This window comes from Haliotis rufescens, unplaced genomic scaffold, assembly GCF_023055435.1.
Source record: "Haliotis rufescens isolate VD_foot unplaced genomic scaffold, xgHalRufe1.0.p SCAF_38, whole genome shotgun sequence".
Lineage (NCBI taxonomy): Eukaryota > Metazoa > Mollusca > Gastropoda > Lepetellida > Haliotidae > Haliotis > Haliotis rufescens.
In genome coordinates this window covers 3,657,075-3,711,977 of record NW_025964090.1, presented here as the reverse complement: position 1 = coordinate 3,711,977, position 54,903 = coordinate 3,657,075, and the positions used below count along the sequence as shown (strand labels likewise).

At 39.5% G+C, this 54,903-nt stretch overlaps 2 protein-coding genes across 2 annotated transcripts; one reads left to right on the top strand and one right to left on the bottom strand.

Moving 5' to 3' along the window:
• The first annotated feature begins 7,651 nt into the window (after positions 1-7,651).
• Positions 7,652-12,504, top strand: LOC124113798 (protein unc-93 homolog A-like). Its single transcript, XM_046474319.2, has 3 exons — positions 7,652-8,799; positions 9,769-10,036; positions 10,437-12,504. Exons 1-3 carry the CDS (start codon positions 7,954-7,956, stop codon positions 10,712-10,714), a joined length of 1,392 nt encoding a protein of 463 aa, XP_046330275.2. The 5' UTR covers positions 7,652-7,953; the 3' UTR covers positions 10,715-12,504.
• Positions 12,505-19,445: 6,941 nt separating this feature from the next.
• LOC124113799 (neutrophil collagenase-like) lies at positions 19,446-49,250 on the bottom strand. Its single transcript, XM_046474320.2, has 12 exons — positions 49,094-49,250; positions 39,028-39,116; positions 37,399-37,562; positions 32,802-32,877; positions 31,619-31,770; positions 28,043-28,312; positions 27,167-27,265; positions 26,363-26,539; positions 25,038-25,177; positions 24,335-24,486; positions 22,608-22,694; positions 19,446-21,348 (listed from the first exon to the last, which is right to left on the bottom strand). Exons 1-12 carry the CDS (start codon positions 49,187-49,189, stop codon positions 21,264-21,266), a joined length of 1,587 nt encoding a protein of 528 aa, XP_046330276.2. The 5' UTR covers positions 49,190-49,250; the 3' UTR covers positions 19,446-21,263.
• Between the last annotated feature and the right edge of the window lie 5,653 nt (positions 49,251-54,903).

The window sequence follows — 54,903 nt, the reverse complement described above, 5'->3', positions numbered from 1 at the left end:
CCGCCCCCTTGTCTAAGGCGACATCACAGGTAAAATGTGTTTCAGTGTGGGGCCGAGAAAACGTATCTCACAGGGAGGCGGTAAAAGGTTAACGAATATTATACGGTTGCTTCAAGCTCGTACGAAATGAACTTGTTGTTTGTCTGTTGACAGAGATATGGATTTAAATCGATTCCTTAAGGATTTAGTAAAATCCATGAGAGTTAAGAAGTTTTGTAGAATTGAAATTTGGTAAACAATTATGCAATTCAACCCTCCTTTTAAATAGTGTATATATTGTTATAAGTTAATATGAAACATCATTGTGACTATAACTCATTTTCAAATGAAACTACACGAGGCATATAAATTCTTTGAAGTATTATTGATAAGATGTAGATCCTCTTAATTTATATATATATATATATATATATATATATATATATATATATCCACTTAATTCTTATATATATATATATATATATATAAGAATTAACTTGATCTACATCTTATATATAAGGCAGGAGTATGCTTTCAGTAAACAAGTATAAAATCCCTTGGTTCATTTCAGTGATTATGTCTAATTACTGAAGATTTCAGTAATTAGACATAACCACCGAGTGAATCAGTTATTAGACATAATCACTGACATTTTCAGTCATTAGACTTAATCACTGATTATACTTGTTTCCTGTAACATTTTATATATATATATATATATATATATATATATATATATATATATATATATATATATATATATATCACTCTACATAGGTGTATATACAGATGGGTACGTATAATCACATTCCTATCGAACTCGAATACAATGCATAAATATATTCATGGTTGTGAAAGTCAAGATAATAATACCAGTGTTCGTACATATGCATTACTGACTTAATCCATTCATTACATAAATATGGTCACACACATAAGGATCTTTTACAATCCTCCACTATTCTTGCACAAAGATATTTATAATATGTGAAAAACTGTTAACAAAGTTTTAAAGTTTGGTAAAAGCACCACAACACCTGTATCATTTTGATAAATGTATGTATGTATGTATGTATGTATGTATGTATGTATGTATGTATGTATGTATGTATGTATGTGTAAACTGACGTCCAAAAGAAACTTTACCAGAGTTTGAAATCACTCTTGCTCAAAAACAAAAAAACACACATGCATGAAGTAAAGTGTATTGAGAAGATCAATATATCAACATAATCAACAATGAAAATGACAATCATACCGCGACCGAGAATGACGTCAGAGCCCCCCAAAGTTGGGTGTGGTACAAAACTCGAGCTTTCAGAATCATGGACAATAGGCAGAGTACATTAACAATCGCTCACGTTCAATAACAAGTCATTAGTAGCGTGTGTGACCACCAAATGCCTCAATACACGCAAAAACTCTTCGACGCACAGAAAAAGTCAGTCGTCTTATGAGGTCACGTGGGATTTGACGCCATTCTTCTTGGAGGGCCAAGATCTGTTCTTGCCGGTTGGCTGGAGAGTGTGGTCGTTGTCGAACACGACGATCCATCAAGTCCCAGAGGTGTTCTATGGGGGACATGTCGGGTGAGCGTGCAGGCCACGGCAGGACGTTGACGTTGTTGGCTGCGAGGATGTTAGTGACAATTCTGGCTGTATGGGCTCTAGCGTTGTCATGCTGATAAATGACACCGAGTGGCTGCTGTTGGAGAAATGGTAGGACAACTGGATGAAGAATGTTATCCATGTAACGCTGAGTTGTCAAGTTTCCGTCAACGATGACCAGCGGTGTCCTCTCCTGCCCACAGATCCCTCCCCACACCATGACACTCCCTCCACCATATGGTAAGACCTCCTGCACGCAACACGCCGCCGTTCGTTCACCCCTTCGGCGGTAAACACGTTGTCTGCCATCAGCCCTAAACATACAGAATCGACTTTCGTCAGTGAAGACAACCCTCTGCCAGTCACGTCGATGCCAACGTCGTACAGTCCGGGCCCATCTCGATCGCAGATGACGATGTTGCGCTGTCAATAGCTGTCCTCTGTATGGTCTAAAAGAGCTGAGCCCTGAGCCCTGTGACCTAAGGCATTTGTCGCCGATGACGTCACTGCAAGGAAGCGATTTCGGAGGTGCAAGGTACGCAAGTACCGGTCATCATGAGGCGTGGTCACCCTGGGTCTGCCTGTTCTTGGCCTGTCAGCGGTCCGCCCTGTCTGTCTGTAACGTTGCATCAAGTTGGTAACGGCAACGCGGGAGCAACCGAAGGTTCGTGCAATATGGGCGTGGGTGTCTCCCATCTGTACCACACCCAAGGCTCGTTCACGTTGTTCCACTGTGAGTCGTGGCATTTCTTTTGTGTTTTTTTATCACTGTGGATGTCTGACTTGCCGTTGCAATCGTTTTATACTCTTACCCGCACGTGCATTTGCAGTTGTCCGTGGTGCACGTGTTTTTCACTTTTTCGCGTGTTATCTCGCAAACATGTAACAGACGATTAACATTTTCTGCATACACTATTGTTGTATTTAGGTTATGTGTTTTTTATAGACTTCATCGAAAAAAAATTATACTTTGTCTGAAATTTTTATTTTCAGTTGGTAAAGTTTCTATTGGACGTCAGTTTACATACATATACATATATATACTCTTCAAAAAAAGAAACTTGACACTGACTTTCAAAATGTAATTGTTTCAAAATAGGACACAGAAACCATAATTGAAACACTGTTTGAAGATCAATGTACACAATGTTCAAAACATTAATCGTGTCACCTAGACAGACACACGTACACGATACAGTTAATGTCACAGGGGTACAGAAAATGTCAATATCGGTTGTGCCCACCACGTGCATCAATCACCGCTTGACACCGACGACCCATAGATGCAATCAAGTTGTCAATAACACGCTATTGGATGTGCTGCCATTCAAGCTGAAGTGCATCAAGAAGCGTCGGAAGTGTTTGGGGCGGTGGATTCCTTTTGCGAACGCGTCGATCCAACTCGTCCCACCGATGCTCAATCGGAGACAAATCTGGTGACCGGGCTGGCCAAGGTAATGTCTGGATGTTGTTGTGCTGTAAGAAGTCCTGACAAACACGTGCAATATGCGGTCGAACGTTGTCCTGCTGGAACTGTCCGCCATAGACGTTGACGTGAGGAAGAACGTAAGGCTGTAGGATCAATACATGACGTCGAACAGGTCCTCATGCAAAAAGTCCAGCCTCCCTCAGTCTGTTGCGTACCGTTTGATCTGATATTCTGCATACCCCAGGGATCTGTGTGGTTGTAGACGTGGCTGTGGTAGTGCGGTCTCGGAGGTGTCGCAGTCGGATGTATCGATCTTGTGCTTGGGTTGTCACGCTTGGTCTTCCTGACCTTGTTCTGTCGTCAACTCTGTTGGTGTTGTTGTATCGGGTCCACAGTGGGGAGATTGTCTGTCTGGATACGCAAAAGTGCCTGGCCACTTCTTGCTGAGTTGCTCCAGCTTGTAATCTCCCAATGGCGTTGTTCCGTTGAGCTGCATTCAGTCTTGGCATTCTGTCACCGCCTCTACTGCCGTTATAAGGACTGTATGAACAGCCGTTGAGGTGGATTTTTATACCCATTCAGCAGGGGTGCCTGCATGCCTAAATGCAGGATCCTGTGCTGCACGTTTTTTACAGGCGGTTGCGTTTGGATGAAGCTGTAAAATTGATCCCCAAACACTACGTTTATGTGCTTTGCATGTGTTTTCGCGAATTATAGACACATCATCTTTCTGTTTGACTTATTTGGTTCTCATTTAGTGTAATTGTTTTAGATATTTGGCAAAAAGTGGTTTTACATCTATGTCAAGTTTCTTTTTTGAAGAGTATATATATACATATATATATAATTTCATATATATGCTTTATATCAACATATTTTTGTTTTTTATGCTATGTAAAAATAAATATTGGGTACATATCAAACTTTGTGTTCCTTTTGCATATTGACAGCATATTTTACTCAGAGTATGTGTCAGACCGATGACTGTGTTCCCATGGCAACTAAAATACCGGGGTAAACCTGGTCCCAAGTATTCCATGCTTGTTGTTATTGCAGACTCAAGAGGGTCGTGTGGTCCGACACGACTGTTGATCATGCTTTCAGTCACTGGTTTTCCTGGTTCGATTATTTACAGGCCGCATAATATGGCAGGATTATTACTGACTTCAGCGTTGAACAGCATTCGTTCACTCACTAACACACTGCGAAATAGGCTTCCAAACAGGTCTACTATTATCATGTAAAATCGCCAAACATAGAATGTACATTAGTATTTCATTCAATTCAAGTACATTTGTCTCAAATTAATTGATGCTCTGAATCGTACTTTTATCTATGAATATGAATGATTATGGATATAAAACACTGAACGAAATATAATATTTGGAGCAAAGAATCCATACAGATATGATTACTGCCTCTATATAGTTGTCCCCAGCAATATCAGGGCGCACAAGATGGAGCGGATATAGTCCGTTGTGCTTCCTGCTGTTGCCCTGGACGCCAGAAGTCCAATAATGCATGTCGACAATGAGATGGGTTTTCCTCTATTTCTTTTGGAAAGTTTGAATTTGACCCGGGAATTAACAAGTGCTCCAAGCGCAGCAGAATGAAGGACCATCCTTTTTTTACTTTTGAAGACTTATAAATCACCAAACTCAGAAAGTAATGACTTACTGTTGACATCTGACACCCTCATTGGCAGACCACTCGTACTTATTCGTACTTATTTAGATTATTGGGCACTATTATTTGGGACGGTTGACGTCTTGATGTGAATAAAAACTATACCTATGATTTCGTTTTTACATGGTAGGACAGGACATGCTTACCCTTCTCGAGAACAACTGGTGCTATCACAGATTTTAAGTGATCCATTCATGTGATTTTCATCGCTATGTTGCCTTTTACGCCCAATGGAATCGGCGGATATATATTGTAGAAAATTGTATTGCATTTGAATTATAGTTCAATAATTAAGCTATTTCAGTGAATCAATTCGGTTCTCAAGTTTCGTCTAACACTTCTGTTTTTATATCGCTGTATTTAAATTCACTTTCTATGATTAAACGGTATCATGTTTCTCTTTCTACCCAATTCAATTCAGTGGTTTATTGTATGTAAGGCCATTGGCCTATATACACGTGAGTTACATAGACATACAGTTGTATTAACATATATTGTAGAATTCGGAGTATCAAGACAACAACAACTGACGTAACACAAAAGCTTGATGAATGTATAAAGATACTTGTAGTTGAACGCTATACGTTTTGTTTGACAGCAGACATTCAAAGGTATCAGTTGATATACATGAAAACGACCAGGCGGGTAGATATTTCATTCTTGTTTTGTTATATACAGGGCAAATAAACATAAAATGAAATTCGTCTTCAGCACCCAGGTAACATAAGGGGCAAATTCTTAGTGACTTTACAGTATTTAAATATCTTCCTCTATTTACTTTTAACTCATTCAGACCAAGTCTAAAGCGTATAAAGGTATTGCGGAGGCGTTTGAATCTTAAATTTGAAAGATACGACTCTGGTTCAAGGAGAGACTTAATATTACGATGTGTGTCGTATCTCGAACTTCCTGAAAGTGTAGAGTGCCAATCCTGCCTGAACATATCTATATCACGTGTACGAAATTGTTGTAAAAACATATTTATGTCACCAATAGATTGCAAGATCCATATGAATCCAAAGCCATAATTGAAAAGAGTTAAGCGTATACCGGAAGCCCATGTGTTCTTCCAAATATCATCAAGATATACCAGCATATTATAGGCTTTTTGGGCAAACGATGTTCAGGCATACATAATTACTTCAGCCAATAGCGTAGGCATCGAGTATAAGAAGCTCTATGTAGTGGGAACCGCCCACATTCACTGTAAACCATATTACTGGGAGTTGACATGCTCACATTAAGAAATCTTTCACAGGCGAACAGGTGAACCTTTTCGATTGAATAATACTTTCGACAGCCCCATATTTCTGCGCCATACAATAAGATCGGCTGTATTTGATAATCAAACAGTTTAAAGAAAATGTGAGGTGTAACAACGCCAAGTTTATACACAACAGACTGCAATTTAAAGAAAGCTTCCTTTGCTCTTGTTGATAAATTTAACACCGATTTACTTAAGTTTAATGTACTTGTGAATAATATTACAAGGTATTTATATTCTCGGGCAATATCCATATATTCACCTTTATATATATGTCCTCTTTTCTCTCAGTGCAGTAGGTCCATTTTTCTTAAAATCACAAAGTTTACTTCAAGTTTCCATGTATCCGAATACATTGACAGAATGTCCAGTTGGTTCTGTAATCCTGATATGGTGCTTGACATAAGATTTACATCATCCGCAAACAGCAACATCAAGAGTTTTATTATGTCAGGTAATAGTTGGACTCCATGTTTTCCAGAAAGTGAAATTTCATTATATAGTTCATTGATGAAAAATGAAAACAGCATAGGGCTCAATACACATCCTTGACGCAGACCGATTGGACAGTCGAAAAAGTCAGTCACAGCTTCGTCACATCGAACACATGATTTAATATTTTGATAAATTGATTCAAGTATTATATACATTTTGCCATCCAAGTTGGGCTTTTGTAAACATTTTCACAATCGACGTCTATCCACAGAATCGAATGCACACGCACACGCACGCACGCACGCACGCACGCACGCACGCACACACACACACACACTCACACACACACGCACACAAATGGCAGACATATGGAGGACATTTCCAAATTTGACCCACTAATGACAAAAAAAATTACTATTTGACGCACGAATGACAAAAATTGCTTTTGGCAAATTTATGATCAATCGTATTCTACTTACGACCGATGATATCGTTTTGATATGGCAGGGCAGGACCTGATGACCCTTTCTCGAACATCTGGTGTCATCACAGACTGCACTTATACTATTATATAATTTTCAGTGCCTCAACTGAACCTGTTTGGGCGGATGATCGAAACTGGTTAGTCTTTGAAGCTGAAGTTTTATAGTTAAAAAAGATTATTTCATAGCGCGTCATACGACTCTTGCTCAAATTTATTTGATCAGGGTTAGTAAAGCTTTCAAAACGATTCATCAATGACAAAATGTTTTCTGAAGCAATTCAATATTTTGAGCTATACCATATGTTCCTGTATGTTTTATTCAGCTGAACAATTGACTTGCTTGAATGTGTTTGTGACGGGTGCCACCGGTGGGACAGGATATGCTCACCTTTTCGCGAACACCTAGTATTATCGCTATTTGATGGTGATTCATAAACACATGATGTAGTCGGAATCGTATAATCGACCCTGCTCAAAACAGAGATTAGCTATGTATATGGAAAGTCTTTTTGACTTTTGGGATACGATGACATACATCAACCAAGTCAGCGAGCCTGACCGTTAGTTGCCTCTTACGACAAGCACAGTCGCCTTTTACGGCAAGCAAGGTTTGCTGAAGACCTATTCTACCCTTGATCTTCACGGGTCTCACCTGACATGAATAGCCATCAAAACATGTACTAGAAGTCTACTTTAATGTGCATAGTCATTGAGGTCACACAGAGATAAAAGTATGTACAGTGACTCAGATAAGAGAATGCACTTGGATGCAAGAGTTACTTCTGCTGTAATTGCTTCGTCATTGACATGCTTAGCAACGTCCGTGACTATCAACATTCCTTCATACTTCTTTACTGTTGCACTTGTCACTTTTCGACACAATGCACCAACAGAACAGTTCATTCCAATGGCGGTGTATGGTTTATTGTTGATATAGTTCTAGCAGGTTTTCAGATTTTTCTTAAGGAAACCGCAGTTTAGCCTTCATACCTTTCGAGTAATGCTGTACTAAACACATTTGGATTTTGAAATTGAAATTCTTATCTAATCACCATCCAACTGTCTTAAAATGAAGAAAGAAGAGGAACCCAAGACATATTCCTTTGAAGGGAAGGAAATAAGAAGTAGCGTTGTGCTTGCAGCTTCTTTCTTAGTGGCCTTTTCTGCTTACATGGCCATTCAGAACCTACAAAGCAGTCTCAATGAAGCGGAAGATCTTGGAATCATTTCTTTGAACGTTCTGTATGGATGCATTATATTTTCTGGAATTATGGCACCGGCTGTAATCCGGTTCATGGGAATCAAAATGACGATAATCCTGTCTTGGGTGATCCACCTTTTGTACACAAGCTCGAACTTCTATCCGGCATTTTCCACCCTCATTCCTTCTTCAGTTCTTCTCGGAGCCATCACAGGTTTTCTGTGGACGAGTCAGAGTGTTTACATTTCAGTCTGTTCCTACTCTCTTGCCAAGTCTACAGGAGCAGTCCCTTACGACGTCCTCTGTAAATTGAATGGATTGTTCTTCACCATATTTGAAACCACCCAGATTCCAGGCAACCTTGTGTCGTCACTGATCCTACAATCAGGAACTTACAGCAATGTCACAGGAAAAGCTGTTTGTGGGTCTGACTATTGTCCTGGGGCATCAAACGGAACAGACATAGCCCCTCCAGAGATGAGTCTGGTGTACATTCTTCTTGGCATCTATCTTGGATGTGATATTATTGCTTTGATCATCACGATTATCTTCTTACCACCTTTACCGACAAGTGAGTGGAACAGCAATACCAGCTTGAAGCAGTCTCTGCGTTCCTTCTTCGTGACGTTATTCACCAGCAAGATGATATTCCTGGTTCCTTTCATAATGTTCCAATCGGTGGAACATGCCATATTATGGTCAGACTACACAAGGGTAGGTTATTTGTTCTTTAGCCATTGTATCATAATGAGATTGGACATTGTTGAGCAAGAACTGATATTTTCAAAGTGATATTTTCAATGTAGTGAAGTTAACACTTAATATTTTACTTCAGTGACAAGTCAATTTTTGATGTCTCCCGATGTGTGTTGCTGGATTACAAATCGCTTTCACACAAAATTTAGAAAACCTATCGATACTGTTGACATGAGTTTATGCACTGTTCCTTTCTGTATAAATCAGTATGTATGCAACGGGTAATATGTATTCTATAGGTAGTATATATTACTCAGGCAGAATGAATGCAAAAGACAGTACATATGCAATAAGCAGCATGTGTGCAATAGGCAATATATGCAATATGCGGCTTATATGCAACAGTCAGTTTATATACAATAAGCGGTAAGCATGCAACATTCAGTATATTTGTTTTCAACAGAAGGTACAAAATGGTATGCAATATGCAATGTGCAGTATATATTCAATAAACAGTAAGTGTGCAATAGGCAGCATATATACAATAGGCAGTATGTATGCATTAAGCAATATGTATGCAACAGGCCGAATGAATACAATAGGCAATATTAATGCAATAGGCAGTATCGATGCTAGGAGCAGTGTTTATGCAACAAGCAATATGTATGCAACAGGCAGAATGAATACAATAGGCAATATTAATGCAATAGGCAGTATCGATGCTAGGAGCAGTATTTATGCAACAAGACAATATGTATGCAACAGGCAGAATGAATACAATAGGAAATATTAATGCAATAGGCAGTATCGATGCTAGGAGCAGTATTTATGCAACACGCAATATGTATGCAACAGGCAGAATAAATACAATAGGAAATATTAATGCAATAGACAGTATAAATACATGACGCAGTGTGTATGCAATAGCCAGTTAGTATTTAATAGCATGGAATGTATCAATAGTCATCATCATACGTTCTGTTGCAGTCCTTTGTCAGCTGTCCTATCGGAATACAAATGGTTGGTTTCGTCATGACAACGTACGGGGCAACCACTGCGTCCTGTGCCTTCCTATTCAGTCGCATTGCGAAGTACGTTGGACGTTACATTCTCTTCTTCACTGCTGCTGTTTTACACGGCGGGGTATTTGTAACGCTGTATCTGTGGACGCCGACAAGCGACGACACCAAGTACATCTTCGTCATCCCCATTGTATGGGCTATTGGGGAAGGAATATGGCAAACACAATCCAACTGTAAGAACCTTTTACATTCATTTACTTCGTTATCCTGTTCAGTTTCTCTTATTGATAAAAGGGGCGGTCGGGTAGCCTAGTGGTTAAAGCGTTCGCTCGTCACGCCGAAGACCCGGGTTCGATTCCCGACATGGGTACAATGTGTTATCCCATTTCAAGTGTCCCCCGCCGTGATATTGCTGTAATATTGCTTAAAGCAGCGTAAAGCCATACTCACTCACTTATTGATAAAATCTCATAATTATCAGGACACAGGTGACCTAGTCGCCATTACAATAAAACTTACCCTGGGGAAAGTACAATTACGCAGGGAAAAGTCGGAAACACGACGTCATGTATCCTTGACGTAATATCGGACTTAACGCCATATCAAAGTCGACCTTGTTTTGATTTTCTTCAGCTCTGATAGCCATGCTGTTCCCGGAAAAGACCGGGCCAGCCTTTGCCAACTTCCACACATGGAAAGCCATCGGATTCACCCTTATATTAGTACTGAGCAACTTTCTGTGTTTGAAGACAAAACTTATTTGTGTGCTGGCTTTGTTAGCCTTGGCTATGACTATGTACACAGGCGTAGAGATTTATGCACGAGTGCAACAGAAGCGCAAAGTGGTCGCAGCTACCACTTCAATCAAAGTTAGCTCAAATGACACAAAGGAATCTAAATTTACAAACTGACACCATGTGCAAGATTACATACATGACAAGTGTGTGTATCAACATACATTGCTCTGAAGTAAAACTTCGTTTGTTCAAACTGTTGTTAACAAATGTGGTTCACACATTATCAGGAGTAAATATCTAATCAAGTTATAACCACCCTGCGTTCACTATGTAAATTTCCAAATATTCAGATTTTATGTTTATTGACGTTTCAGGCTACGTAATTACACGCGAAGACGATATAGAAACAATAATTGCGTTACATAATCGTTTCACTTTCATTGTGAAAATGACCCTTTCCATATTAAGAAATCTCTACCAACAGCAGAGTTCATAGGCTCCATCAAAGGAAATCTCAAAGGCAAAATAACGGTGAAAATAAAATGAATGGATCACTGAAAATCAGTGATGACATCAGATGTTCGCGAAAAGGGTCATCATGTCCTGCACTACCATGTCAAATCTTTATCTCAAGTATATTTTGCATTCACACCACGACGTCAACTGACGTAAGTAAAGTACGATTTATCATATTGACTCTTTATGTCTTTATGATTAATTTTGCAAGACGTTGGTTACAATTCTATGCGCGCTTTAATCAAAGTGTATCGTCAGCCCCTTGAAGTAGTGTGCATGGTGCTTTTTCTATCCTGATGAAGCACGTGGCATGATGTTTTTATAACTTTCTGTAAAGATAGGGGATATCTGGAAAGTTTATTGTTGTCGACAGGACGCAAAAAAATGCTGTTCAAGCACCTACATACGTTACGTGTGACACCATCTTACATGAAGGTAGATATGAGAGACGAGGGAGAGGTCAAGAACAGTAGCTAAGCTACACTGGAACGGAGGGGTCCTACATAGGACCATCATTCACATGATTCTGCAACAATCTAACCTACATTACCTAAGTATGTAGCCTCTGTCATAAGCTCCATCTTTACTGTAATGTGTGTGCGACAATGTCATGTGGCCTCATTTCAAGGACTTAATAAACATTTAAAAACATTTATAATTTTAAATAAAAACATGGTCTACGCATTCCTTTTAGTCTATGAAACAGTATATACAATAAGAACATCATGCACGAAAGATGCGTTCTTCAGCAAGTTAGCATGGTATGGCTTATCAGTACACTGGAAGCTTTGAAAGTAAGTACGTGAGTTTGGTTTAACGTCACTTTCATCAGTATATCAAGGGCATATTAGTCCGGCAGAGAAATGAATATTTTCCCCCAACCCAGAATTAGGGGATAAAGTTTTTTTTATTGCTGGATTTGTTTAATGATGTACTCTAGATTATGAAACTGACTGATGACACTCTGTCATCTTTGGGCATTTTGAAATATTCAAGATGGCCGACAAGATGGCCGCCATAACATGAAAATATCGCTTCCTTGCTAACAGTATGGAATATGATACCACTTTTGGAGCAAATCACTAATATTTTGCTTTCAACTAATTAGAATATGGTATTCTAAATGAACTGGTATCATTTAAAACATAATTTGATTCTTAAAAAGCAAGATAACTGGCAAAATGCCTGTCGAAACATTATAAAGTCAACAAGCACGGCATTCTTTTTAAGGATAATTGATTATTCTGAATTTTCAAAAATGAATATTGGCTCAAGGTTTTCTTCACATACATACAATCAGTTTAGGTTTCTTCCTCATCATCAATAACACAGTTAGTGAGTTGGTTGAAGCAGACACTGGAGCTACAATGTAATAGGAGAAGGCCTCGTAAGTGTGTCACTTGTGCCTAATCCATTTGGTTTTCCGAAATAAAATATGTTTAAATCAATACCGCCGCTTGTAGTTTAATTTTTGAAAAATAGCAGGACATTCAGCTGTCGGGGCTATGGGTCAGTGGGTGATTGACGATTTGTGATGGCGCCAGCTGGGGTAGGAGACGACACACTTTCCAAATTATTTCTCAACCTTATCTAATGCTAATTCAACAAGAGACACAGAGACACATAGTTTTTGATAGAGGCTACTTCTTATAATATATTGTTGATTAAAATATGTAAAACTATGTATCTCTGGCTGTCTTGTCATCCCTTCATTCAGTAAAGTGGACTGTTCCAACTACCCACATTACCTAATTATAAATCTCATCCAGGCATGGCATACCCACATCACCTAATTGTATTTTGGTACCTTGTGGGGAGAAATTAGGCGATCTGGGAGAACACCGTTATATCATCTAACAAGGCCAACTCTGCTCTTAAGTAAACAAGAACCTAATCAGTGAGGGGTCCTTTATCATCCATATTTGACTGCTTATAAAAATCTTATATCTCTCCTCACAGCTGGTTATTATATATTTTTGCTGCTGAATATTCGAAACAGAGTGATTGAGTTGGTACAACACATGTATACGGTTCCATTTTAAATGACTGCAGCGCTCCATTATGAAAACAAGTTGTTTTAACGCCGCTCTCAGCAGCATTCCAGTGATATATGACGGCGGTCTGTTGTATATGAAATAAATGCAAATTGAATCTTGAATCTTGAAAGTTGCAGCTTTTCCGCAAATCAGTATCACATGCAGTATACAGTATATCAGCCGCAATATACTGTATACAACATGCAGTATACAGTGTGTCGCGAGCTACGCGCTGGGCTGGACCAGTTCACCAGTTCACCAGCTGGGCCAGTTCACTCTGGTTTCATCTTCAGGCGGATGGTTATGTTCCGACTGATTGCAAAGAAAGTCACCGACAGTCGTACATTTCCCATTGCACGTCTTGACGACACATCTCGAATGTGAGCAGGTTTGCCTCTCGCGGTTTCTGTTGTAAATATATCCATCTAACATCAACTGCTCACTTCCACGCCGAGAGATGATGTACTCTACTTTCCTTAAACCATCCATATCGATACTGATAATGATACGTACCCCAAGATCATTTTTATTTGTTTGATGAGTACGTAATCTAAACTCAACTCCTTCAACTGATCATACAGTAAGACAATTAAGCTACTCCATAGTTTACACAGTTAATCTCATGCCTATTGAACCTGTGCTGAGAGTAAGGTAATTTAGGTTAATTAAACGAAATTATAACATTTATACTCCCTAAACTGTGAGTCCCCTATCCCTACTCAGTACTTTAATCTAATTAGGACTGATCCATTACACCTGTAGGTATATTCCCTCTTTGCCTAAATAGAAATGTCTAACAATTGGGACGTCTAACTAATGGGACGTCTAACTAATGGGATATAACCGGAGCACACATTTCCTGCCCCTCTCCCTTCTGCAAACACCTCATGGGGGGGGGGTGTAATGAGGTCACAGGTCAGGCGTGCACTCGTCAGTTGTCTGATACGGTCAAGAGTAAGATCTTCCGGACTATCGCTGCACTAGAGGAATGTGGATTGTTGATGAGGTACAACGTGTTTGAAACTGGGAGTTGAACACTAAGCACTTATAGAGAAGAGCTCACCATAAAACGTTATGGACTCGCGGACGGACTTGTGTTTTCAATTCAAGACGTACATGTATCAAGTTGAACTTTACGACAGATATAACTTGGTTACCGCTTCCTAACTGTAACATTAACTGAACTTTACGCCTTCTATACATATTTGTGATGGGGCGACAATGCGACAACGAGACATATTTTGACATTGAAAAATGTCGCGTTACGGCATTGTCGCCCTTTTGTAAAATATAGAAAAAGATTATTCAAAGAGCGACAATGCGACAACGCGACAATGCGACAAATGGCCAAAATATCGCGTTGTCGAATTGTCGCGCTTTGGTTAATTTCGACACGTTTTGCTTGTTTTTGTAAGGGCGTCAATGCGGCAATACGACAACGCGACAATGTCCCTTCCAAGATTCCATAGTGATCCGTGCAAATAAAACTGAGTTATGAAATAGAAGTTTAACATGCCAGTTAAAAGATAAAGTGTAAAAATGCGCTGATGAGTTCATCTGCATGCCGAGTCTATACGCTGTGATGAACAATAATGCTCTGAGCCAATACATTTTGTCAAATGTATGACATGTATTACCTGTAGGAACATATTGCTTATACTCGTCCATGTTTTTGACGGACAATATAATTTACATGCTCGGTAATAGTGAGGACGGGCATCATTGTGTGTTCAGGTGAACAATTGACTTGTCCTTGCATGTGTTTGTGACGGGTGCCACCTGTATGGGTGCCACCTTTCGCGAACACCCGTTGGATGGCCTGAACCACTTCGGATTTTTATCCCACATCAGTCTGATACACCGTGATATAACTAAAATACTGTTCAAAGTGGTGTTTAATGCGATCACCGTAGTGTGTTACTGCAACTGTCCAAATTTTGTGTAGTGATGTTATGTAATATGTAAAATAAAGCATATTCAATTATCCAATTGATTTGATTAGAATATACTTGCGTCAGTGTATTTTATTAACGCCCAAAACCGTATTTGTTAAACACATATAATAACAGATCATATACACGCATTGTGCCTTGACTTACTGTTAGCTTTAATAGGCCATTCCGGAATAAAATAGTTCCCCCCAAAGCGAGGAACATCTGTTTTAGTTTGTTTACAAGAAATGTATCCAAAAAAATAGCCTCATTAGATGAGAAGGTCCGTTAAGAACTACCTCAGTAAGTCAATCACAATGACAGAGCGTTGTAATACATTTACATCAAGTACAAAATGGCCGACACGATAAACGTGACGGGAGATATTTCCGAAGTTGTTAATTAACCTGTGGCGATTTCAAGCCTTTGTCATCACTGATCAATTGGCCGATCATTGAAAGGTGATTGTAAAGATGTGTCAAATAGATACTAAGGTAAATTCATAGATTGCTGTAGATTGTCACTACGGTAGTTTGGATTTTTGGTTGTTTTTTTTTCTCTAGGATCGGTATCCTTGAACGGGCATGCAACCAAACTCTATGACTTATCCCAGAGTATGCTAAGACGCTACGTTCAAAATTAAAGGGTCTAAATGATGAAAAACAACGCTTCTGTATGAATTCGTACTTGGGAATTCCCAGGGTTTTCCCCAGGAATGTGGAAGTAGTCAGTGTTTACGTAATTTCAAGAATACAGTCACGTGATAAACGTCATGTGACCCACCTCTCGTCCTATGGAAAAGCCGTGTATCGTGTAAACTTCACATTACAAAATTAGTTACTGTTATAACCAAATGAAACACAACCCATTATTCGATAGAGGTAACTGTACATAGCGGGGGGATATGTTATCTCAATAAACTTGGTAGCATGGTTTGGTTTGACTTCTTGGCGCGTGTCTGAATTCCATTACCATATTACATATCCTAAAACTGACTAATCAGCAAATCTCGCTGCACTGCGCGCGACAGATACTAGAGCAAGCCATGCCAGAAATACGAAACCTTATGCTTCCGAAAAGAAGCCTTTGGCATCACGTGCGTCGGGGGACCAGCGCCATCTGATTGGCCGTTAACAGTTGTACAAGGCGGAGCAAAAAGCATCGTTTTTCCGTCCATTTTACGCTTGAAAAACTCGACGCTTTTCCGGACACTTTCTAGACGCTAACCAATTAATCAATTTTAATGAATTTTTAGTCGTTTTTCGGTCCAATGACCATATACGGAAAAAAACGTCGTTTTCGTGTTTGCAGTGCATGCTGAGATGTCAAGTTCAAGCTTTGAGGCAGCCATTGAAAGGGACCAGTCATTAATTGTTCCATTCTTTTTTTCCAAAAAAGTTGGCCCAATCTGTTTTGGCCCAGTTTGTTTTGGCATGAATTTCTTAAAAGTATTTAACACAATTTAACATAACCATGTGTATAACAGACATAATAAGTTTTGCTTTATTTGCACCTCTTATGAGGTTACTATTATTTTTATTTATCTTTATTGTTTTTTATAATTTGATTTCAAAATGCAGTGGGAATTTATCTTATTTTGTAACTATAGAACATTAACAATCGTTAGAAAATCCACAAGCATCCCAGTTGACACTGAATAATATAATAACAAATGTATATATAACGATATATACTGATTTGGGGTTTTTCATAGACATTATTGCCTATTATTTTGATTAATTACATTTCCAAATGAAACTATTTCATTAAGAATAACATATTCTAATATGTTGAAGGCAAAACAATAGTGATATGCACCAAAAGTAGTCCCATATTCCATACAATTAGCACGGAAGAGATATTTTCATGTTTTAGCGGCCATCTTGGCGGCCATCTTAAATATTTTAAAATGCCCAAAGATGACAGAGTGTCATCAGTCTATTTCATAACCTAGAATGTGTACTTAAACAAATCCAGCAATAAAAAAAACTTTATCCCCAAATTCTTGGATTTTGTCCTCTCTGCCGGACTATATTAGCTTGACGTGGGAGGAAGTCTTAGACGTGACCATTGTGTTTAAAATCACCATAACGGCCCCGTGAAGATCCTGCCCAGAACCATGCTTGTCGTATTAGGCGACTAACGTCATCGTGTGGTCAGGTTCGCAGACTTTGTTGATGCATGTCATCGAATCCCAATTGCGTAGATCGATGCTCATGATGACAAGCAACATCTTATTTACAAACCGCCGTAGTATAGCTGGAATATTGTTGAGTGTGGCGTTAAAGAATACGATACAAGCAAACAAACACGAGCATGAGTATGATGTTAGAAACGTTATCGTGGCTAAGGGACACATCTCAGGACTACGAATTGCTGCCTTAGACGTCCGAGCCACCGTTCCCCTTGAAAAACCCGAACAAGGAGTTGTATCAATGAACATACAGTCGTGTTGAGAGTTTTTGTGACTCTGAATCGTTATGCACAGACCTAACTGTGAAGTAGATCAGACGGTTTCACGGTTATACTTAATTCTAGTTCAGGTGGGTAAATCAGTGGAAGGGAATTGGCTATTTGATAGTTATTGAACGAAAACAGATTATCAATATACCTGAAACTTCAGTTGAACCTCTTGGCCAGATTACCTTGTAAGTACCTTTGCAAGTCCGAGCAGAAATTCCGCATAATGAAACATATCAGCAAGAAGGGGATCACAATTTGTTTCCACAATGTTTTACATAGATGTTATCAATTATAATGAAGTGCAGCATTTCACATAGTATTTTCTCATTAAACATCAGCTGGCATTTGCTTTCATTTTTGACAAATTATCCTGAACTTCTGAAGAAGTTATGTAGCTATATTAATATAAATATGCATTCCAAAATATTCAAGAGCAGAATGGTTTTCCAAGAACATTCCAAATGGGATATATTTCTTTTGATTGCACAGTCTTAGGATGTCTGATAATGCCCGTGTTTTTGTATAGCCCAAAGTGCATTTCTGATTAAATGCAATGTTTTTTATACTTACCTGACGCTAGTGTGTAGCGTCAGGTAAGGTAAAACATGCTTTTCGTTTGTTTGTCTGCCTGTCTGTCTATCTGTTTGTTTTGGGAGGGGATTCCCGCGTTGCATAAGTTGAAAAGTTTGGAATGAAGTGTTTTGTTCAGTGGTAGCTTCAGTGTTTTGATCAAGATTACTCTACAGAAAGCGCAAGAGTGTGTGGTTGGGTGCTGCTTAATGCCTTAGCAAGCTTTTACCCAGGTGATCACGGCAACCTGTACACAATCAAGTGTGGGTCAGGCAAATCAGTGGTTGATGTTATGCGCACCGACTCATTCAGTCAGTGCACGACAACACGCTGACAACCAAGTGACCCAGTCTGGCTTACTGATTACTGATTCCATTTCGTCACCTCCAACGATAAGCAAAGCTGCTGACCTATGCCGACCCGGATAAGCGCGGACAGAAGACGCCAGTAAATATTAGTATTGGCTTCCTGGGGAGTATACAACCTAAGGCGCTTGAAAACTGACATTCATTACTATCTCATCCTGCAGGATACCCATTTACTCTGGGTGAACAGAGGCATATTACGAACAAAGTCACCAGTCTGAGGAGACACATGTAATATGTGTTTCAGTGTGGGGCACCACAGAAGCAAAATAGACTCTCAGAAGTCAAGCCCCAAGTCGGTCCCAATCCAACTACTTCCCGAGACCATCTCATCCTACCGAATACCAAGTACTCTGGATAAACAGGCATATTTCGGTACACCAATCTGAGAGGACAAATATAACACGTGCTTCAATGTGGGACAGGCCGGAGTGAGTGAGTATGGTTTTACGCCGCTTTTAGCAATATTCCAGCAATATCACGGCGGGGGACACCAAAAATGAGCTTCACACATTGTACCCATGTCTCGAACCCGGGTCCTTCACACAGACGAGGTGAAAGTGAACCAATATTGTACGGTTGCTTCGAGCACTTTTATAATAGACTTGTAGTTTGTTTGCTCGTATAGACACGGGTTTAAATCAATTCCTCAAAGATTTATAAAATTCATGAGAGTACAGACCTTTTGCAGAATCGATATGTGATAAACCATTCAACCTTGTAAATAGTGTGTATATATTATAAGTTGATTTTTAAAATTAAAATTATCATGTATCATTTATTTTCAAATGAAACTAGGCGACCGGATATATTCTTTATGGAATATTATTATTGGTACGATGTGGATCCAATAAATTCGGCTATACAGTTAAAACGTTTTGAAACATAATTAGGTTCACTCTACATAGGGGTATGCACATGTGGGTACGTATCATCACATTCCAATCGAAATCGTATACAAATCATAAATATGTTCATGTTTGTGAAAGTCAAGCCAAGATAATAATTTAACAACCAGTGTTTATACATAAACAATACTGATTTATTCCATTCATTACATAAATACGGTCATACACATAAGAATCTTTTACAATCCTTCATTATTCTTGAACAAAGTTATTTACAATAATAGAAAGTCTCTTCACAAAGTTATACAGCACTACCCCATCTGTATTATTTGCATCTCAAAATATATACATGCACATATATTTATATATAATTTCATATACATGCTCTATATACATATATATAAGTACTGCATAAATATTTAAAGTATCATGTTAACATTAATGCTATCGTAAAAACAAATGTGGATACCTAACAAACTTAGTGTTTATTACATCTAAAAATAGTATGTACTTATATTTTGCCTATAGTTTATGTAAGATTGCTGGATGTGTTTCCATGGCACTTGAGGTCCGGTGCAGATCTGGGCCCAAGTATGATTTGTTAAATGCTGACTAAAGTGGATCGGGTGGTCCGACTCGACCGTTGCTCATGTTTTCAGTAACTGTTTTCCGGGCCTAGCCACCACCGCTTTATAGCAGGATTATTACTGGGTTTCGTTCACTTCCTTACACACTGCAGAATAGGTCTCAAAAAGGTATACTATTATAAGGGAAACTTTTGTATTCTGGTGAGTGGGTGTGGTAAGAGAGGGGAGGGGGGAGGGGCTGTGATTTTGTTCGGAGGCTAAATATTTTTTCGTCTACAGGTGTAAAACAAGATATATTTCTAATGAAAACTATGAGCCTAACTTCCTATTTTTCGGCTACAGGTGCACAACAAGATATATTTTAAATGAAAACTATGAGCCTAACTTCTTATCTTTTCGGCTACAGGTGCACAACAAGATATATTTTTAATGAAAACTATGAGCCTAACTTCTTATTTTTTCGGCTACAGGTGCACAACAAGATATATTTTTAATGAAAACTATGAGCCTAACTTCTTATTTTTTAGGCAACAGGTGCAAAACCAGATATATTTTTAATCAAAACTATGAGCCTAACTTCTTATTTATTCGGCTACAGGTGCACAACAAGATATATTTTTAATGAAAACTATGAGCCTAACTTCTTATTTATTCGGCTACAGGTGCACAACAAGATATATTTTTAATGAAAACTATGAGCCTAACTTCTTATTTATTCGGCTACAGGTGCAAAATCAGATATATTTTTAATGAAAACTATGAGCCTAACTTCTTATTTATTCGGCTACAGGTGCAAAACCAGATATATTTTTAATGAAAACTATGAGCCTAACTTCTTATTTATTCGGCTACAGGTGCACAACAAGATATATTTTTAATGAAAACTATGAGCCTAACTTCTTATTTATTCGGCTACAGGTGCAAAATCAGATATATTTTTAATGAAAACTATGAGCCTAACTTCTTATTTTTTCGGCTACAGGTGCAAAATCAGATATATTTTTAATGAAAACTATGAGCCTAACTTCTTATTTATTCGGCTACAGGTGCAAAACCAGATATATTTTTAATGAAAACTATGAGCCTAACTTCTTATTTTCTCGGCTACAGGTGCACAACAAGATAAAGTTTTAATGTAAACTATGAGCCTAACTTCTTATTTTTTCGGCTACAGGTGCACAACAAGATATATTTTTAATGAAAACTATGAACCAAGGCCAAGGCCCCGTACCCACTGAATTATCAAAGAGTCGGTCGCTAAGAATTCAGTGCAATTGTTTATAATTTACTGATTCTCTGAATCGTACTTTTATCCACAAAGGTATATGATAACGGAAATTCCAAGTAATGTTGGATGCGTCCTGAGAGAAATATAAAACTTTGAGCAAAGAGTCAATGTACATATGATTAGTGCCTCCATATAGTTGTCCACAGCAATAACAGGGCACATACGATGGAGCCAATATAGTCCGTCCTGCTTGCTGTTGTTGCCCTGGAAAAAAGAATGAAATATTATTAATGAAACGATTATGCATGTTAATTATGTGAATAGTTTGCTTATGTTTATTTAGCATCGTGAGAATTTCACGGAAATTAACAAGCAGAATGTAGCGCCACCCACGTGTTTTTCTTTTGGGTGGTTATATGAATTAGAGTTAGAAACTAAATTAGAAATTGGAATACTGTCAGTAAAGACCAGGGTACATCCTTATTGGCCGACTATTGGTCGGGTAATAATAAGAAGAAGCAGAAGAATTCAGTGCAAAGTAGCACTCAGGTGAATACCCATCGAGCAGCATTGTTATTACCTTGGTGTAATAATAATAAAAATAATGATAACACAAACAACAATAATAATAACCGTCAATGTGTGATTTTGCATCAAAATGTAAATATGAAATGTAGACTATGTAATGAATTTAATGAGACTGTCCAACAACACATTGATGCCCAGCCTTGGCACAAACAGTATCTTAAGCGACAAGATGGAGTGACTCGATCTTTTTATGACCGTCTTCGGCATGCTTGTGGTTTTGACTCAGAGGTCCGTCCAGGGTCGTCAAAAATTATCAAATACAAAATTTTTCGGAATAGGCCCGTTTACAGCCTCAGGCCTTTCCAGGCCAACAAACCTGATCGTGTCCTTTTTGATAAATCCAATGAAATCATTTACATCATTAACTTTTCTGTCCCTTTTGACACTAATATGATTGACAAGATTCAGGAAAAAACATGGCAAATATGCGGACCTCGCTTTCGAAATGTCACGCTTGCCTCCCAAGTACATAGTGGTCCTACTCCCCATTGTTCTCCATGCCTTAGGCTTGGCACCTCCCAATCTGTTGACTGACATTGGGAGAGTACCCGGCTTTTCTACCAGGAATACAGCCCTGCTGACAATATGGGTTATGCAGAAAACTGCAGTGTTGGGGAGTCTTCACATTCTTCGAAAAGTTTTCGGTGGATTCCACAAGGCAGCACTTACTTGGAGGCGTAGAGGGGGCAGGGGCCCTGAGCTGATGATGTGGCTGACAAGTCTGACTGTGCCAGGATCACCCAAACCCTCTTTGCTGCATTTATTTATATTAATCTGTATATAATAATTTACTTAAATGAATGCTCACGACGTCACAACATTGTGCACTCGATTTTAATTCTCCGGTACCAGAAGGTTAACAATGATTTCGTTTCAAATTCGTTATCAAATAGTTAGTTAGGTATTAGGCGTAGGGTGTTTCCAGGTTAACTTACGTGTTCGGACAAGACTGGAGTATCCACTCGGGTACCCCCTTCTTTGGATATCCACTCCTGGCAGTTCGTGCGTTCAACCTCACGTGACTGAAATGATATCATAACAGTATAACAGACGCCATTACACTGTCTGCGCTTCTAAAGATTACCATATTCTATTAAACCGTCGATCTACATGGACACGTTATGTGAAAGGTGACTGTCAAGATGATACCCCTGAGTCGGCAGTTGACTCACCCACATGTGATTCAGTACCTTCAAATCTACATGTACATGAACAGCATAGTTTCTAAAATTTAAAACGTCAACGCCAGAGAATAACTCGACTTTATGACGAAACAGATTCCATTGGGAGTGAAAGGCAAAATTATCGGTGAAAATTATATGAATGAATCACTGAAAATCAGCGATGGGACCAGGTGTTAGCGAAAAGGGTAAGCATTACACATTACACATTATTATTATTATTATTATTATTATTATTATTATTATTATTATTATTATTATTATTTATTATTTTTTATTATTATTGTTTTCCATTGAGATTAAGAATCTCCTACAATCGGATTAAAACAAGGTACGTCGTTGTATATACGCCTACATAGATTTCTGATCGACATACTTTGCACGGGAGGAAATAATAACATGCACTACGGCCAATGAGTAAATCAAATCAACAAAATTCTTTCCAAAGTCATTAGATATATCTGCTAAAAGCAGAGTCTATTCTGACTTAATCATGAGCATGTGCTTATGAATCACTATCAAATTGTGATTATACCAGGTGTTCGCGAAAGGTTGAGCGTATCCTGGTCCACCAGTGACACCTGTCACAAACACATGCAAAAGCAAGTAAATTGTTTAAACATCAAGGCTTAAATGGATTGCTTTTGTAAATGGACCCGTGAAGATTCCAGATTGAAATACGTCCACGACAACATTTACTGGTCGCAAGAGGAGCCCAAATGGATCAAGTGGTCAGGTTCTGTGACTTGGTTGATTGCGTGTCATTGTAACCTGGCGGCGTGGATCGCTGCTCATAATATCAATCACTGGATTGTCCGCTATCCAACCACTTTCCCTTTTCACCCTGTTCTGATTTCGGCCAGCGTTCTTGTCTGTAGTACCGTCTATGAACGAGATACCAACGTCCAGACATACACAGAAAACTTACACCAGACCATTGAATACTGGTCGTGTTTAACTGTTGAGGAACAACCCGTGTCATGTTGTCGAGTTATACTATTATTCGATTGTGCTCACTAGTGGGAACAACCTCCAATTACACTCATGATAATATTAATACGAGACTGATGTCGAGTGAAGAACCTTTAAAACAGTTCGAGAGCATTAATGAAGACATGAAAAGGTAACAATATTTTTAATGTTCGCAACGACGTTTCGGGTTACATCTTGCCTCCTCATAACATATACCGAACACAAAAAGTTAGAGAAAATGAATATTTTGGGGGATAATTTTGGGAAATTGTGTATTTCACAAGAAATATTCCCAAATATATTCATGATCCCTAACTTTTTTTGTGCAGTTTATATCACAAGCATTCAACTATTAGGGGCAAGAAACGTCGTTGCAAACAATAAAGACGTTAATGGCAAAAAACATCCTGAAGTACCCCAGTACATGTAGGCCGAGAGACAACACATGGAAGAAAAGAGACAGAAAGACCTATTATAATCTAGAAAGAGGGAAAATCTTGCAAACGTACTTATCGTTGTGAATAAAATATACGTCCCCGTCAGTATATTTTGTGACAAGGGGATATTTGGAAGGATTGTGAGACCAGAAACCTTGAAAGTCCAATCCCTTTGGACGTACCACGTTGTAGTGGGTCTCGTCCCAGATCCACCATTTTGTTCGCTGAAAGGGGAAACAACTCTTGCTGCATTATAGTTCTTTATTGACATTTTGAAGTTCCTGGAAACACATTTCATGCGAAATCTGGTTCATCAAGAAACTACTAGCTAGCAGCCTTAGAATAAGTTTTGGGACTAGAGTAATAACCTCTTGATAGTGAGAGTGAGTATGGTTTTGCGCCGTTTTTAGCTATATTCTAGCAATATCACGGCGGTGGACATCAGAAATAGGCTTCACACATAGAACCCATGTCGGGAATCGAACCCGGGTCTTCGGCATGATGAGCGAACGCTTTAACCACTAGGCTACCCGACCGCCGCCAACCTCTTGATAATAACAATAACCTAACAATGGTTTTCTTATCTATATCTCGGTGCTAGGTAGTAAGACACATCAACAAATACAATGGTCACTGAAACTAGAATGGAAGACAATTCTTCCTCGACTCTACGTATACTCTGGCCCAATTCAATACCAGTGGCGAATGTGTCAGGGTATGTATCATAAGACACTGAATCGAGCATCGCTGCTGAGATGTAGGGTGATGGTCTCACCCCAAACATGAATATGGACGGGAGGCCATTTTCAGCCACCGCTACAGCTGAGATCGGCGGTTCTGGCAGTTGGCCGACATTGAAGCCCTTGGGGTAGTCCCTGTCGAGGGTATATCCTGTAAACCGCCAAACGCTAGGACCTGAAACCAAGGTAAATATATTGTAGAAATAGTATTTCATTTCAATTTTAGTCTAGTTTAAAATTCTGTTTTTGAATCAGTTGAACTTGCCTCAAATTGGTGCCAAATCAGTGATTAAATTGAGTTTCTATGATTTGTTTGTTTGTTGTTTAACGCCGCACTATGCAATATTCCAACTACATGACGGCGGTCTGCAAATAATCGAGTCTGGACCAGACAATCCAGTGATTGACATCATGAACATCGATCGATGACATGCATCAACCACCCGATCCCGTTTGTCGCCTCTTATGACAAGCATGAGTTTCTATGAATAAACGTTGTCATGTAACTGTCAAGGTCATACGTCCCTATAGTATGTACCGGTGTTTTGTCTCAAATGGGTCATCGTAGTTATCCTAGTATGTGCAAACCTTCACAAGCAGCTCTTGGCATCTCAGGTAGTGTTATCTCTGGTCATCTCAGGTAGTGTTATCTCTGGTCATCTCAGGTAGTGTTATATCTGCTGGGGTATTACCTTTCTCACTTCGTCCGTGACGAACTATTACTCTTAATACATGGACATATCATATGATTTTATTCCTAAATATATTTCGTAAAATACTTATATTATATATGTTACCTCGATTACTCGATTCGATTCCAAGGTATCAAATCAAATCACAAAGTATCAAATCACAAATCAAACTACCTATGATCGAATGCATAGGAGTAACTGTTAACTGAATGTCACGTAAATAACGCATACTATTTCAAACAGGATGTCTCTGGAATTATTTTGAAGGGAATTAGATCATATCTTGAGTTTGCATTATGGGAAATGTTTTCATAAGGAAAATAGTATTTAAAAGACATAATATACATCTACCATTGTCATAGCTTGACAGCCAATACAGCAATTCTGGCACAGATGCTCGGACTATTTGACTGTTCGAACCCAAACCTATATTCATACAACAAACACCTAACACTGTGTGTGTACTTTAACATAACGGATGAGACTCAGTGTGAATGGTATTACGCCACTTTTAACAATATTTACATATTACCCATTTGACGACAAAACGCTGTAAATGCCGAAGACCTGACAGCGTAACAAGTAAAATTTCATAACGTTTTTTGATATGAAGCGGCCAGGAGATTTTAAATAATGGTTATACGGGGGGTGATGAATGTGACACTCACCCATAAACATGAAGGTCTTTGTTCGTCTGTTTTGGTTCATCGTGAAAGCAAAATCCACCTCCACGGGTGCTCCAGGGAACACAGTCTGCAGCCTCTGTGGGATACCTTGAGCATACCGCCCGTCATTGATTGCATATGCTAGGTCCATGTAGATCCCATATGCCTTTCTGTCAGTACCTGTGTGAAAAGTTATTTCAATTATTGTAGCACAGGAGACATACCATGAGGGCGACACTGAAAACATAACATTAGAATGACAATGGAAACGTACCATAAATGTGACACTGGCGACAAACATAGAGAGTGTGCGATTCGCGGTGCAGTGTGCATACTTTAGACGTGCAAGAATCTGATGATCATGGGTTCGAATGAGAGATTCTTAATTATTATGATTCTTCGTTTGCCTCCACAATGTCTAAGACCTTCAGACTTTGGGCTTTCCTCCCGAAGCTGATCACTGGAATACCTTTCATAACAGCGTAACACCAGTTTGTTTGTTTGTTGCTTAACGCCACACTCAGCAAAATTCCAGCTGGTCAGCCATATTCCAGCTTTATCACGGCGGTCTGTTAATAATGGTCTGGACAAGACAATCCAATGATTGACGTCATGAGCATCGATCCACGCAATTGGGATAAGATGACATGCGTCAACCAAGTCTGCGGGCCTGACCATCCGATCCCGTTAGTCGCCTCTTACGACAAGCATAGTCGCCTTTTACGGCCAGCATGGTTGCTGAAGACCTATTCTTACCCCGGATCTTCATAGCGTGACGCCAAACTAACTCTCTAAGTTTAGACATACCCCACACAACAGCCTGGAAGAGACTGTTACACGTTGGAACTGTGGGAGCTCGTGTTGGTACGAAACCTCCTAGCGTTGGAAACCATCCATCTGGCTTTCCTGTACCAAACATAAATAAAACTCTCAAACATGTTAAGCTCAAGCCACACATTAACCATCGATAGGGTTACATTGAACTCTGGATATCCTTTATGGATATAAACTGTCTGGCTAAAGAAAGTATACACTTCAAAACTGTCATATTGCGACCACTGTGTATTAATACGTCATGTGCACGTAATCTGCACTCACTGCACTAGTGAGATACTCATTAGTATGATGCAGGTAATATCGCCCGTGATATCCGTATCAAATACATCAATATGGGATAAACATTTCTCGTTGGTTTCAATAGTCATGATGATTTTTTAATGCAATTGCGCCAGTTCTGAAACTAATACTTTGGAGAATAGCTCTCATGGCGTAAAAGTCATGCATATGAAAAAATTCGAATCGCTGATGTATTTATAGTTCGGCCTCAAGTCATGATTTTTGATGCAATTGCGCCAATATTTTTCATGAGGGTCGACCATGTAAGAATGCTTCCACACACCAAATGTTTTAGTTCACAACCTTCAATTTATATTATTACAGAGATATATGACATCACACATGGTGATCTTCACTGAAGTAAGTTGACGTCACAACACTTTATGACGTCATAGCACAGTTGTACTCTAGCACCCATAAGGTACCTTTTCTCCTGATTGGTCACGCGTATTTAACAAAGTCACACACAGAAAACATCCATATCAAATCCGTTGCCTTATATAACATCAAAATATGTATCAAGAGGCAATTAAATCTATTTATGGCATTAGTCCCATATACACACACCGTATAAATATTGTATGGCATTGATGTCGTCATCAGAGAGGTCGTATGTTCTCTTGACGCCTGAGTAGTAAGCGCTCATAAGTGCCCCATCAACGTTTGAGTGCTGCAAGCCGAGCGAATGGCCAAACTCGTGCGCAGCAACTTTCTCTAAGTACTTCCTTTCCCAGTCTTTGTTGTCAACGTCAATCGTCCACAGCTCATCGTTGTCAAAGTGGGCGTCTCCAGACAATCCTCCACTTCCGGGGGGAAAGGCGTGAGCAAGCACATTGCCTAATAAACAGAGAATTGACACGTGATGTTGTAATTAGGTCAGTAACATGTATGCCGTTACCAAGTGATTTACGTTGCAGTATTCCAATTATATAACGGCGTGTCAGCTTGATGTGAGAGGAAAACCCAAAGTGATGTAGGTCTGAGACGTTTACCACTTTGGTGAAATCTACGAGCACGGGCATGGTGCTGACAAATCTAGAAACATAATCGGGGCGAACCGGGATGCGAATGAATAAAAGCGACAAAACCCTTTCCATATTCATCAGAAATCTCTTCCAAAAGCAGAGTCAATTCTACGATTCCGACTTTCTCATGAGCATGTGTTTAGGAATCACTATCAACTAGTGACGATACCAGGTGTTCGCCAAAAGGTGAGCGTATCCTGCCCCACCAGTGGCACCCGTCACAAACACATGCAGAGGCAAGTCAATTGTTCACCCACGATCATAGGTTTATGGTACGCCTCCCGTACACTAGACTAACATTAAGTCTCTGAAATGAACATATTTTACTGCAAAAAAAAAAGTGGTTAAATTATAGTTATAAAATATAATAAAAAGGAGCCAAGAGACTTTCTTCATTTCCTAATACTGCAGTAATCTAGACTTGCCAAATATTAAGTAAGGATAAGATATATGGATGAGCAACTTCTTTATTACAATTAGGAGCGACGTTTCGGTGTAGATTTTAATATCGTTATCAAGCAAGTGTTAGAACCTACATCGAAACGTACTTGTACTCCAACTTCTAAATGCCTCAGAGTCTCAAAGAAGTTGACAAATATTATAGACTTGCACGGGCTGTATTTGATATATTTGTTTCAGGATCTGTATGGCTTACAACCAGCACACCGTAACATGATCCTGTGTTGCTGTGATAGCAATGTGTAGGCATGTGATATCACGTATCATGTTGAAATGGTGTTGCGTATTTCATTTAAATGTAAATATACAGAGTCCTATGGCATGAGTTGTAAGTATTTGCGTATTTTCTTAATTCTCACATTTTACATGACACAATTCTACAAGGTCAGTAACCATTACACCTAAAGGAACGGGGAACTGGTCAAAAGGGCAACACTAAAAAGTCAAAAGGACCGCAGACACACTAGTTACAAGGGCAACACAAAAATGTCAAAAGGGCAACACTAAAAAGTCAAAAGGGCAACACTAAATAGTCAAAAGGGCAACACTAAAAGACAAAAAGGCAACACTAAATAGTCAAAAGGGCAACACTAAAAAGACAAAAGGGCAACACTAAATAGTCAAAAGGGCAACACTAAGAGTCAAAAGGGCAACACTAAAAAGTCAAAAGGGCAACACTAAAAAGTCAAAAGGGCAACACTAAATAGTCAAAAGGGCAACACTAAAAAGTCAAAAGGGCAACACTAAAAAGTCAACAGGACCACAGACACACTAGTTACAAGGGCCACACCAAAAAGGTAGAAGGTCCACATGCCGAAATATCAATAGGTGGCCTAAATAGCGTAGGTTTATATTAGCTTGCTCTCCACTTACTTTTGTCAATAGTGAAGCTTGTGTGTTTGTTTTGTTTGTTTGTTGTTCAAAGCCGCAGTCAGCAATATTCCAGCTGTATGACGGCGAAACTTGTGTGTTGCCTTTAGTGAACCTTTGTAATACACACTTCCATTCTGTGTTCATTGACCTTTGATCATTAGTGATACCTGTGTGTTGTCTTTACTACTGTTTTGTAATATATATTTTGTGTTGATTAACCACACTGGTTTGTCAGTATGATGGATATAAAATGGCTGCTAAGTGTTTAAAGTGTCTGAAGAATCTGCATTCTCTTTACTACTGAAAGCTATTGTTCATCGGAACTTCAACATAGGAATGGTCTGTGCTTAACCAGTCTGTGCGCAAAGATGTGCTTTGTGATGCTGATGCGTGCCTACTGTTAAAGATATTTGTTATGAAATCAATAATGATATAAAAGATTAAAAAAATGTATACTTTCATATTTATATTGTCATCACAACAACAACTTCAACTTCGATTTATGTCCATTTCATAAAATATGTATCAGTTTAGGAGTTCGTATTACTGTATTCTGTCATGGGCATTGCACACGTGTGATATTATGCAGTAAGGGCTTTCATAAGATATATACTGTTAGTTTACCGACCAATTCGTGGGGTTCTCCCGACCCCCTGATTTTGCAAACGAAAGACACACGCACGCACGCACGCACGCACGCACGCACGCACGCACGCACGCACACACACACACTTTATAAAACCTCGACACTGAAGGATAACATGCGGGATGAAGCTGAAATACTGAAACACACGCACAATACAGCCACTACATCAACTTTAGCGAATATTCAGTCGCAATTACTCTCAGCCAAAACAGATTCAATTGGGCGTGAAGGGTAAAATAGTGATAATTACATGAATGGGTCACTGAAGATAGTGATGACGCCAGGTATTCGCGAAAAGGGTAAGCATGTCCTGCTGTATTGGTAGCATCCGCCAAACACACAATTTTCAACAAAGATTGTTTGTGGCCAAACGCCTAACCCTGCAATACGAAGGCCAAAATCACTGCCATTTATTCTCGGACATCACTTTGTGTTTTCTTCGTAATATAACTGAAATACTGTTCAATTATGTTACACCCAAGGCACTCGCTCTCCACATGAACTTTTAGTCAGGAAGCAGCACCGGAAGAATGGTTTCATGCCAATTTTTCCTGTATGCCTACAACCATTTATAATTATACATACAAAGGTTAATATATGTTTGTGCTTTTTTAGGGGATAACATTGTAAAAAGTAAGGGATAAATACATAATTCTCTGAAAAAGATAATAATATGTTAATTATATTTCTAAAAACAAACAAATTATGTTTCAGAGTCATTATAATAAGGTGTGTTTTCAGATGAGCCTTAAAGGATGAAATTATGCTAAGTGATCTGGAAATGTCTTTACTTGTGTTCTTTTGCACAATTTTGTGACTCAGCCTGATTTATATTTTCACCTTTATGGAATAAAAAAATCAAAAATACAAATAATATATAGGAATAAAATTATTATACCAAGATATGAAATGTAGCTGAAATATTGCTCTATATTGTACAATGAACACGGCTAAAATGGCGGTGAACAATATATGAATGGATCACTAAAAATCAGGGATGACACCACTTCTCCGTGAAAAGGGTATGTCCTGCCTACCGGTAGCATCTCACATCTCACACGATTTGCAGGACGTGTTTGTTTCCTGACGCCGTACACAAGTACAGCCAAGTCCTTCCTACAATGTGTATCTGAAGCTAACCTTTCATCTTGTTGCTTCGTCCGTCAAAAGCACTTCCGTCGCCATGATCCCGGGAGACAAATCTGATGTCAATATCTGGCTTGTCTTCGGAATAGACAAATTTGAGGTCAGACACAGCTTGCCATCGTTGAAACGCATCAGTCAAACTCTTTCTGAAACAGAGATTACTCACATTTAAAGATAACGAGGCACGTTATGATTTGATAGAAGCAGCATTATTTATTACTCTTTAAGGTTACTGCTTTTCAAAATACAACCGAACAACTTCCACGTTCTTCTTACTTGACAGATTCTGAACACCAGGTGTTGACATCGTGGTTTTTGTCCCAGTGGGGTATAACCTTTTCATAATGCTTTATTCAGCCGTGTCCATGGCAGGACATGCTTGCCCTTTTCCCGAACATCTAGTGCCATCACTGATTGTCTGTGATCCATTCATATAATTGTCACCGCTATTTTGCCTTTTACGCCCAATGAATTCTGTTTGGGCGGATAATTGAGACTGGTTATTCTCTGGTCATGACATTTTATATATCCAATATAACATACTATCCAGTTGATCTTTGAAAGGCATTTAGAAATGATACACATAAGGAAGAGAATATATTGAGGTCAACTTCTTTATTATGAGGAACACAACGTTTTTGAGTATATGCTTAGTCCATTCACCTGATGAAGGAGTAAGCATATACTCCGAAACGTTCTGTTCCTTATAATAAAGAAGTTGACATCCATATATTCTCTTCCTTATCCTGTTGATGATAACATATTGAATATTATGCCATCAGCATTTTGAAGGAACAAACAAATGAATAAACATAAGACATGTCTTTTTTCATAAACGTAGACGAAATCTACGACTAGGGTTTTACGCCATTCTTGCAATGTTAGGCATTTACGTGCGGAGGATACCTGAGTGAGTGAGTGAGTGAGTGAGTATGGTTTTACGCCGCTTTTAGCAATATTCCAGCAATATCACGGCGGGGGACACCAGAAATGGGCTTCACACATTGTACCCATGAGGGTTATTGAATTAACCATGATATGTACAATCCAGGGTTTTCGGGTGAAACGTAGTTATGATTTGGTCACAATGATTGAGAATGTCAAATGTCACATATTTGAAATTTTGCAATCATCAAATTTAACATTTGGGCGTACTATAACATAGAAGTGTACTCACCGTTGTGATTCACGTTGCAGCTGGCTTGTAAACTGGGAAATTCCCCATCGAATAGTTGAATATTTCCATTTAGGACCTGTATGTACCAGAATACATGTGAATTAGTTTGTTCATATGTTTGATATATTATGAGCAAGTAATAATCTCGTACTCTCATATAATACTTTATTACCTGAAGATCTAAAGACACCTCCATAGGAGGTTGCACCAGATGACAGCGAAGCGCAAATCGTCCAGTCTGAATGAATATGAGTGGGTTCTTGATCAGATTTCCGATTTTTGAAAGGATTCGACTTCATTTCTTTTCCACCGGAAATTTCGATGATAGCAACAGAAACCACACACAATAATACAATAGTACACCTTTGTGTGGGTCGATGCCATGGTGCTCAGAAACAACAGCATGTATAAAATAGCCACAACAATACGAAAGCGCGGCTTTATCAGTTTGCATTCAGAACTCCCCGATTATATTCGTTTCAAGATACAGGAATCATATATGCTTGTATGGATACTTCGCTCACTCGAACCGATAATTTAGAAGCTGATTTGCTGATTTAAAGTTCACCTGACGCTTCTATGTTTTGTTTGTTTGTTGTTTAACGCCGCACTCAGCAATATTGCAGCTATATGACGTCGGCCTGTAAATAATCGCGTCTGGATCGAACATTCCAGTGATTGATATCATGAGCATCGATCCACGTAATTAGGACACGATGCCATTCATCAAACAAGTCAGCGAGCCTGACCACCCGATCCCGTTAGTCGCCTCTTACGACAAGCATAGTCGTCTTTTACGGCAAGCATGGGTTGCTGAAGACCTATTCTACCCCGCATCTTCACGGGTCCCATGTTCCTTTGAAGACAATAACAAAAAGCTGGAATACTGTTGAATGTGGAATATTGTTTGCGTTTAACAACAAAGTTAAAACGAACAAACATGAATTATGGCACTCCAAACGCATCTAAACAAAGTGTTTACATACTGAAACTGTGTCAAGGCCTACCATGTGTAAGTAGTGTTTCAATTACCAGGATCGTACAATATGAAACTGTCAACCACTTGTGCCCTCTTCATTTTCTTCATCCGTAACAAGCATCACTGGTGATGCGGAACTAGACACCAACTACGATGCACTCGCTACACGAACACACAGAGATACCTCGAAAGCCCGACTGATTTTAATCGATATATCGTTTAAGCGATGTAACTGTGTAGTCCAAAGGTTATGTCTGTCGTCATTATTGCCTTAGATCAGCATTCGCTTGTCTCGAAAAACTAGATCGCCCCGTATTAAATATTTCGTTTAAAACTACATAAACTGTATTCCACCCATGAAGATCCGGATTAGAATAGGTCTTTAAAACCCATGCTTGCCATAAAAGGCGACTATGCTTGTCGTATGAGGCGACTAACGGGATCGGGTGATCATGCTCGCAGACTTGGTTGATGCATGTCATCGTATCCAAATTGCGTAGATCTATGCGCATGATATCAATCACTGGTTTGTCTTGTCCAGACTCGATTATTTACAGACCGCCGTCATATAGCTGGAATATTGCTGAGTGCGGCGTTAACAACAAACAAACTGTATTCCATGTATACTTATAATGATAAGGATGATTTTGTCATTATGGCATTTGCTCAGTCATCCGTGTACACACCAAACCACTTGTCTAGGTTAATTTTATGAAGTTTTCATGCTTAGGGGATCCAAGGTCACAGCTCACATTTTCTTTCTATTTAAACCTGCTCTTCAGTACTAGGATGAATGTAAACCTCAACAGCACGTAAAGAATATTAAAATTTGGAATTGTTTAAATATTAGTCTTAAAGAATATAAATCTTGAGTGGGTGAGTGAGTTGGGTTTAACTCCGCTTTTAACATGATTCCAGTTATATCGCGGCGTGTCAGCTCAATGTGGGAGGAAAGCCCGAAGTGATGCAGGTCTCAGACGTTTACCACTTCGGTGAAACCCACGAGCACATAATCGTGGCGAACCGGGATTCGAACCCACAATCACAGGTTTCTGGCGTACCCAAGGGATGCAACTCTGCACAGCGAATCGCGGCGCCTTGAACGACTGGGCCACCCGTGCCCCCATAAATCTTTCTAAAACCTCATGGTGTCCATTTTCAGCCAAATAAGTCAACACTGCATTTTACATCATCAAATGAGAGAGGAGTATCTGATATCATCGCTGTTTGGTAGTGATTCATAAACACTTGATTATGATACTGTCGGACTCTTATCGTGTACTATAAATGTCATTTAGGTTGAGACTACGGGTTATCTGATGCGCCACAATTCGTTATGAGTTGCATCCCTGGTGCACGCCACACTATTGTGGAACCTATTCGAATCCAAGTTCGCTTTGAGTATGTTTCTAGGTTCGTCAGCATCAAACCCGTGTTAGTAGGTTTCACCAAAGAGGTAGATTTCTGATGAATCCCGGTTCCCCCCGAAAATGTTTCTAAACTTGGCAGGGGCGGTCGGGTAGCCTAGTGGTTAAAGCGTTCGCTCGTCACGCCGAAGACCCGGGTTCGATTCCCGACATGGGTACAATGTGTGAAGCCCATTTCTGGTGTCCCCCGCCTTGATATTGCTGAAATATTGCTAAAAGCGGCGTAAAACCATACTCACTCACTCACTCACTAGACTTGTCAGCACCATGACCGTGCTTGTACGTTTCACCAAAGTGGTAAACGTGCCAGACCTGCATTACTTCGGGCTTTCCTCCCACAAAAACCATACACGCCGTGATATAACTGGAATACTGTTACAAATAACGTTTAACACAACTAACTCACTGACTCACTGTTATTGATGTTCTTGTTAATATTATTATTTTGTTAATCGAAGTTAACTGAGAGTTACATGTTCCTAATCATGCATAAGATGTAGTTTGAATTTACATGCAGATGTCTGCACGTTAGGGTTGTTGCGTGATCAGCGTTTTCCTACGTTTTACCACGTTTTACCACGTTTTCCCACAGCTGACAACCAGCCGTCCTCAGCACGGAGAATCGCTCACTGGTCATGGTTGTGAAGGGGCGGTCGGGTAGCCTAGTGATTGAAGCGTTCGCTCGTCACGCCGAAGACCCGGGTTCGATTCCCGACATGGGTACAATGTGTGAAGCCCATTTCTGGGCCGTGATATTGCTGGAATATTGCTAAAAGCGGCGTAAAACCAAACTCACTCACTCACTCATGGTTGAGAAAACTTAGTGCTGTTACCGATTGACCTACTGCACCACGTTCACACGAACCCATGCCACATCCTGTACGTGCCGGAGTGTAACACACACTATGCAATGTGTGGTTGGTTGGTTGGTTTGTTCTTTAACGCCGCACTCAGCAATATTCCAGCTATATGACGGCGGTCTGTAAATAATCGAGTCTGGACAAGACAAACCAGCGATTGATATCATGCGCATAGATCTACGCAATTTTGATACGATGACATGCATCAACCAAGTCTGCGAGCATGACCATCCGATCCTGGTAGTCGCCTTTTACGACAAGCATAGTCGCCTTTTACGGCAATGTGGATATTGGTATGAAGCCAATTCCAACTAAATGGGCCAAATATAGTCATAATAATTATTAATTATGATCATAATAATAATTTCTTATGAATAATGCGCTGCATCTATTCCCTACAGTAAGCTCATACCGTGCGATTATAACCCGTTAACGGACCAGTGTGTACACAAATTACATTCTCAACTCCCTTGGGAGTATACAACCACAGCTTCATGTAAGGTTTTCATAACCATTCCTTCTTAAATACTAGTATTTCCTGTTCAAATGCAAGGGCACGGTTTGATTTTAAGCACCATTTGAGCACATACTCCCCTTTCGTTACAACGTCAGAAGACAGATATATGTCTTCTACATAGTTTAGCTTAAAGTATAGATTAGTAACATACAAGTAATATAACACATGTCAACTTTGTTGGACGTTGAACTGTACTCAGATCATCCATTAAGTGGTGCATTGTGTATGACGCCATTATAGAGAATATTAAAGTTATATGACGGCATGTCAACTTGATGAGGGAGGAAAGCCCAAAGTGGTGTTGATCTTATACGTTTACCACTTGGTTTGTTTGTTTGTTTGTTTTTTTCTTTAACGCCACACTCAGCAATATTCTGGCTATATGACGGCGGTCTGTATACAATCGAGTCTGGACCAGACAATCCAGTGATAGATATCATGAACATCGATCCACGCAATTGGGATCGATGACATGCATCATCCAGGTCAACGAGCCTGACCACCCGATCCCGTTAGTCGCCTCTGACAACAAGCATAGTCGCCTTTTACGGCAAGCATGGGTTGCTGAAGACCTATTCTACCCCGGATCTTCACGGGTCTTACCACTTGGTACCCACAAGCACAGGTACGACACTGGCAAACCAAGGACCATAGTTACACGAGTTTGCATCAGCGGATCCTGGAAAGACTAATGGATGTAACTCTGTTCATCCTTGCCCTGTAGGTTTGCGTAGGTTCCTCTGTATCGTAAATTGCCGTAATACTTCATCGAAAACAAATTACAGCAGTTAATTTTTAGAAAAGATACACGAACCTGTCAGTTTGTAGGCGAGAGGCTTCGTGGTATTGGTGTTGTCATCATAACTGGCTAAGATTTCAGGGTTATCGGGAACACCGCATCTTGATGACGTCATCAACTCGAACGTTGCATCATCAACCAAACCCGTCGTTTCTAACCCGTAATATTTCTGAAATAATCTGGAAAGATATCACGTATAGTTTAAAATCATTTATATACTTGCTGACAATAAATGATTACGAGAATCAAAGACAAAACACAAGGTAAGGTGAGTGAATGAGGTTAAACGTCGCGTTCAGGATTATTTCACTCACATATCAACATGCATGCATGTGTGTGTGTGTATATATATATGTGTGTTGTGTGTGTATGTCTGTGTGTGTGTGCGTGTGCGTACGTGCGTGCGTGCGTGTATGTGTGTCGCTGCTTGTAAGAGTCAGGCCTGGTGACGATTTTATAGAGCTTGCCCACAATACCATGCCGCAGTTAATAGACTCCGAACCGACCAGTCCCAGTTTGTTATACCCTAATCGCCGAGCGCAAGGCAAGGTAACAACAAGTTCCATCTTTTAATGTCTTTGTGCCAGTCAGGGTACGTAACGGTAAGTATGACGCGGCATGACGAGGCCAGGGAACTGAACTACAGACCTTCCGTTCTCCGGGCGAACGTTCTACTCACTGGAGGGAAAACAATAAGAGTGCGTGAGTGAGTGAGTTTGGTTTAACGCCGCTTTTAACAGTATTCCAGTTATATCGCGGCGTGTCAGCGTAATGTGGGAGGAAAGCCCGAAGTGATGCAGGTCTTAGACGTTTACCACTTCGGTGAAACCCACGAGCACGGGTGTGGTGCTGACAAACCTAGAAACATAATCGGGGCGAACCGGGATTCGAACCCACAATCATAGGTTTCTGGCATGCCCAAGGGACACAACTCTGCACAGCGAATCGCGGCGCCTTAGACGACTGGGCCACCCGTGCCCCCCGAACACAATAAGAACGAACACCTGAAGATAATTATCAAAGACTAGTAAAGAGTACTTTATATGATGTCAAAATTGCAATACGTGAACAATTTTTTGCTACATATGTCCATATATGCTAATGGAAACCAACGTGGACCTTTGTAAGAGCACCGTTGCTGATCAGGGGAATGAAAACATTCAGAATTCGATGCAAACTTCCACTCATGAATGAGCTCAACAAGGTACAGTGTGATAATATTTGGAAATACTAAATACTGTTCCAATCTAAACATACTTGTACGTAGATTTAGAAAAATATTTACAGATGTTACGATAACTGTATGGTTATATTTGTCTATAGTAAAAGGCAACTTTACGAAGTGTCTAGTAACGTCAATGTTGTAATACATTTCTCCCAGTGCCGGTTGTTGATTAAAACGTGTACAAGAAGCCGGACATTCATTTCGACATAATTATATTTCAAACAAATGTAAAAAAATAAACAGGAAATATATCATTTTTAAACGAATTTAGATTTTTCATATCCCTATGGAGACTCTTCATTCCCTCGTAACAGGATTTGAACAAGGATGTGCATGTGGCAAAGCCGGAACTACAACATTTGTCCCTTTGAAATATAAAAGGTTAATTTGAACGTACTACACAAAACTTCGTTTCTTACTTAATTGCTTTCTTCCTTGAGTCCTGTGGAGCCGTGCTTTTGATTTCTTTAGCCAACTGCATAGTAAATCCATATGTTTGAAGAAATCCCTGCAACAGAAATAAATATATATATATATATAACATGTGTGACACGTGTAACATGTGACATAGTCGTTAACTCATATCTCTTTTAGGCAAATTATCCCCAAAGTATAATTATTTTTAGTCTTATCGTCAAATCGTCTTTTAAAATGTGTCGCGAACACCTGGTATTATCACTTTTCGACAGTGATTCAGAAAACCTATGCTCAAGATTTAGTCGGAATCTTACAATAAACTCTTCTTATGAATATGGAAAGGATATTGTCACTTTTATTTGCAATAGGCCTTTTTGGTGAATCTAGAAAAAATTGGGCCGCGTACCACATGCCTGTGATAGATGATAATCGGGTGGTTACAGTGTATTTGGAATATTTATAGACATGTTATCATTTCTTATACATCAAATATATATTCTTTGTGTAATAAGCTTGCCCTGTCCCTCGCCAGAGAGTATCCCACGAAACAGATCCAACTGGGTGTAAAAATCAAAATGGCGGTGAAAAGTATATGAACGGATCACTGAAAATCAGTGACGACACGAGGTGTTCGCGAAAAGGGTAGGCAAGCCCTGACAAACCTCGGGCACCTGTGACTCTCCAAAATTTTTCCACTCGGTAACGAGTTTTGTATCCTAATTATTACCAACGACGATTTTTGACGAAGTATCTACATACTTACGACATGTGTTCTTAAGATGAGGAGTGAGTGAGTATGGTTTTACGCCGCTTTTAGCAATATTCCAGCAATATCACGGCGGGGGGACACCAGAAATGGGCTTCACACATTGTACCCATGTCGGGAATCGAACCCGGGTCTTCAGCGTGAGGAGCGAACGCTTTAACCACTAGGCTACCCGACCGCCCCTTAAGATGAGGAGAAAATCAGCATGAATACACAGTATACAAATGTAATAATAGCCCTTCCCGCATGTACACCATTCGTGACCAACTCGTGTTATTCCGAGACAAGCCGAACAGCGACTCGTGCCTCTGTCGTCGCCTTTTTTGCAACTGGGTTCCGTCTAGCCGCAAACGGGCATAGCTAAAAGAATTGTCCACTCGTTGCGTAATGATTTACGTATATTCCCCCATATATATTCCAGATGCTATTTAAAACACTTCATGACTTACGGCATTATACAGTATGATAAAACACATTTAACTGTATCTTAGGAATATTTTTAGATGCAAAACATATGTAAAATAAAAATTTATTCCTGAGGGATTCTTTGGCCGAAGTACGTGAAGTCATACGCGCATTCTGTTTGGTTTGTCATATTTTCGCACAAAACATTCGAGTCTTCTTTTAGGTTCCGGAAAGGGGCGAGTGGTGTCGAATGCATGCACACCATATCATCGACACGAACTGAACATAGAGACTACTTAAATATTTGGAACATCAAACCTAAAGGAAAACAATTCTCACTTTAATTTCTTTTTTCAGATATTTACTAATCTTACTTCTATTAAACAACACCTCGACAAGCTGGCCCTGCTCTACCGGTGAGGCGACTATGATTGTACATGTTGTAAAAGGCGAATATGATTGTGGTAAAAGGCGACTACGATTGTCGTAAAAGGCGACTATGATTGTCGTAAGAGGCGACTATGATTGTCGTAAGAGGCGACTAACGGGATCGGGTGGTCAGGCTCGCTGACTTGGTTGATGCATGTCCTTGATCCCAATTGCGTGGATCGATGCTCATGATATAAATCACTGGATTGTCTGGTCCAGTCTCGATTATTTACAGACCGCCGTCATATAGCTGGGATATTGCTGAGTGCGGCGTTAAACAACAAACAAACAAACAAACAAACAAAATCATACACGATATACACGATTGCAGGTATCACAGCCCCATCAGCATCGGTAACTAACCTTTAACACTAATGTCATTTACAATATTTGAGATTTTTAAAGGAAAAGAAGTTAGCTCTACAGTCAGTTAATTTGGCCAAATGCGAGACCCACTGTGATATGGACATGTGCTTATATCTATTCTACCTTAAGCCACACAAATTGCAATAGATCAGGATTCCTTTTTTTAATTTTGCTTACATTGATTTTCAAAGGCCGGAATGATTCACCTTGTGCGGCCATTGTTAACAGTTAATCAGCCAGCCAGCGATTCTACATGCCATCATATTTACATCTATCTAGACCAGGAACATGGTACATTTATGTATATGTATGTTTTGCGGCATTGATGTCTCCTTGTGCAAATACATTATGTAGACGGTTTTGTTTCAGTGAGTAAAGCTACATTATAAGGAAACCATTATTGTTTACACTTGTGATAAAAAATAATGAACGAGTCAATCAACCCATGGGAGTGAGTGAGTTGTATTCCAGTTATATCGCTGCGTGCCAGCTTAATGTGGGAGGAAAGCCCGAAGTGATGCAGGTCTCAGACGTTTACCACTTCGGAGAAACCCAAGAGCACGGGTATGGTGCCGACAAACTTAGAAACATAATCGGGGCGAACCGGGATTCGAACCCACAATCATAGGTTTTTGGTGTGCCCAAGGGACGCAACTCTGCACAGCGAATCGCGGCGCCTGTATCTTTATGTATCTTAATACAAATTAAGATTATGAGTTTTAGCATGCACCGACGGCGTTGATCGTTCCTCCAGTCCATCATTGCTTTGCCTGGCCCAGACGCGATTATCTGCAGGCCGTCATAACATAGCGACAATGTTGCTGACTGCGGCGAGCAACTACATTCACCCATTCACTGTTACACCGTGTCGATGTGTCTTATGTAAAGCAGTACGCCAAATGGAATCTGTTTCGTCGGATAATCGAGACTGGTTATTCTCTGGCATTGACGTTTTATATTAGCTCCCTCATGAAACAGATACACCGTGATATAATTATATTATTAAAGCGACAAAACACTTTCTAAAAGCAAAGTCCAGTGCACAATTCCGACTAAATCGTGAGCCTGTGATTAATAATAACTATCAAATTAAACAGTGATGGTACCAGGTTTTCGCGAAAAGGTATCGCGTATCCTGCCCCACTGATGACACACTTCACAAACACATACACGTACAAGTCCATTGTCACCTGAAAAGCTCTTGGACATATGTTACAAGGCCAAATTGCATCTGAAATATATATAATATATGGGGATATATATGTGAACCATCACGCGATGAGTTGACAATTGTTTTAGGTATGCCTGTTTGCGCCAAGACGGAACCCGGTCGCAAAAATGGCCATGAGAGGGGCACGAGTCGCTATTCGGCTTGTCCCGGAATAACACGAGTTGGTCACGAATGAGAGCATGATTGTATCTCAAAAGTTGTGAAATGTAAACACGAAAGGCTGGAGCTACTGGGATATTGCTCAACATGAAGGGAAAGTTGACAATTGGAAAGTTGAAGTCATCCCTCTTGTCCTCTTGCCATACAGTCTTGTCGAGGGTGTCTTTTCGTATTTTCAAAATTGACATTTTTTGTACGTGGGCCTAAGGCCTTTCTACTGAATAAAAAATGGTTGAATGTTGTAGCCTTGATCAAACAACTTCTGAGCAAGAGTTGTATGAAGCTCCTTGACATCTGCGTAGTAAGAGCATACCGGTTGTACCGGAAACGTTGTGCAGTTTAGACATCAAAGGCTGGGGCTGCTGGAATATTGCTCGACATGAAGGGAAAGATGACAATTGGAAAGTTGAAGTCATCTCTCGTCATACAGCCTCGTGGAGAGTGTTTTGTCACTCTAAAACTTTATGCATAGATCTAAATATCAAACAGATGAGGCGTTCTCAGTAGTCTCCTTTATTTCTAGATCAGGGGCGGTCGGGTAGCCTAGTGGTTAAAGCGTTCGCTCGTCACGCCGAAGACCCGGGTTCGAATCCCGACATGGGTGCAATGTGTGAAGCCCATTTCTGGTGTCCCCCGCCGTGATATTGCTGGAATATTGCTAAAAGCGGCGTAAAACCAAACTCACTCACTCACTCACTCACTATTTCTAGATCAGGTTGGTAAATCAGTGGAAGGTAATTGGCTATTAACTCAAATACTGTTCAAAGCAGCGTTAAACCAATGTCATACCAGTGTACGGAAGTGAACTAACAGTACGGTATTACTGGCCGTCAAGTACGGAAGGGATAGTCCCAGCTGTGAGTACCAGGGTCCTGTACGGGTCATAGCTCGGTCAACCGACTGTTCGCTGGTACTGTCACAGGCCTACATATGTGCCTCCGTTTCCTGATGGTGAAGAGCTAACAAGTGCCTCGTACTACTTATATTATTTCACGAAAAGTGAATTTCGCACCACGTTGAACATTGCACTACGATCACTAGTAACACGATTTGTCCTCTTGTGTCCTTTTAACAATCTACAAAGGTCGCAGAGGACATATAATATGGGCATTTACAGTCGAATTTTAACACAACATAGTGAATGAGTTTTAAGTACATTTAAAGTACATCATCATCACCACCATCATCATCATCATAAAGTTTTTATTTTGATTATTATTTTTGTTATTAATATATCCAGATTACAATATAAAATGCAGCAAAGAGGGTTTGGGTGATCCTGGCACAGTCAGGTTGGTTAGGCTCATCATCAGCTCAGGGCCCTTGCCCCCTCTACACGCAGCCCACAAACGAATGAAACATCTCCCTGGAAGCGCTGCCTTGTGGAACCCACTGAGAACCGTTCGGAGAATGCGAAGACTCCCCAACGCTGCAGCCTTCTGCATTATTCAGATTGTCAGAAGGGCTGTATTGCTGGCAGTGAAACCGGGTACTCTCCCAATGTCAGTCAACAGATTGGGAGGTACCAAACCTAAGGCACCGAGAACAATAGGGAGTCGGACAAGGTGGTACTTTAGAGTGACATTACGTAAGCGAGGTCAGCATATTTGTTCTGTTTCTTCTGAATCTTGTCAATCACATTAAAGTCAAAAGGGACAGAGAATTTAATGATATAAATATTTTCATTGGATTTATCAAACAGGACAAGGTCAGGTTTGATGGCCTGGACGGGTGTGAGGCTGTATACGGGCCTATTCCAAAGAATTTTATAATCATCATTTCCATGACGCCCTTTACGTTTTCTTGGTCGTACCATGGATTGACCTCTATGTCTAAACCACAAACATAGCGAATACGGTAATAAAAAGATCGAGGCACGCCAACACGTCGCTTGAGATTGTGTTTGTGCCAAAGCTGGGCATCCACTGACAATGTATTATTATTATATACAGATTAAAATATAAATTACATCAAAGATGGTTTGGGAAATCCTGGCACAGTCAGGCTGGTTAGGCTCATCATCAGCGCAGGGCCTTTCCCCCTCTACACGCAGCCCAGACAGCGAATGGGACTTCCCCAGGAAGCGCTGCCAAATCAAACCCACCGAGAACGTTTAGAAGAATGTGAAGACTCCCCAACACTGAAGTTTTCTGCATTACCCAAATTGACAGAAGGGCTGTATTTCTGGCAGTAAACCCCGGTACTCTCCCAATGTCATTCAACAGATACAGATCTTTACTGGTACATGTGTGATACAAATTACGAATAATTATACATAACAGATTCACACATGTAAGCACATTTCACGTGCTTGTTTTCACAATGAGCTAGCAATGCAGAAGTACCTCATATTAATGCATTAAAATTTAATCATATGCTAGTCACAAATTTATTGTATTTGACTATGACGTAATAAAACGTTAGTGCACGGAAATCAAGGCGCTTTTTACAGTAAACTACGGTTATAACGAACACGCTTATAACGAACTGACGGATATAACGAAGTTACTTTTTTGCCCCTGACTATTTGCAGTAGTTATGCTGTATATGTGCTTATAACGAACTACGGTTATAACGAACTGAAATTAGTGATCCCTTTGAGTTCGTTTTAACTGTAGTTTACTGTATATTTAACGGGAACTGCTCCCTTTACTTCATTACAATTTTAGTCGTGTTTGGGTCAGGTTTGATTAAATTCATTCCCAACCCACAATGGTGTCTGCAAATTCGAATTTATGATGTATATCAATCAGTCAGTTTCCGATTGGAATGGTACACCACGCGCAGAAAGAACTTGCCCTTGGACTGAATATATTGTATCAAATTATTAGCCTGTACTTACCTGTATAAACACAAGAAACCCTCGTGTACTAAAAATGTTTCCATGTTTAAACATCTGCCTGAATGTATTGCAAGTGTATATCATATTGTAAGGTCAAAATGTAAAACGTATTTTGTTATGTTATTTATTTCTCTGTGGTTGTTATTCATAAATGCTCTTGTACCACCGTCGGTGGTGATTTGAGAAGAAAGAATTGAACTGAATTGATTACACTGTTTACAAAGAGATAATGTTTCAGTTCTTGACATGACAAAAATCACAACCTCGAGATCCCACTGGAAACATATTATCGTCACTCGTATAAAGGCAAGCTGAAATTATGTTCATATTGACTTGATACTAGTTGGCAATGCAGCTTCACCTAATCATGTGAACGAAGCCAATTTTAGGAAGTACATGCATATAACGAGACTTGACTGTATAAAGAAAACCAAAGGGTTTGAGTGAGCAATGTTAATATACATACGTTTCTATTTCTCTACTGTCCTTTTTTCATTTGATGTATTAATTTAAATAAGCTTAGAAATATATGGGAGTGGGCGCTCTTAGTTGTGATAACTTGTGCCCAATCCTTTTCATGACAATGAATTAAGTTTAAACTAAATGAAATAAGGTCAAATGAATTAAGGTAATATGCTGGATATCCAGCTTAAAATCTTAAAGTATGTAAATGTCAATTGCCTGCTTTGTGGAGCAATAATAACTAAACGCGACAAAACCCTTTTCATATCACAAGAAATCAAGTCCATTTTACAATTCCGACTATATCATGAGCAGGTATTTATGAATCACTATCAAATAGTGATGATACTAGGTGTTCGTATGTGAGCGGGAGCACGAGTGGACCAGTCGTCTAAGGCGCCGCGATTCGCTGTGCAGAGCTGCGTCCCTTGGGCACGCCAGTAACCTATGATTGTGGATTCGAATCCCGGTTCGCCCCGATTATGTTTGTAGGTTTGTCAGCACCACTACCGTGGTAAACGTCTGAGACCTGCATCCCTTCGGGCTTTCCTCCCACATTAAGCTGACATGCCGTGGAATGACTGGAATACTGTTAAGAGCGGCGTTAAACCCAACTCACTCACTCACACTCGTATGTGAGCGTATCCAAGTAAGAAACTGTTTTATTTGTAAGACAATGTATTTCGTACATCGTGATTACACAAGGAACCAGATGTACGGTATTATTTATAGTGCAACAGCCGGTATCATAAAGGATCAAGGAAATAAAAAATAAATTGAAAAACGTCACGTAAAGGAAGAACAAGTTATTTTCCTATATTTGGTAAAATATAGGGATGGATGTTCGAAACTTTCCACATGCAAAGTGATTTCCAAGAATTTTAAGGTTGGGGTGAATGGCTCTGTATTGCTTTGGGTTAGTGCGGAGTGAGCTTCGTTAGTTGTTGCTGCCTTGCAGTGTGTGTGTGTGTGTGTGTGTGTGTGTGTGTGTGTGTGTGTGTGTGTGTGTGTGTGTGTGTGTGTGTGTGTGTGTGTGTGTGTGTGTGTGTGTGTGTGTGAGTGTGAGTGCGTGCGTGCAGGTAGGTAGGTGCGTCCTGCATGTGTGTGTGTGTGTGTGTGTGTGTGTGTGTGTGTGTGGCTGCATGGTACTGGTCGGGAATAATACCGGTTTTATTGTCCTAGCCCACGAAGATACCTTGCCGCGGTTTGACATGGATACCCCACTTCGACTCAGACTTTGAGCTGACCAGTTGTATCCCCTATGCCACTGGCAGTGTACCAACAAGTACAAGCATTATATAGCATTTTTCTCGAACCACTGATCTTCAGCTCTCCGGAAAGACGTTTGGTTCACCAAGGAGGCGTTTACATAAAGTTTATGGTGTTCATCATTATACACACAGAGAGAAAAGCATGTTAAGTGCACAAATAATCCAGTGCTGGAAAACATAAGCATTGATATACGCAGTTGAGATACCGATGACATGCATCAACCAAGTCAGCGAGTCTCATCCAGACCCCGTTAGTTTGGACATGCTTAGGTCAATTCTAACCCGGATCTTCACAGGTGTGTGTGTGTGTGTGGGGGGGGGGGGGGGGGGGGGGAGCCAAGCATGGGCTGGTGAAGATCAATTCTCACCCGGATCTTCACGGGGCAGACAAGCACAGGCTGCTGAAGGCCGAAGATCAATTCTAACCCGGATCTTTGCTTGGGAGTACAAGCATGGGTCGCTGAAGATCAATTCTAACCCGGATCTTTGCTTGGGAGTGCAATCATGGGTCGCTGAAGATCAATTATAACCCGGATCTTCGCGAGGGAAGACAAGCAGGGGCTGCTGTAGATGAATTATAACCCGATTCTTCACGTGGTCAGCCTGACAAGAGGAGTCTGCTGTGTGAGTACTGACGTTTATTGTTGAGTGCACGTGAAACATGAACCGCTTCCTGTAGTGGGTGTGTAATAAGGCACCAGAACTTCACCGACATGTGATGAAGGAATGATACGACGTGCCCCGGTACAGGATACCATGGTTATCACTCCCGAACAGAACAAAATGCCGTTTCAACCTCTCAAATGATTGGCAAATTCATTTTGTTGGATGCATTTTACATGCTAACAATTATAGGATAAATCCTTTAAAACTCAACAGGAAATGTAACGAATGCATAGTATAAGGTCGGCTGTGTTTAAGTTCCGAGTTTTATTTATTATGTAACGCTGAAGTTAGCGTTGTTCTAGCTATAACATGGAAGCTGTAATCGATCGAGTCTGAATAAGGGAACCCAGTTACTGAAAGCATGATTCACGTCCATACATATGTATGTCCCGATGACATACAATGAGTCAGATCTCTCATTGTGGCCACCCGATCACCATTTAAAGCCAATTTACCCGTAATGTCCACAGTGACAGCGTTTAGGGAGTTGACAGCGCCATCTGGTCTTTGTTTTGTCTTTTACGAGGTAATGAGCCATCGTACTGAAATTATTTATAAGGGACCGACTATTGGATATTCTGTGGAGGGGCTGGAATTGTATCGAAGAGCATATATTGTCCCTGAATAATTTTGAAATAAATAATTATGCCTCAGACCTTTCAAAACAAAAGCTGCAAAAATTACAAGGTTTTTTCTTTGACAAGAATACAGGTTCATAGTTTTAAATAATAAAATAAGTGTTTATTCATTTGAAACTGACCCCTCACCCACACCGCGAATATCAAATGGCCACCACCAAAGTAAATGCATGGAAGTGGACTCTTAACCTGTTGTAAGGTTGATGACGTTTAAATGACTATTATATCCACCATTTTGATAAAGATCGGTGAAATATCTAGTGCTTCTTGAATCGTTGGGGTTTCTATTAGATTGATGACAACGGCAGTAAAGAATAACAATCATTCAATAACATAGGGCAATAGTTGAACTGACTGACGCCGTGGTGTAGAGGATAGAGGGTCTGCCCTGAGAGCGGAAGGGGCATGGATGTCAAAATGGGTCATGGGTCACACGCACACAGAGAGAGAGAGAGAGAGAGAGAGAGAGAGAGAGAGAGAGAGTCACACACAAACACACACACACACACACACACACACACACACACACACACTCGCATGTTCGTCGCTATGTAAGTGCAATAATCCTGAATAATATTTTAATATAAAGCTTAATTATAAGTCGAGTCGTATCGTGAACCCATTGCCATAACGGTGCAGACACACCATGGGGTAGCAGCCAGTGAACTAATAAAATGTACTGTCACTTGACGTTGCTGGGCCACAGTTGACATTTAACTGGTATCAGGCATAATGCATGCAAAATATTAACATATCAAAGATAAAGAAAAGGAATCCGAAGACAAAGATCCCACTGTACAATATGACAACTGAAATAAAACTAAAACACTTACATCAACATCGAAGTGACGACTGTCGAAGGTTGGAGCAGTGTTGACAAACGTAGAGCAAAAACCAACCGTTAGGAGAAGAAGGGTTGAACAATCCATGACGAGAGCTTCAAGCTTTAATGTTCACTGCCTGCGTTTGCTTGGTGACTAGTGTAACCGGAAGTCATATACGGTCAACCGGATGTTCGTGCTTCAACAGAGAGATGGCAGTTGGCAAGAAAACTACTCTCTTCCTTATTAATATCTGACATGCGCAGTTCGTACAGAGGAAGATTGGCGTCAAGTAAATGCTTACTGAGAATATCGTAACAAATGAGAACTTCAAATGATGTTTGTTTGTTTTACGCCGCACATGTGTATATTAGAAATTCTGACCTATGCAATCAAGTGATTGATATTCTTAGCAACATTCCAAGCCTTCGGGGTATTGTGACACTCAGTCAATCAGGTCACCGAGACTGACTACGTGGTCCAATATGTCGCCTCTTACGACGAGCATAGGTTACTTTCTAATATATTTCTCAAAGGCCGATGTGCTCGTACAATAACCCTATCGTTATTATTTGTCACTCGATGGCTTCCTTCATTAACGATATTTCTGAGCACGTCAGTGTCGAATGTGTCTTTGCTGTACCTAATTGCTGTTTCAATACTAAAACAAAATCAGTTATTTTATCCTCATAAAGCTACAGATGTAACAGGGCCACGGGTGGCCCAGTTGTCTGTCACGGCAGTTCGCTGTGCAGAGTTAGGTCCCTTTGACGATCATGGGTTCGAATCCCAGATTCACCCTAATAAATTTATTCTAGTTTTCTCCGCACTTTACCCGCGCTTGCAAGTTTCACGAAACGTGGTTACGTCAGAGACCTGCTCCTCCCATATCAAGCTGACAAGCCGTGATATAACTGGAAAAATGTTTCAAAGCAGCGGAAAAAAAACTCACTCACACATTTCATTTGTAACGTGGTAAATCTGAAGATTGTAAAAACAGAAGATCATACGCGTGTCTAAAATATGAAGCATCATTCATTTGTATTGGTAATGGCTGTTACTGAGTAAAATTCACTTTATTTGGGCGTCAAAGGAAGTTTTGGGATATTATGATGAGATAACGATGACCATTCTAAAATAGAGTCATATTCATTTCCTACTGCGTTTCTACAAAGCGTTCTTGCACTAAGTGACATATCAACAGTGTGCACTCTGTAAGTATCAGTTGGGCAAATATGGCTCAAATGTTTTATTGTGGGAGCTCCCAAATTATTATTTGAACGTGCTGTGTGTTCCAAATTGTTTTATTCATTGCGAACTGAAAGGCCAAAGGCCCACAGTTCAACGTATTTACAAGGTTTTGCATGATGTATGAACAATGCAATATTTTGTAATAAAGTAATATTTGAAGTTGACATGAGTAAGCAAAACAAATTAATGTTTGCGTAAGTTATAAACTTCTTTGGAATATACTTGTTTCTTAAACGACGATAGAGTCAACACACAAGCACAAAATGATACTCATTTTCTACAACATTAAGGTTCCAAGATATACAGATATTGTTAGACTTTTTAAATATACCTTTATAGATCTTTAAATCATAATATCCTGCTCTGAACTGCGCTAGCGATACTCGGATTTTTTTATTGTAACAGATATTAGATATTCTTCGAGTATACATTGGTGTTTGAAGAGAGAATAGGTATATGTACATTTGCTATTTCTTAGTTTTTTATCCACATTTGCTGAAAACAATCTTTAGCTCTTTGGAGTAATAATGACATAAACATCTTGACATTTCCAACACCCTGATCCATCCATGCGTATCCAAGCCCTAAACTGAAAAGGGTGTTTTTGAAATTTGTTGCCCAATAATGTTTATTGCGTGAGTGACTGGCATTTTGATATAAATAGAACAGTATGTTGTAGGCTTTAACTGGGTATCGCGTGGATGGAAGAGTCTAGTTAGTTTTAACAAATAATTTATACAGCGCTTACGCGAAAATATATACAATGGATATCTGCCACATTTCCCAAGTACAATACCATTTGGGGTGGAGGGTCGAACCCCAATTACACGTTTACACGCATAATGATGAACTTTTTCTGTACACTCATATTTTCTATAACACCATATTTCTGATTCATAAATTAAATTGGCATTATCTTTGTATCAAAAATTTGAAAGTGTAAATTACAGGGTAGATTATCATATTTTAACAAACTTTGTAGGATTGAAATCAACACTTTCTTAGCTTTAACAGATGTAGATTCTAGATATTTATTCCAACTCAAAGTCCTAGCAAACAATATTCCAAGGTAAGTATAAGGTGAAACTACCTCTATATGAGCGTCTTTGTATATCCATTTCTCTAATTCTGATAATTTCCCACCGCTTTTAAAAACAAGAACTTTAGTTTTATTTAGATTGACGGACAGTGACCACTTGTCACAATAATTTTCCAAAATATTGATTTGACGTTGAAGACCAATTACCGAATCAGAAAAAAGGACAACATTGTCAGCAAAAAGTAAAAGGAATATTTCTATTAGATCTGGATATAACTGGATGCCATTTTTTATTTTGAGTTTATTTCAAGAACAAGTTCATTTATAAAGAAAGAGAACAAGACAGGGCTTAATTCACAACCCTGACGCACTCCCAAAGGGCAATCAAACATACTTGTAAGCTTATTGCCATTGGTTCGTACACAAGCTTTAACTGATTCGTAAATGGCTTTTAATGATTTATCCATCTTTGATGCCCACCCATGTTTACCAAATAAGTGCCAGAGTATTTTTCTTTTAACGGAATGAAATGCCTTAGCGAAATCAACAAAACATGCATATGATTTACATCCCCTTTTTGAGAGATATTTTGTAATTGAAGCTTGTAAAATGAAAACATTGTCCATTGTGGAATAACCTGCTCTAAATCCTGTCTGTTCTTCATAAATGTTTCCCATGATTGCATCTGACCAGAACGTTAATCTGCCATTTAGAGTCATGGTATATAATTTTCCAAAACAACTCAGTACAGATATTCCCCGATGGTTATCAACATTATTCTTAATATAATACCCTTTTTATACAATGGAACAATGATTGCTTTTGACCATTCCGAAGGAAAAACACCTTTATCATATAAAGAATTGAACAATACAAGTAAATATGAAACAAGGATATTATCTGAACATTGAAACATTTCACTCATTACATAATCTGTTCCAGCTGCTTTATTGCATTTCAACTTACGAATATTATCTTGTATTTCCTCACTGCTGATAGGAGCATTAAATATATCATCAGTGACAGACTTAAATCAATTACTACCAGTATATTCATTCGTTCGTATACTTTCAGTATTCAAGGTGGGCGTATCTTCTTCATAAAAAGTAGGTATGTCTGGCTCTGCAATACTGAACAGGTCTTTAAAAAAACTCGTACAAAGTCTCTGTATTTATATTATTTTTATCCTTACTTGTACCTGATAAAGCTTGAACTTTGTGCCAAAATGTTTTGAAATCCTTCATTGAATCTATAAATTCAGATTGACGTTTAATCTCGAAAGAACTTTTAGCATTCCTACATACAGCTTGATACTTATTTCCTGCAGCAAGATAGTGCTGAAGAGACACTTTGTCTTTATATTTACGAAATACATTGAGATAATGACATCTCTGTTTTTTAAAACATTCACATTTAGCATTATACCAATCTTTAAAACCTGAAAATGGTCGTACACAATGTTTCATACAATCAGCTGATCGCAATAAGGTATCTGTGAATAATTTAATCCTGTAATAAATGTCTGTTAAGGCTATGTGTACCGCATCTTCCAATTCTTTATTGAGAGATGCTGACATTTCAATGAATATATACCTCTTATCCTCATTCAATGAATACTTAGTACCACTGATCATTTGGTCATCTGAACGTATCTTTGTTGTAGTCTCTGATAAATCAATATTCGTAGATAGATTAAATGCTATAGGGAGATGTTCTGACTCACTTCTTGAAATAATTTTAAAAGACAGAACTTTCTCAAATAACCAGCATGATCCAATGACATAATCAATTACACTGCATCCATTATGTCCAACAAATGTATAATCACCTTTTTCTTTGTCAGTATCACATCGACCATTTAGAATGTGCAAATTCAATAATTGACACACATCAATTACAGAATTTCCAAATTTGTTAGTTTGCAGGTCAGAGGAGAACCTAGGTCTGTAAAACCCATCTGATACTAGTTCCGTTATTAAATCGTCATCATCTGTTAAATGTCTAAAATTATCATCAGTATAATCATGCTGTGGGATAGGGAAATACATGTCTCTTCTTGGTGTTTCTGGTGTACTATTAAGTTTAAAATTTATTTCTAAATAAAATCAATTATCATTTTCTAAAAACAAACATCGTATAAGTGAAAATGCGTATATTCGTAATAGTGCGTGAAGACGATTCTCCCACATCAAGATGCCATGACGTGATGTAACTTAACTCTTGTTTACAGCCGTGAGAGAGAAAACGTTTTGAAAGTCATTCAAGTCATACCTTTCACTAAATGAGGGGGGAACCCCGAAGTGATGCAGGTCTTAGAGGTTTACCACTTTGCTGAAACTAACCACCACGAATCATTATAAGATGAACCTAGGTTTTGAACCCACAATCATAGGAATCTTGTCCCAAGGGAGGCAACTCTGCATGGCGACGACTTGGACACTCGACCCCCTATCTCCTCTTCGGTGCCCTCGCCTATCATTGGAATGGCAAAACCACGAGCATGTGTATGGTGCTTCAAACCAAGATTTATAATATCCTGGTACGCTTAGTGACACAACCATGCAGAGCGAATTCCGTCGCCAAAGATGAAAAGGCCACCCGCGCCACCCTTTTATAGAGTACCTGTATCAGATACAAAAATACTGTTGGTGATAGCAAAAGTCAGTGATAATAATATATTTACCGAGCGGCGACTGTGGTCAAGCTTTCGAGATAGGCTAGGAAGGGAATCGGGGATGATGAGCGATCCTCACATGACAGCTGGTTCCGAAGCGATGAAAATGCGTGAGATATACGTTAACGCGCTAGTGTTCCCTTTTATAGTCTAACCATCCACTGGAAAGTTCCACATAGTTCCCTCACAACAGAGAACATTACAGAAATTCTCATAACATACTATCACCAGACGCTTTCACAGCACACAAGCATCTAAATATAGTAACTTCCTGACGACTGATCACTGTCCAAACACAATGCAATGAGCGTCTACCGAATCTCAAAACCAATGTACCACAGTTACAATCATTGTTCAACAACAAAATTAACTGCCATTTAACAAGTCAAACTTAAAGTGTATAAGACATACGGTTGTCCTTCCCAGTTTTTACTTTAACCCGCTTTTTTTTCAGGTGAATACTTGACTTCCACTTGCATGTGTTTGTGACGCCTGGTAACATCACTATTAGATAGTGATTCATTAACCAATGTTTATGAATAGTCGGAATCGTGAAGTGGACTCTGCTTTAAGCAGAAAGTTTTAATGATTAAGGAAAGGGTTTTGTCGCTTATTTTTCCATTTGAAAACAAATTAAATGGGATTGTCTGGAATACTGCTGAGTGCGGCATTGAGCAGCAAATACCTAATAATATATTATAGACAGCATTGACACGTGATGTTGTAATTAGGTCAGTAACATGTATGCCGTTACCAAGTGAGTTACGCTGCAATATTCCAGTTATATCACGGCGTGTCAGCTTGATTTGAAAGGAAAGCCCAAAGTGATGCAGGCCTGAGACGTTTGCCACTTTGGTG

Bases quoted from the DNA above. Each gene is read 5' to 3' on its own strand.
- LOC124113798 (XM_046474319.2), top strand. From the start codon at position 7,954: ATGAAGAAAGAAGAGGAACCCAAGACATATTCCTTTGAAGGGAAGGAA. The intron at 8,800-9,768 runs GTAGGTTATTTG...GTTCTGTTGCAG, and splicing joins TATGGTCAGACTACACAAGG to TCCTTTGTCAGCTGTCCTAT. The intron at 10,037-10,436 runs GTAAGAACCTTT...GATTTTCTTCAG, and splicing joins ATGGCAAACACAATCCAACT to CTCTGATAGCCATGCTGTTC.
- LOC124113799 (XM_046474320.2), bottom strand. From the start codon at position 49,189: ATGGATTGTTCAACCCTTCTTCTCCTAACGGTTGGTTTTTGCTCTACG. The intron at 25,178-26,362 runs GTGAGTGTCACA...CCTTGGTTTCAG, and splicing joins AAAGACCTTCATGTTTATGG to GTCCTAGCGTTTGGCGGTTT. The intron at 21,349-22,607 runs GTAAGTTAACCT...TCTTTTTTCCAG, and splicing joins CTCCAGTCTTGTCCGAACAC to GGCAACAACAGCAAGCAGGA.